This window comes from Notechis scutatus, chromosome 4, assembly GCF_049901735.1.
Source record: "Notechis scutatus isolate UNSWTSFEM ecotype Mainland chromosome 4, rNotScu1.2, whole genome shotgun sequence".
NCBI classification, from domain to species: Eukaryota; Metazoa; Chordata; class Lepidosauria; order Squamata; family Elapidae; genus Notechis; species Notechis scutatus.
In genome coordinates, this window is record NC_142012.1 from 25,476,774 (window position 1) to 25,548,862 (window position 72,089).

At 35.8% G+C, this 72,089-nt stretch overlaps 1 long non-coding RNA gene across 2 annotated transcripts; it reads right to left on the reverse strand.

Annotated features, from left to right (window-relative positions):
* Positions 1-7,824: 7,824 nt before the first annotated feature.
* Positions 7,825-34,052, reverse strand: LOC148130678 (uncharacterized). Of its 2 annotated transcripts, XR_015749590.1 has the most exons (4): positions 33,401-34,052; positions 31,843-32,609; positions 28,189-28,258; positions 7,825-7,997 (listed from the first exon to the last, which is right to left on the reverse strand). It is a non-coding gene; the product is annotated as an uncharacterized LOC148130678 (long non-coding RNA). The 2 variants fall into 2 exon arrangements; XR_015749589.1 differs by lacking the exon at positions 33,401-34,052 and having other exon boundaries at positions 31,843-32,927.
* Between the last annotated feature and the right edge of the window lie 38,037 nt (positions 34,053-72,089).

Here is a 72,089-nt window from a genome sequence, read left to right on the forward strand (position 1 = left end):
AAGAGGCAGAAGTTGATTGTTGAAATCTACTGTTCCATTAAAATGAACTTAAATCCCCAAGAAAGGAAAGTGCCAACTGTTGTGAATCAATAAAAGTGAATAACCTAAATGCAAATTAGGGGTTGAAAACCTGCACACTTGATTGGTCCTTATACAACAACTTGGGATTGGGCCAGAACCAGTCCCTGATTGGCCACTTTTGGGACTGTCCTTATTGGTCAGTAGTTGGAACCTGTTGCACATTTTCATTGGTTAATAAGGCAGCAGCTAACCCTATAAAAGGGTTACTGCTGCCCATAGCATTGCTCTGTTCCATTCTGATTCCTGTTATTATTAAAGAGTTGAAGTCACTGGTCAGATGTCTGGTCTCCTTATTCTCCAAACTTAACACTGGCGACGAGGATGGGATCCGGAGACCGAAGAGCTGACTAATCTACAGAGCAACTAACAGAGCACGTGGTCGAACACACACCATCAACGGCAACATGGCCAGCGGTGCCGTACCACCCGCTCCATTCAATCCGGAGACCGAAGACTGGGAGGCCTACATGGATCGGTTCCAGATGTTTCTGGAAACTAACAATTTGAAAGATGCAACAACCGGCAAAAAAAGAGCTATCTTTCTAACGCATTGTGGACCAACCGTGTTTAAAATGGCAAAGTCGCTTGCCAAGCCAGCAGAGGTAAAAGAAATGGACTGGGATGTCCTCGAGCCGTTACTACGGGCTCACTACGCGCCCTCCGTACCAACCCTAGTAAGAAGACACGAATATTACCAGAGGGATCAACGGAAGGGCGAAAGCCTTGCCAATTACATCGTGGACCTCCGGAACCTAGGAGGCCTCTGTGGGTTCGCCGACTTGGAAGAAGCCCTCTGGGACCGCCTGGTTCTGGGCCTAGAAGACGGCGCTATCCAGAGCAAAATTATGGCTAAGGGGGACATCAGCCTCACCGATGCCCTTAAAGAAGCCTCGGCAGCAGAGGCGACAAAAAGTCGGCAGCCCAAATGCGCCGCACCAACGCACCGCTACGTAAACTCGCCACTGATACCTCGCCTCGCTCAGAGAGACACCCGGTATCAACTCACCACGAAGACCTAGAGTCCCCGTCCGACAGCGATGAGGAAGAGGTCAACTGACTTCGAACGGAGAGAGACCAGCCCTCACAACACTCATTTCGACCGTGTGCCGGCTGTGGAGCAAATCACCCACGATCTGGCTGCAAATTCCTTGACGCACTTTGCCGCCATTGCGGGAGACGCGGTCACAACACAAAGGTTTGCAGGAGCAAACAGAACTCCAAACCCGACAGGCGAATTCCAGTCTTCAGGATTCTTGGCACACACCGAGAAAAATTGAACCACTCCTACAGAAACAAGCCATCCACCACTTCCACCAGGCGGGAAGAGACCCACCAAACAATCACCATAGGCCACGCTACATCCCTTGATGCCGAGAAAATCCGAGTAAAGGTCGCCATCGAAAACAAACCTTGCGTGATGGAGGTAGACTCGGGATCTTCCCTCTTGATGGTGTCGTGGAAAAGCGCTCCAACAGCTCCTTCCAACGATTCGCCGCCAAGACCTTAACCCTCAGAGGGTTATACTCAAAGACTATCAGGGCAACTGAATTCCCGTTGTCGGGTCCACAGATTCAGATCTCATTCAAGAACCGCACCGTCGCACTACCACTGACTGTCGTGGATCGAGACAGGCCTAGTCTTCTAGGCCTGCTATGGTTCAGGCCGCTCGGAATCACTGTGGCGAGTCCACAAGGCCGAAAGCGTCGATTGGGAGGAAGCACTCGTGCAAGAATTCCAAGGCGTTTTCGCGACGGACTAGGCAAGTATAAGGGGACCCCAATCTCATTTAACTTGAACCCTGAAATAGCACCCATCTGCCTTAAGCCGCGTCGGGTGCTGTTCGCCTTAAAGCCTAAAATCGACGAACAACTCGATAAGCTGATAGCGCAGGGCGTACTGGAACCCACTGACCACGCCCGTTGGGAAACCCTGATAGTAACGCCTATCAAGCCTGATGGGTCCCTAAGAATTTGCGGAGACTACCGGGCCACATTAAACCACGCACTGCAGCAAAGTGCTTATCCAGTACCGGTAGTGCAACACTTACTCCATTCTCTGGGCGGCGGGAAAGTTTTCGCCAAACTAGATTTAGCCCAGGCGTATCAACAATTGCCTGTAGACCCAACCACAGCCGAGGCGCAAACGATCGTAACACATAGGGGCGCCTTTAAATGCAACCGGCTCCAATTCGGAGTAAGCGTCGCCCCTGGAATCTTCCAGAGTTTAATGGAAAGGTTGTTACAAGGGATAAAAGGCGTTGTCCCATATTTCGACGATGTACTCATCGCCGCACCTAACAAAGACATCCTAGAAAAACGACTCAGAGAGGTTTTACGAAGATTCCAAAATGCAGGCCTCAGAGTAAAAAAAGATAAATGCCACTTATGTACCGAAAAAGTAGAATTTTGGGATACCTCCTGGACAGCCAAGGAATTCATCCCACGAAGACAAATTACGAGCAATTAAAAGGCACCCACTCCTAGGAACAAGGCAGACCTACAGGCGTTCCTTGGACTTATCAATTTCTATAATGTGTTTTTACCCCACAAAGCAACAGTAGCTGAACCATTGCATAGACTATTAGACAAAAAAGCAACGTGGGTTTGGGGACAACGGGAACAACATGCTTTCCAACAAGTAAAGAAATTGCTAACTTCTGATTCAGTACTTATGCAGTACAACGAGACTCTGCCGCTCACTATCACGTGTGATGCATCACCTTTTGGGGTTGGGGCAATTCTGGCCCACGTGTTACCAAACGGAGCGGAAGCCCCCATCGCGTTTTTTTCGCGAACCTTAGCTAAAGCTGAACGAAATTACAGTCAGCTGGACAAAGAAGCTTTAGCTATTGTTGCTGCAGTTAAAAGATTTCATGAATATGTTTATGGCCGTGCGTTTACAATAATCACTGATCATAAACCGCTACTGGGGATCATTGCGGGTAATAAACCAACCCCGTATATATTGTCCCCCAGAATGACCCGTTGGTCTGAATTCCTGGCGGCCTACAACTACACCTTGCAGCACCGCCCGGGGAAATCGATTCTCCACGCCGATGCATTGAGCAGAACACCGCTCCCAGACGCTGTTGTGGATCCAGCCCCAACCCTCTCAACACTACAGATTGAAACTCTACAGGCACCACCCTTGACGGCTAGAGACATTGCTTTTGAAACGAAACGTGACCCAGTTCTGCAACACATACTACGCTGGGTTGAACAGGGGTGGCCGACGGACCAAATTGCACCTGAATGGGCGCCCTTCAAAGCCCGCCAAACCGAGCTGTTTTCCCAAAAAGGCTGTATCTTGTGGGGCGATCGAGTCGTAATCCCTGGCAAATTGCAACAGACTGTGTTGGTGGTATTGCATGAGGGACATCCGGGCATTGTGCGGATGAAATCACTCGCACGCAGCTACGCTTGGTGGCCGGGAATCGACAAAAGAATTGAGGCCTGGGTCGCTACGTGCCAACGTTGCCAGGACGTCAGCAACGCCCCACCGAAAGCAAGCCCAACCGAATGGGAAACACCGAGGGGACCGTGGTCCCGTATTCATATTGACTTTGCGGGGCCTACCAAAGGTCACACTTTCCTGATTACTGTCAACGCCTATTCTAACTGGCTCGAGATTCATCGAATGCACACAACTACAACCGACTCAGTTATTAATAAATTAAACAGACTATTTGCCACGCACGGGTTTCCGGACGTGTTGGTCTCGGACAACGGCCCGCAGTTCACTGCATTGCCCTTTGAACAATATCTGGCTGATCGGGGCATCCGCCATGCGCTGACCTCGCCCGCGTACCCTGCAGCGAATGGACGTGCAGAACGCATGGTACAATTTGTGAAAAAGACCCTGCATAAAATGGAATTTGGCAACATCGACGAGAAAATCAATCGAATCCTCTTATTGCAGCACATCACGCTCCACAGCGTGACCAACAAAACACCCGCTGAACTTCTTATGGGCCGGAAAATACGATCGCACCTTGACCGGCTCCACCCCGCTTTCGCACCAGAAAAACCTTTCGGCTCCAGCAGCAAATGCCGGGAATTTAAGGTAGGCGATTTAATCTTTGCCAAAAACTTTTCCGGCGACCCGTTATGGATACCCGCAACCGTTACCCACCTCACCGGGCCTAGATCTTACCGCCTGCTAACAGACGATGGGAGGGTGTGGAAACGCCACATAGACCAGCTCCGATCGAGATTACCACCCAGCGGCCATGACTCCCCCGGTTCAACAACTCAAGGGGGAGGGAGTATCGAGGGAATTGACTTTGATACAACTAATAGCAGGTCAATGGGAGCCCTACAGCCCAGTGAAGCACCGGAACGTGAAGCGGGGAGGGAGTTGATGTCTTCAGGGAACTTTAATACGGGGGAAAACGAACTGCAAAACCCCAAAGAAACACGCAGCAGCAGAGACAACCACAGTGAATGCAGCACGGAATCGCCGTGCAGCGAAATAGAACTTAACAATGGTCATCCAAAACGCTCCACCGGAACCGGACATTGGACAAAACCCGGTGGAGCCTCGGAAATCATCCAGGCAGACCAAACGGCCTGCCTATCTTGAGATTTTATCACAGCTCCCCTCAAACGGAACCCAAGGGGGAGGGGTGTTGTGAATAAATAAAAGTGAATAACCTAAATGCAAATTAGGGGTTGAAAACCTGTACACTTGATTGGTCCTTATACAACAACTTGGGATTGGGCCAGAACCAGTCCCTGATTGGCCACTTTTGGGACTGTCCTTATTGGTCAGTAGTTGGAACCTGTTGCACATTTTCATTGGTTAATAAGGCAGCAGCTAACCCTATAAAAGGGTTACTGCTGCCCATAGCATTGCTCTGTTCCATTCTGATTCCTGTTATTATTAAAGAGTTGAAGTCACTGGTCAGATGTCTGGTCTCCTTATTCTCTAAACTTAACACCAACCAGTGGTGGGATTCAAATTTTTTACTACCTGTTCTGTGGGTGTGGCTTGGTGGGCATGGCAGGGGAAGGATACTGTAAATACTCCAGTCAAAGGTGGTATTTGCTGGGTCTCCCAACTACCCAAAATTTCCACTACCAGTTCTCCAGAACTGGTCAGAACCTGATGAATACCACCTCTGGTGTCAACCCTGAAGCTGACCTGGCTGTGGCCGTTTTGGGGCTTCAGTTTGCTATGGGTGCGTTAGTTAGAATCCCAACATAGAGATTTGGATATTTTTTTATACTGTTGTATGCCATGTGACTTACATTTTGTCTAGGTTTTCCTTCCTTAAAATTAAAATAGAACATTAAAAATGAATAAAATCCTTTCAAGAACAAAAGTTATGTCTATAAAGCTTACTCACCTATATTCCTGAGTTCCTCAAAACTAAGAGAAACTTTTATAAATACTTTCTGGCAAGAGCAGTAGTATGATTTAACGTGCACCTTTTAACAGTGATGACTTCATTTGACATAAAGTAGAATGTGGCTTTCCAACACTCAATAACATTTATTTATATTACACATGAAACTTAAGTTGTCTGCTATATAAAATGCATGAATGAGAACACATTAATCATAATTATTAATTTGAACACTGTGACATCCATTTGAAAAGTAATAAACAATGGCTCTTCTGTAACATGAGCCATTTTAGGCAAGTAAAAAATGGAGTTGATAATCTGAACCAGAAATTGCTCTGATTGTGTGTGTGCGTGTGCGCGCACATATGAACATGGGTGTGCACATGTATTTGTATTTTTTCACACACAGATTGCATATGTGTTTATATGTGTGTGTGTGTGTGCGCGCGCGCGTGTATTCCACTCAAATTTGTTAACCAAGCATCACAAATTTGTTATTTTTATTATTTTATTAGGTTAACTTTATTTCTTGCAGGTTTCTGTTGCGTCTGTAGTTTAAGAAAGGTTAGCGTTGATTTAAAAACATTGTTTTGTGAGGGTAATCAGCAACACAAAACTGAACTTCAAAGAAGAAGACATATGGTTTTGACTTTTTAGAAAGAAATAGCAGGTGGTCATGAATGTCTTGATATCAAAATTTACTTTCACGATAACAGCAACTTCTTAAGAATCCAGGTGGAAGATTATTTTTCAAATTAAAATTCCTAATAACTGAAACAAGACCATGATTTTATAATTTCCTGATGCAGAGACTAGATGTTGTTGGTACAATATACCAATAGTATAATAAAATATAAGTGCCAAGAGTGAGCAATGTTATTAGAAAAATGTTTTAAAAGCAAGCATGTCAGGAGCAAGTTATTACATTATTCTTTTCCTGTAATACAAATTCAAGAGCAAATTATTTTGTTTCAATGATTCCTCATAGCTGAAATATACTGGAGTTTCCTGTTATGTCTTTAATGAAAATAGCAATTTAAATTTGTTTTATTTTGTCAGTCATGAAAAACAAATTCTGTTATTACGATTTTTCTTTCTTTCTTAAATATAGACATCTTCTAATTCACTTCATGAAAAACCTGAAGAAGAAAGGATATACTTGAAGATACTACTGCAGAATATTCCAGTGAGAGGTAGAAATTAAAGTAGGTAATGAAAATGGAAAGATTCAGCTGTAGAACATAGAATCATTGGGCTGGAAGAGCCCTCAAAGGTCTTCTAGTCCAACCCCCTGCTCAAAGCAGGAGACACTATACTATCCTGGTCAAATGTTTGTACAGTATATTCTTGAAAACGTCCAGCAATGGAGCACCCACAACTTAAGTGGGCCTGGGGACCCCAGAGTGGGATGGAGCCCATTAAATGGCTTACATGAATATGTGTTGTGGCCAGGATGGGGGTGAGTGAGAGGCTATTATTTTATTATTTTTTATTATTTTATTATTTTCTTTTATTATTTTTATATGATGTTTTTATATTTGTGTAAGCCACCTTGAGTTGCCATAAATGAGTAGGCAGCAATATAAGTTTTCTAAAATCAATAAATAAACCCAACTAAAGTAGATTTTTGTACTATAAGGAAGTCCTTTTAGAAGCTATGTTACAGTAAACCTAGGTGAATCATCGTTGATTTGAATCCCTGTAGATTCCACATCTGAAGGAGATGTTATTCATTATGAGTCTGTGATGCCAGAGTAAAAGCTGAACCAATTTGGTTTGAACTTCTTCAAGATTTAAGACTCATTTTAAAGAAAGATCTGCCTAAAAGTTGTAAGGGGGGAGTCTGCAGCTACTCCAGAGGTTTTATTCAGCAGGTTCTGAAAGATTCTGGAGAAATTCTAGTGGAATTTCTAGTGGAAATTATGAGTAGTTCGGAGAACTTGCAAAGACTGGCCCCGCCCCCATCTATTCTCTGCCTCCAGAGTCTCAGCTGATCGGCTGGATCTTCTTTTGTTGTCCTGCACAGGAGAACGGAGCTGGAAAGCAAGTTAGGGGGGTGGGGAGGGAATGGGAATTTTACAGTATCCTTCCCCTGCCACGCCCACCAAGCCATGCCACACCCACCAAGCCATGCCACGCCCACAGAACTGGTAGTAAAAAAAAAAATGAATCCCTGTTGTTTGGAAAAAGAGACCAACATCGACCAGTGACCCCAGAACAGAACAAGGTAGGCACGCACCTTTAGGGTTATCGCTACCTTTAACAAGACATATAAGTTCAAACTAAACCATGAGAAGGTCCAAAACAATCAGGACACTATGGACCACCCGTGTGATAAGGCCATACAGGTTCCAAACCCTGATTTGCATTATTAGCTTTATTGATTACAACCCCCACTGAACTACTCCCTCCAGCAGGAAGTTAGAAATCCCTTCCATTACTCATTCTATATATCCCCATGCTGCTGTGGACAAAGTTATTTTGTGCATCTTCTACAAATGGCAGGAGGTCTACCGAGTCATCTTGTTGATAATTTATGTAGCAACAGGGATACTCTCCAACACAGGCTCTGTGAGGAAAGTATATCTGAAAGGATAACCCAATGGGACATAGGTTGTCTAGTACATTCTAAAACTTCCCTTAATAGCTTGACTATAGCATAGTCTATGAAACATTTCCCACCTTGTTAAATTTCCATTTTTCTTTTCTTGGGAGGGGGTTGTTTTCTCCTGGGACTTAAAAATCCAGGGCTTTATGCTTTTATCATTTTCTGCACTACCTATTGTAGAAAGGCTTCATTGCAAGTTTGAGATAGTCTATTAATCTCTTTCATGTATAATAAATATTTGCTAGAAAGGTGCCAAATGGGGAGGAAAATATAGCTATCCCAAAAAAGAAAAAGAAAAAAGAAAAAATGTTTTTCACTCACAAATATATATTTTTAATGTAAGGTTTGCATTGTGATACTTGGTTTATTGTGTGTGTGTGTGTTTGTTATATAACATACTGTATAGTGCCAGGGGTCTCCAACTTTGGCAACTTTAAGACTTGTGGATTTCACCTCTCAGATTTGAGAGTTGCAGTCCACAAGTCTTAAAGTTGCCAAGGTTGGAGATCCCTGGTATAGTGGATATATGTTACAAATACTGAAATAATTATACAAATATGAGCTTTTATTACCATTTTTTGTATTGATGAAGTATCTCCTTTTCTTTGCAGAGTCATACAGTAGTCCTCACTTACCATCTGCCTCACATAGTGTCTGTTTGAATTTATGCAACCTCAATTTACAACTGTCACGTATTTTACAGTCACATGATTTCCATGTGGCACTTTACAGATGGTGTGCATGTATGATCAGTGCAGTGTTCCATAGTCACATGATCCCTATTTGGGCATTTTGCAATAGGTGCAAAATCTGCAGTTTCATGATTACTATACCAAAGCATTTACAACTATCTTGTAACAAGCAAAGTTAATAAAGAAGACATAACTAAAATTGTAAATCCTGGCTACATGATATTTTGCTTAATGACCAAAGAAGAAATGTGATGTCAAGCTTGCCATGGTTATGTAATTCCCCACTTAGTGACCATAGCATTTAGTGCTGGATTTACCAATCCCAATTTTGGTTGCTAAGTGAGAACTACTGCATTCATGTGATATAATATCCAGTATTCAGTCACAAAAGCAGTTTCTGAGTATTTCAGAAACTGAGGCTATTATCTTGCTCCCCTTAAATACATCTGATGTGCTTGCCTTTCCCAAACTTAACTGAAAGTAATAACATGAGAGCACAAAATCTAAAGAATCTGACATCAGGACGCCTAGAAAAATATATTTCTGTAGTTCTTTCTATCTATATTTCTACATTTCTGAATTAGGGAGCCCTTTCTTGAGCTAGCATCCTCCTGGCATTATGGCCCAGCATTTTTTGTGTCATCCTGCTGTTCATAATACTCATCTGTTGTTTATTGTTACAATAAGAATGTTTTAATCCTTATGGGCCAAGTTAAAGAGGTTTATTATTATAAAATTGGGCTTTTCCCCCCTGAATTGGCCAAATTCTACCTCCATTTCAAAACACTGTTTAATTCTTATGAAAGAGATAAAGTTTACCTCCATTTCGGAACACTGTTTAATTCTTATGAAAGAGATAAAAGTTTTTCTTTTTGATATGATCACAAGGATTATATGAATTTGTTGAAAATAACTGCCTAACTGGTGGGATTTATAGATGTATTTACAATTTTTAAAAATACTTTTAATTGGGTGCAATTCTTACATTCAGAATCACCCTTCTTTCAAGTAAAGATTGTATTATTATATAGTATATCCATATTACTGAGAGAATGGACTACATTAATTTTAAATGTCTAGTTAAATTATTATATTCTGCTAAAGTATTTAGTTGGATCAAATTGTAACTTTTTTTTTCTTTTTTCCAAAGAGCCAAACAAAATTATTGGTTATAAATTATTAAAAACATTCTTGAATGGAAAATACTTATGAAATGTTCTTGCAAAAATATTGTTGGGATAAATTAAAGAGAGTATGGAATTCATTAAAAATCAAACACAAGGTACCGACAATGTTAAACCTGAACATTATGGTTGCTGGCATATTTGCTGCTCTTCCAGTCCCTTTTTTCCTGTCCATTCCTGTGCCATGTTTTGGTCATTTGTTTTGGAAGAGAAACACTGAGCGCTGCTGAAGATTGGAAAAAGAGCTTGGGGTCAAAGGTCGACACAGTAAGGGAGTTTGCTCTTTAAGAGGTTATCTGTGGATCTGCAAAGCCAAAGTGTAATTGGGTTCTGTGATGTGATTTTAGTGTGTAATTGTATATGATCTTGGCTAGTTTCAAAGACAAGGTTGGAAGATTTTTTTTCCACTGGTTGTGATAGCAATTTTGGACCAACTATGAAAGTCTCTGAGGAACAATTTTGTTATTTCACCAGGAGAGGTGATAATACGTCATAAACATATAGTTTGATTCACTTTAATTGTGCATTTAATAAGCTGATTATAATAAGGACTGTCCTACTTATTAGATTTGAAGACGTACTGTATATGGAAATGAAAACACCAACTCTACAGAGCATCACTGTAAACAACTCACATTTTTCATTTGTTTTTTGAACGTTAGTTCTTTTGTTACACATGGAGTGATTTCACATCTTTATTAACTCTCCCTGATCTTTCTTTGTTAACTGAATTGGTCTCTCTAGTCTCTCTTTCTCTCTCTTTGTCATTTGGGTTGATCAGATTTAGCAGCACTATATTTTGCCTTTGTTTTTTTGTTTTTTTTCCCTTATCCAAACAATGTGAAACAAACATTTCCTATTGTTTTAGTTGTTTAGGCTTTTCTTGATTAAGCTATCACTGCTGTCAGTTATACTCTTATAAGCCCAGTTGGATCTATTTCATGTTAAGAAAAAGCTCAGATAAATCCAGGAAAGCTTACTGTTTATCCAATGTGAAAATAATTACTCAAAAGTGTTATTCTTAATCCAGATAATTAGAGTGAGGAAGGAAAGATCAGTGTCATTGTGAATTATGCCCTGGCAATTGACTCTTGGTCCTTGTAAGTTTCAGGTGAAGATGTGAATGGATAAAGGTTAGATTAACCATAATCCAAAGTAGCTGCAACCTTAATCTGTTATGATACAAGGATGATCAGTTAAAAAGAGCTGGATTGTGGGGTTGTTTCTGGTTGGATAAGATGCTGCTCAACTGGGACTCATCTTAAAACATGCTTAGTACCATGTCTCTGCAGCTGTAAGCACTTCTGCACGGCTGCAGGCTCTCACAGCTCAGAGGCAGCCAACTTTTACCGGCCCCATATGTTGTGTTGGTAATATTACACTACACAGTAGTAGTATCTGTGTTTTGAATTAACATGCCCTAATATCAGTGTTATGGGAAAATGGACAAGAAAATAAAAATAAAAAATAAAAAAAAGGCATGTTTGATAACAATTCAAATGTGCTTTGTAGAAAAACAACAATTTGTGCCAATTCTGAGTCATAAGCATCAGTAAAATAATATTGTTTGCATGTATTTAACGATGTTTGTTGAATGTCCTACTGCATGGTGACTCTGGATAATTTACAATAAGTAGCAACAGTGTAAACAAATAAAGAAGTAGACGCAACATACATAAATATATCTAACTATAATAGTCACTCAAAATCAAATGCATCAGAGGCACAGTGCATGGTCTTAAGCAACCTGTAGAATGCAAGGAGGGAAGCTTACTTTAGGAGGAATGTATTGCAAGTGTGGGGCCAACACAGAGAAGGACTGTCATTCCACTTATACCCTACAGAGGTGAGGTGTCAAATTTGTGGTGTCATGGTGGCATCACGTGACATATCGGGACTTTTTCCCCTTTGCTAAACCAGGCAGGGGTGGGGCCAGCACATGACACATCCAGCCCGCTGGCCGTGAGTTTGATACCCCTACTATAAAGCTTACATGGAAGAGGGTTGGGGATGGTTTCTAAGACGGCTTTTTCTAGTCTAACAAGAAAAATGAATTCTAGGAAAGCAGCACCAAAATGTATCATAATATTGCTTCCTTATTTTGCTTTATAAATAAACCAGCCCTTTGAAGTGGGCTCAGAAGCCTGTCGGTAACCAATGCGAGCTTAAAATTGGTATTGACTTGGACTATCAGGGTTGTTTCACTCGAGTCTTGTAGTATCAGCTATACCTTCCAGATCATCTGCAAAGGTTCATCTAAGAGACTTACAGTAGTCTCTTCTCTCATACAAGTTATCAGTGATTTTCATGTTTGAAAAAGTGACATTATATGTTAAACGTTTATTCTGTTTATGTGCTTTATGATTTGAACATTGCCAATAACTAAGAATACAAATTCAGAATCAGTTCAATTTGTCATTGCCCAGTTAAAGTTAAAATGGGCAAGGGATATATTGTTTTATTTCCCAGTGTTTAACATTATTTTCAGTACTATCTGGATTGGATATATCATGTTTCCAGTGATTTTTTTAAAGTGGATTATGTCTGATAGTATGACTAATATAGATTTTTTTAAGAAAAGCATCAAGTGAAAAGTATTGTCCAAATTATTTTTGAAACATAATAGAATGCATATGTGGGGGTGAGGTGCTCTGTTCCTCCTTGTTGGTGCCTCCAAAAACACCTCTTCAGCAAGCATTGTGCTGAGCTGAACATAGACCAACCAATTTCAGGCTTGGATGACAAGTCAGTCAGTTAATTGCTGTCACAACCAGTGGTGGGATTCAATTTTTTTTACTACCGGTTCTGTGGGCGTGGCTTGGTGGATGTGGCAGGGGAAGGATACTGTAAAATCTCCAGTCAGAGATGGTATTTGCCGGTTCTCTGAACTATTCAAAATTTCCGCTACCGATTCTCCAGTACTGGTCAGAACCTGCTGAATACCACCTCTGGTCACAACCAATGCATCAAGAGCCACATACAATATTGTGACAAGACATTAAACAGGTAGCTAACAACAATTAAAAATAGAGTTAAGATGAAAATGAAATATTTTAAGAACATAAAATCTTAATTTAGGAGAACCAGAAATGAAATTTTATATAAATCTGAAAAATAGCATAATGTAGTGGTCAAGATGCTGAATTAAAAATGGGGAGGCCCAGGATCTCATCTCACCTTAGCCAATGAAGTTCACTGGATAACTTTGCATCAGTCCTTCTTTCTCAAACCAATTTATCTTACAGAGCTATCATGGGAAAAGTATACAATGTCTTCAGTTTTTGGAGGGAAGGCAGAATACTCTATATATCTATCAAACAAATAAACTGTTTGTGTCCTATAGAGGCTAAGAGAATGAGCTGTGAACTTTCAGCTGCACAACTTACTATTATTGTGTATAAACCTCATTTTTTTCCTCCCTCCATCTGTTGAGTAGAGATAACAACACACCAAATATATTATTGTAAGGATTTACTGAAAGCATATATAAGAATTGTTCTGAAAATTGTTGTTATCCATTGTTATACCCCAAAGTGCAATATAAATGCTAAATATTAATTGACCATATAATTAACTGGCATAAACTTTATATGCAGCATTCTTTTCTATTACAAATGTTGACACAAAAGTGTAAATGTTTTAGGTTTAGCTGCAAAAAATATCATCCATTAGCTATTTAATGCCTACTATAATGATACTGCTTCTGGTAGCATACCACTTTGTGGGTCACAGAAGGTGGGTCAATAAAGGGAACTTAATCCTTCTGATTACTTTTGTCTCCCCAAGACATTTGCCAAACAAACTACATTAAATATGTGAGGTGTCTAGTAACAGTATGAAGTAAAATATGAACTTGCTGCTAAAAATCCTATTGCTAGGTAGACAGAACGATTATTTAATACCCCTGGATGGCTAGGAAAGAAATGAATACCTAAGACAACCATGGAAAACTGTACAAATTAGTCATAGTTCAATCTATCAAGTGTCTGAGATGTTTGTCTTTTATTTGAGGCAGGATAGGCCTGGCCAGAGTACTTTGTTCTCCCTTTCATTTTTACTACCACAAAAAAGAGGTTCTCTCTCTCTCTCTCTCTCTCTCTCTCTCTCTCTCTCTCTCTTGTTGAATTAGCAATGAAAAAAATTGCCAGCCTTAGACTTAAAGTAAACTAAAAATTAGTAATATTGATTAGAAAGGTGGAAATGATTACTAATTCAATCCTTTGGTGTTTTGGAACATTCCAATTCAGTTCCTTCACAATTCAGTTTAGAAATGGTGTGCTATCTGATCTATATAATGTAAATATATAGTTTAATAAGGGACCAGGATAGAAACTGGGATTATGAATTCTAGCCGGGCCTTAGGCACAAATATCTCTCAGCCATAGGAAGAAGCCAGACCACTTCTGAAAATGTTGCCAAGAAAACTGCAGGTACTTGTCCTGGCTACGGCAAGGAGTCAAGGCACAAAATTACATAGCTGATCACTGTGATTCAGTGTGATATGTATATGATCTTGGCTAGTTTCAAAGACAAGGTTGGAAGATATTTTTTCCCACTGGTTGTGATAGCAATTTTGGACCAACTATGAAAGTCTCTGAGGAACAATTTTGTTATTTCACCAGGACAATTATGTAGTTTTGAGATGTCCATCTGCCAAAAGAAAGGCCATCAAGGTCAAGATAGTTTGCAGTTGTTTTAGCCCAATTAATTAAACAAATGGAAAAGACATTAGGGATGTGCAACCCCAAGATTTTTTTTTTCATTTGGCTGATATTTTTATAAAGCCATTTTTATAAGTAGCTATTCTTTGTCAGTATGTTCACAAGAGGGCTGTAGGCGTCAACAGATTCCTGCATTGAGCAGGGTATTGGACTACCTATGAGGCACCTTAGAGCCCAAATATTATGATTCTAATAATACTCGCTATTTTTTGTTTCCTGTTGATCTCTTCCATTGGAAGAGTGATTGCATATCTATATATTACTTTTAAAAGCATATCTATTAATTAAGCACATACCTATGTTCCTGAAATTAAAAAAAAAGCCTCATTGCGTAATCAACAAACAGCTAAAAGATGTTTTATCTTTAAACAGAAATCAACTCCAAAAAGACTATCTACTTATGAATATCTCTTCGAATCATTATTTTTGTAAACAATACCACTACATAATATAATCATTCTAGGATACATTGAAGACAATCTGAAGCCATTATGAAAAAAAGCCCAGCACTGCTAGAACCCTATCATCTCCCCCCACCCCCCATTTTTATGCATATATCTATCTATCATCTATCTATCTATCAGCTATCGTAGATCCTTTAGCCTTATGATATTGAAAAAATTAACCATATGCCAAAATTAAACACTCTCTCCAAATGAAAATACCTTCAGATATAGCCAGGGGCGGGATTCAAATTTTTTAACAACCAGTTCTGTGGGTGTGGCTTAAATGGTGGGCGTGGCTTGATGGTCATGTGACTGGGTGGACATAGCTTGGTGGTCATGTTATTGTCTGGATATGGCCAACTCAATATCACTCACATCGAGACACGCATCTCCTCGCCTGGCCTCTCATGACTTGGGGATGCTGCAACGGTCGTAAGAGTGAAAAATGGTCACAAGTCACTTTTTTCAGTGCCATTGTAACTTTGAATGGTCACTCCACACAAGCAAAGTACCAGCAAAGGAGGGGAAAAAAACTCTAGAGAAGTTCCTGAGACAGGAAGTCTAGTCCTGCCAAGAATGTAATAAAGGTTAATAGAGAGGCAGTTTCCTTCCTGCCTTCCTTACAGAATTAGGCCAGTAATTTCTTCTAACAACCAGTTCTCCGAACTGCTTAGAATGTTAACAACCAGTTCTAGTGAATAGGTGCGAACTGGTAGAATCCCACCCCTGGATATAGCTTTGTTAAGCAAGTTAGATTTGAAAAAAAATGCAGAAGGGGAATATTGAATAGTATGAAATGTCCTCTATGATATATGGCCTGGTGTAACTTTCAGCTACATACAAGAATTTACATTGGCAATTTTTGATAGCAACCTCCTTGGCAAAGCATGGAGAATCAGATAGATATATTGGTTTTGTTAAATAATGTTCTGTTTTATTACACTATGACATGGTCTAGGTCCTGACGTTTTCATTTTTACTATTTACTGTGCTAATCTGTAAGCCACATTTACTTCTTTTCAACTTTCTCTCTCTTTCCCCCACTCCCTCTCAATATGAAAGAGAATCAATATTTTAATTGCAGAGTGGAAAGATTTATGCAATTGTAATGCTTCAGAAGTGATGAGTCAAAAGTGAATGAGTCAAAAGTGAATGTCACATTACAGATTGTGGTCACTTTAGTTGCATAAAGCCTTTCCTCTTGCACACGAATGTCTCTTGGATTATCTTAATCTTTTTTTGCTTGTTGTCATTGTTAATTGAAAGAGATGAGAACACAGAAACCTAAATATGTCAAATAAGATATTAAAAGATCAAGCATAGAAAATCTTACCTAATCCAACAGTTTTTCAATACAATTTAAAACACTTTTACCTGCAAGTAAATTCTATGTAATTCAGTTGAGTTTCCCAGAAAATTGTAAACCAAAGTAAATGTTCATTTCATTTATTTCTCATCTTACTTCCATTAAAAAACTCTAGTTCCTTCAACATCCACCCAAAATTAGCTTACCGTATTTGCCGGCGTATAAGACGACTTTTTGCCCGAAAAACATGCCTCCAAGTGGAAATTCGTCTTATACGCGGTATATCCATCTGCCGGCTTTCGGATGCTTGTTGGGCGCAGCGAAGGTGCCTCTGGCTTCCTGGATCCCCTGCGTCGCTTCCGCTTCATCCGCTCGCCTCGCTCCACCCGAGGCTGCAGCCTTCCTGCTCTTCCACGGCCCCTGGCACTCCGCCCTGCCGCTGCAGCCGGGGATTTCTGGAGCGTTTCCGGTGGTGGTGGGGGGTCGTCTTATACGCCGGGTCGTCTTATACGCCGGCAAATACGGTATGTTTCTTTAGTCTTTATCCCATGCCATTCTATAGCAGAGTGAGGCTCATTCCTGGAATAATTAAACCAGCAAGATATTATGCCTTACTATGTCATAAACACATAAAAGTGATAGAAATACTAATCCTTTCTTTAAAAAGCAGTTCATAATGTGAATTTACCTTTTTAACATTGTTAATTTGACACATTTCATCAAAGTGAGTACAGTAATTCTAATTAGCTTTCTGAATGGGCTTCCAGTTTTGAAATGCCTTCTGTTTCAAGTGCTAAAACTATGGATTTCTATGATGAATATAGGCTCTGAATGAATCCAAGCACGAGAATTGTTTTCAGTAATCCATTGCTCATTTTTATCAATTTAGAGGCTTTCCCACCAACAAAGCATTTTGTCATGATAGCAGATTAAATAATTTTTGCAGATATAAATAGACCATAAACAAGTATGCATTTAGTCCTGGATAAAAATTCATAATTTCTTTCCTAATTCTATTCCTTTAAAACTACTGAGTAGAATGCTTTACATTTCTTACCAGCTTAATCTCATTCAGTATATTGTTTCCTTAATGTCCATATTTGCAGCTGATTGACTTGTTATTTCCACCAATAAATTCCATGTTCTGTTTGGTTTTGTTCCTTACCCTAATTGCAGATCTTAATAGCCCCCCCCTTTTTAAAGAGCATGACTATCATCTTTTCTTCATCCTTGAAGTTTACCTGTTCTAATAAGTATAATCATTCATACTTGGTGACATTTCAATGGAACTATGAAAAGAGAATATTTATACTAATTCAACTTGTGTCAGAATGGTCGAACAATTGGCAACTTCAAATCTCAACCAACAAATGCTTTGTCTTACACATTGGCAACAAAAATCAGAACACTAAATACAAACTGGATGGATATGACCTCGTAGACAACCTCACTCTGTCAAGGACCTAAGAGTACTCATTTCAAAAGATTTAAGTCCCAGAGCTCACTGTAACAGCATTGCCAAAAAGGCATTAAGAGCTGTTAACCTAATTTTGTGAAGCTTCTTCTCCGGTAACATTGAATTGCAAACCAGAGCATACAAAACCTTCGCCAGGCCAATTCTCGAATACAGCTCATCTGCCTGGAATCCACACATAATGAACATTAATACAGTTGAACAAGTCCAGAGGTATTTCACAAGAAGAGAACTCCACTCCTCAACTCTCAATAGAATACCTTATGCCACCAGGCTTGAAATTTTGGACCTAGACAACTTACAACTACTCTGCCTATGGTCTGACCTAAGCTTAGTACACAAAATTGTCTGCTTTAATGCCCTACCTGTCAATGACTACTTCAGCTTCAACCACAATAACACACAGGCAAGCAATAGATACAGACTCAAAGTAAACTTCTCCAAACTTGATTGCAGAAAATATGACTTCAGCAACAGAGTGGTCAGTGCCTGGAACTCACTACCTGACTCTGTTGTTAAATCCTCAAAAACTTTAACCTTAAACTGTCTACCCTGGACCTCATTCCATTCCTAAGAGGTCTGTAACGGAGCGTGCATAAGCGTAACATCGTGCCTACTGTTCCTGTCCTACTGTTCCCATTTATTTGTACTCGTTTATTATGTATATACTTATACTTGTTTATATTTGTATGTTTATATGTTATGTTCATACTTATACTTGTTTTCTCATACATGCTGGACAAACTAAACTAAATAAAATAAAATAAATAAATAAAATAAATTATGCTTCCAGGTTGAGAAACTAAGGATGAGCTGTTCCAATAGCAAAATGGATTTGCGGACTTTCCTTAGTGCAAGCTATATTTCTTCTTTTCAATGATCTTCTGCTTTCGTCCCTTTCTATCACTTCTAACTCTTTTTTTCTATCTTTCTTACTTTTTTTCCTCTAACCTGAAAAAAGTGACTCTATAGTGCAGAAGAAAGCTATAACTGCATCCAGAAATAGATCTCTTGGGAAGGGAGGACATGCATGGCACTGAATTGGAGGTTACTTGTCCTATGAGTCCTGAAACTTAATCTGATGGTTCAGTTGCAATGATTCAGTGATTAGGACTCCAATAATAATCCTTTTGTAACTATGTGCATTTCAAGTAAAGAGATTATCTGAACACAATTACAAAATATTGACCCATGCAAGTGTCATGGTGAGTTGATGTATGCATACTTTTAGTCCAGTCTGCCCTTTGGGGGTGAGAGAAATACCTTATACATGCTGTACTTGGGTTATGTTCTACTTTACTCCCATCTGGGAAAGAAAAAAATATGTAAGCTTTAAGAATATGATCCATGAGCTTCCGCTTGCAATTTAGCTGAGGATGGTTGTCACGATGCACTTGCATCAATGCTATTCTTTTTCACTTTGTAAATGTTAATAGTTCACAAAAAACTGATCCCTGAAAAACAAATGCTTTATTATTTCATACTAAATTGCACGCCACTTTTGTCAAATTAATCCATAGATTTCAAATGACAAGTTACGAAAGGAAAACCAAGGGAGCTAAATTTCTTTTCTACTATCGGTCACAGGTGAGGCAGGTGTTAGTTTTTCACTGTAAATATCCATAAAACTTTCTAATCTATAAGCCCTTTAACAATTACTGCAGGTATTTATATGGATGGGAACATAAATTGTTATACTATTCAGAATTATAAGGTGTGTGAGAGAAGTTACAAACTATTTCCCAGACTTATTTTAGTAGATCCATCACTAGAATCATCTTTGTTGAGCAATGACCTCATACTTTGATTATGCTGTGGATTAGTCTTGGAAACAGTAGGAAATATTCCAGGATCACAAATGGTATTATGTCATTGATTTAATGCCAAAAATTACTTTTTGAATACTACACAGGATAAAATGTTTGTTCATCAAATCTACATCTTCCCTTACTGACAGTGATTCTAATTGGCTTCTAGCATTTGCTTCCATGATTTATTTTTAAACAGAAGTGCCAAAAAGTGAAACTGGGATATTCAGATTGCAAAGTATGTTGTTTTTCAGTAAGTTATAGTCCTTTCCTATCAGCAGTTATATGATTAAGATTAATGGCCAGGAATATTGGGACAGTGAGAAAATATTTCCAAGTGGTCTTAATTTATAACATCATTTGTTTGGGAAATTTAACACTGCCCATCTATCATTTTTAATTCCTGGCATACAATATAGATCTAATTCATTGTTCCTTAATTTTAAGAAACATTGCTTTACTCTGGCAAACTTTGGTCAATGGCTAAAACACATGCAAAATGTAGTTAATTTAGTTAAAGAATTCATTTACAATTCAATGACAATGTATGCGTCAAAATTTTATATCTTACTATGATCTCATCTTGTTAATGAAATTAAGATATGCTGTTTCAATTAATGAACAGAAAAAACCATTCATTTTGATACTGAATGCCATTATTAGCTTTATATCCAATGACAATGTGTACATTTTTAAATTTTGTATAATTTAAGAATATGGACAAAGTATTTAGAAGATCACAATTCATTATCTAATTTCTGTGCTTATTCATTTAGTTTTAAAAATTATAAACTTTGGCAGAGCTATTTGAGAAATAATTAATTCCTCTGCAGATGCTTAAGGAAAGCAGCAGTAAGGCAATATTCTAATCATTTATAATTTATAGTGATAAAAAATAGTGAAAACTAGGCTTTTTACAAAAGTCTTTGGAGAATGATTGGAGCCATTGTATTAATTGTTTCAGGTTATTATTTATTCAAGTTCTAAATTGTTGTCTTGGGATTGGAATGGAATGGTTGTCTGGGGCTTTGCTGTAGATGTTTTGATTTTTATATCTTTTCTATTCTTGTAAACTGCTGGGAGTCTTGCAGTTTTGGGTAACATATAGATTCAATTCATATTTTTCATTCTCTTATGTATCATTTTTGATCAAATGATATAACAAGTCATCCGGATTTTAAATCATATTGGATAATTTAATTTTAATTGATGTTACTTCATCTTTCTGCTATGATAGCTTACCTATCAGGGAAACCTTGGTTTCAATGAATGAAAGCAAATTAGTAATTGCAAAATCCAGTGATTATTAATGCCATCCTTCTGAATAAAATCTTGCTATGTTCAGGAGCAATAGTTTCAGAAGAATTTACAGAGAAAGTTCTGCTCATGTCATTAGCAATTTTCCTATAACATTAACAAATATTCATTGGTTCTTGATTGTTCTCTCCTTGAAACAGCCTTGATAAACAGATGAACAATGACCCCTATGTCACTTCTATTGTAATACAGAAGTTTGTCCTGAGTTCATGAGTTAAATCTCTGAAATTTTCCAAGCAGAATATCTTTTGGTTCTTGCAAAAAATATTTTAACCTAACAAGCTGCCAAATCTTCCCCAGCAACTAGACTGTAGAGGGTGATTTTCCTTCTTTCTTGAGTTATTTGCTAAGGAAACAAAATACTTGGTAGTTAACTTTTTCACATTTTCTTATTTTATTATAGAACAGAATAAAGACACTTGAACACAGTATATTAGGAACTTTAAACAGCATTAAACTATTGAAATCAGTAGTATTAAAACCTCCAATGTCCTGCATGGATTTGTGTTCAAGTTAGGGATTGTTCTCTTATCCAATTGAGTGCATATGAAAAACTACAGAGCAACAAAATTAGATTTGAGATATTCCTGTCTTTTATCCTAGTAGGGAGATTATTTATTGCTATACTGGTCTATATGAAATTGCCTGGGCAGTGTTGTGTTCTTAATTATATAGTATAGCATATATTTTAGATATCCTTTAATTTCTCAAGTTTTAATCTATGTCTCATCAGGAAATCTCTGTTTTTTTATTTATTTTTCCATTATTACATAAGAGTGATATTTGTGGGGGGATGAAGGATAGTTAATTGAGATTATGCACTGGCTTCAGATGAAATCTGAATTCAGATATGAATCATCCAAATCCAAATTTTACAATCTCAGGCAAAATGGGAGCAATTCAAATTAGGTTCATTTTATCTGTACCTCTTGCTAATTATTCAGGGACATCTTCAGCTACTCTAGGGATATCCATTGTTTCCACATTCAGCAGGAATAGATAATGAAAAAGAGTAAGACTAATGAACTTATCCCCTCTACTCTCCCTGTAATTGTAAGAAAATCATCTTTACCTTATTGAGAAGATATAATTCCTTATGAACATGTTTCCCTTGTCAACATGGATCGTATAACCCTTATATGGTTCCCACTACAGTAATCTCTGTCAGTGTAAATTCAGCAAATTAACAAGATGATGGGAATTTTTTAAAAAAATAGTAGTTGTTTAAATGAATATGGCCTGAAAATCCCTACATAGAATTTCATAAATAGGACAGACTTTATCTAAATAGGACTTATTTGCAAATGGCATCCATTTTGATACAAAACAACCATGTTATAACCATTTGTGTTTTTACCACACTAAACAATGGGATGAGTACAATTCTACTTTAACAAAACTTGTTTTATATCTTAGACAAATCGGATCAGCAAAAAATTCTTTTTGAATCCAGAGCAAATTACACCACTTTTGAATCCAGAGCAAATTACACTACTTATCCTGAAGTTACAAATTTTGTCCCAGGTTCAATATTGTAGTTAATCTATTATCTACATTCTTAACCCATTTATTTTAACCACTTCATGTAATATCTATGAAAAGTAGTTGTGAAACACCTGGGAAATACAGCCTGTGGGGCATTTTTTTTTCTAAAATAATTTAAATCAGCTCATATCTGGTATATGTCTTCCAGAAATACCTATTCAATTCTCCATTCCTACAACTATATTAGATCATGAAAATAGGTACTTGTCTTGTTTGATTTTGGCAACTTAGAGCTACTTTTGGAAGCCAAATGGATCCAGCTAAACTGCAAGTTTACGTATATATCTGCATCAAATCAAGATAAACAGGAAAAAAAATAGAAGAATAGTTGCTGAGTAAATTTCTATTTTCTTGACCATTGTGGTGCCTTCTGATATTTGTAATCTGTTGAAATACCAATTATCACTTGAATTTCAGGGGACGATTTTTAAAAAATAAGTCCATTGTTATATAGTCTCTTAAATGTTTCTGCTGGCTGCATTTTTGTATCACACTGTATCACACTGAAACCTACCCAAATATTTTACAAGATAACATCTACTCAATAATGTTGACTTTCTATTTGCTGTTAGTCTTAATAGAATTATTTGTACATAAAGTTTCTATTGTCCATGCAAGAAAGAGAGGTTGGCAGAATCAATTTCCTCTTAAATATATTGATTAAAAAAAACCCTCCAGATATAGGGTCTGGAAAGAAAAGTGGGGGAATCCGAGACACTAGATTTACCTTTGTGTGACCTGTGTAGGAATGCTGGAAAAATTAATTCCAGAATATTATGTCAACATTCCTTGAAGTTGTGGGTATGATTTACATAGTAGATCTTCTCTCTGGGTCTAACTTCTTTCATCTTGGTACTGTAAATTGCTTTCATTTCTCCCCCCGCCCACTCCGTTCCCCAATCTGTATGCTTGAGGTATTGTTGTGATAAATTATTGAGGTACAGAACTGAAAATGGTGTGTAGATTGTCTAAGAAATTGAGTGCAGTCAGCCTTAAAAGTGGTGAATGATGTGCTAAAGCAGCTACCTTACCCTGGTCATGTCACAGATGTCGTCAATGAACAGTTGCTTTTAACTTTTGCCTTTGCCCAGGGGCAGTCAAGAGCAGCTGGATTTATTGAATTAATAATTGCTCTGTTTGTAATGTTTTGTTTTCCAGAGACCTTGAAAACTGGCTGTAATGTAAGCAAAGTGTAAGACCATTGCTTCTTTATCAAACAAGGGGGTGTCTTCACTTTTACTCTCATGCCTTTTCACCCTCACAGCAAAAGATAATGGGAAATCTGACCATTGTGCAGTGGTATCATTCCTGAAATAACAGGGATAAAAGAGAAGTGGCCTTTGGGAAGAAGTCTAATTCCATGATGGAAAGTAAATGTAATTGTAAAATTTACAAATTAGCTGGTATTCCTCACTGTTTCATGAGACAGTCTACTGGTCTGAATATTCAGATTTTAATTGGATCTCTTATCCCATGACATCACTCCCTTCTGTTGTAAATTTTAAGTTTATTCCAATTGCTACAGAGAATCTTGGGCTTCTCATTGAAATGGGACTGAGCAGGCTCTCTTGCTAGTAGAGCAGCATGTCACTAAAGGATGAAGTTAAAATGACATTATATTGAAAGGAACAGTTGGAAATTCTGATTGCATTTATTTGGCTAAGAGAAAACAAGCCCAATTATTTATTGTATGATCAAAATCCATTTTTCTATTATGCACTGCATTAGAATCCAAATAAATAAATAAAAACAAAAAAGTTCTGATGTGAAAAAATGATTTTTCACACTGATTTCATGGCAACCACCCATTTGTTACCAAGGCTTTTAAATAGAATCAGACTCCTTTGTAGATTTTTTTTAAATAATCTTTTTGAACAACTTTTAAATTAGATTATTCTGATTTATCTTAAGTATAAGTAGATTGTAGATGACTCAAATCTAATACAGCCAAAAAAGTGTTGGATCTGGTGCAGATAGTTACTGGATCATCAGCAGTTCCATAAAGGAATGGCAATTTTGGGGATAGTTTATTCCATGGTATCAGCATGGTTCAAGAAAACAGGAGTTTTTGCTGGAAAATGTGATAGGCTTGGACTGGGAATTGCTGTTCTCTGCACTCAAATAAATATTTTCTTGAACCCACGTTGCAAGAGATGCCATTCCTTTAATGAGATATTGACAGTGTCTATGAATACAATGATAAAAGATGTAATACTATTAAAGGTAACACTGAAATATGTTTAATTAATGTGATTAATGTTAAACATCAGAAATCTCTTCTATTCAACAAACGTTGAACAATTCTGGATTTAGATAAGTACATGCATTATAATATGCTAACACATATTTCAGACTAGATCAAAGAAACAAGACAATTTTGATGCAAAGGTCCAGTGGCTGCATGTTTGGGTAACATGATATTCTTAGTTAAATTTCTAAAAATGGCACAAGACTTCAAATGGGAGATCGTTTGTTCTGGACTTAATCTGAGAAAGGATTCACATCTGCTTCTAATGTTTCCAAATCCCCTCTACCACCTTCATTATATAAAGTTTGTTTTGGCTAAACCAGAAACCAAGAAATGTAACTTCATAAATATGGAAATAGCAAACTCCTTTTGCTTTGCTTACAGTATTCTCCCCACATGCGTTTAACTGGGGAAAAGTATTAAATTAATATAATGTTGCACTAGTGCAACAAAAGTGAAATTAGTTTGGAGGTTTTTAATATGAACAGCAGTTTCTCTAAAATCATTTCAGATCAGTGTTATTGTCACATCGACTATACTGGTCACTTTCATAAAGTACAAAACCTGGTCTTACAGTCAAACAGTAGTAACTAGTACAATTCCATTCAGATGTGCATATGCGTTCTTTTTGTGCATATATGTTCTTTTTCTTCTTCATTTTCTATTGCATATACACATACACACAATAGATATAATGGACAGGAGCCCATTTCCCCCAACATATGAATTAGAAAGCTATGTGACTGAGGTTACTGATTATGTACATGGGAATACATAAACAGATATATTTCTTTGAAATCAATGTTGTTATAGTATATATTTAAACATTATGCAGCAAGCATCTCATATTAGTGGCTTTTTTCTTTGGTTCAGAATAATATGTACTTGTAGCAGAATGATTTCCCTATCTAAAGTGTTTTTTTTTTTTAAACTGTGTGTGTAATCTGCATGGCCAGAAATGATTTATTTGCTACATCTGGAAAGGAGCTATAATGATTCACTACTTTGTGAGATGAGTTTGGCAAGTTTATCTTGCTTGCCATCCGCATTTTTGAAAATGAAAATATATTCCAGAGCTTTTGATGTGTCGATTGGAAAAAAGGTAAAGACAGCTGCACACACATCCCAAGAGAATCTGTTCAATAGCTAAATGAAGACCTTGAGTGCTTTCTTGTTAGCCAAGATAGATCTACATCCAGATGAACCAAAATTAGTCAATAGCAAAGGCTCTTAGAAGTAGGTGATCAGAAGCCACAAATCAGTTTTCTCAGGGACTTGGTTATTGGCAGATTGTGCCTAAGGCTAGGTCCTGCTGCTGCATGCCAAGCTGTAATTTTTTCCCTAGTGAAGTTTTAAAGTCACGGGCTGATACTATAACAGCAGTCTCCTGACAATGAGACTGTCAGCAGTCCATCAGATATCAATTTGTTATCTAGTAAATTGTCTGTAGCTTTAAAGTTCTTTTCTTTCTTTCCTCCTTTCCTCTTTTCTGTTTAAATGATAGAAAATGATTGAAATACTCAAATTCATGTGAGCCCTTTATACCGAAGCACAAGAGTGGTCAATCTTTTTCTTAATTCACTTAATAGTACTTGGACAGTAGGATGCCAAACTACTAAATCTCTACAAACATTAATCTACTGGACTGAAACAGACTCAGTACACCAAAAGATTATGCCTTTCATTGTATGGGTAAAAAGGATAGGCAAGATTTTTATCATTCTCTAGAAATCTTAATCAGGTAAATTGTTACAAAAAAAAGGTTGGTAGAGAAAAAGTAAAGAAAACCAAAATTAAGCAGATATTGCAGATACTCTGGTCTCAAGATGTAATTTTGGACTATACACAGAATCGGTTGATATTGTTAATGGAAAATTATTGCTAAAGTTCCTGAACCTCCTTGCTCTTTCCTATTCATTGGTTTTTGTAGCTACCATTGGAACAAAATACATAATATTGGTCTTCATAATCACCATACATATGATTGTGATTATCAATAGTATTATTGATTACTGTGATAATAAATAATATTACTATCATGGCAATAGTCAATGCTACTACAACTAATAATTGTGCATTATGGAATTTTGCAATTATCTGACCAACATGCAGAAAATGTTCTCTCTCTATGTCAAGAAATAATGCTTTGAGAGAAAATCCCTGCAAAATATTTACATGGCACCTCCTACTGAAATTGATTTTCAGCAATATTTACTCCTTGAGTTAAAGTCCTTAGTTATAGGAAAACTTCAATCTGCATTAAGCATCAAGCTAGAAGAAGCACAACACATTCAATTTTGACCTACTAATTCTGTTTTGTTTCAGTTCTGGTTAAAAAGGAGCATTGTTATTTTACTATTAATCAAGCATGATATAAAAGGTCCTTTTCTAATATATTACAAGAATTTTCTTATGGTAGAAATTAAAAAATCTGAAGCAGTCCAGTTCAGATACAGATACATAATATTAGAAATTAGAATATTAGAAATGAATAGATAAGTGTAGTTCTATTTTCTATTTTCCAACACCAGGTAATAGATCTGATCTTTAGCTCTGATCAGAAGAATATATGCACATTTCATTCATAAGACTTGATATCTTTTCTGTACCCTCTCAAGCATACAGCAAATACCACAAAAATAATTCTTCTGAGAAATACATTAGCTGAGTCCCATCAAGTCAAGTAACATGTCTTTTTGTTATACCTCTGTTCACTCTGTCAATAATGGGGAAATTAAGGCCAGCTACAGCAAAAGTAATTCCTCTTAGGTGGTTTGAGCACATCTAAGAAGTACTGTGTAATTTTCAGCACCCTGCAGTGCTACTGATTAGTTGAAATAACATTATGGACCTGTTATTATTATATCGTTTTAGGAACTCTTTAAACTATAACTATACAGATAGAATAAGAAATTAATTAAAATGTTGGACAATAATAAAATCGGGAATATCTATATTTGCAGTCTTTCTTTCTAGGCTTGCATACATCTTGTGTCTGTCAAGTATATCAAATAGCTAATTACTTTTTAAAGTGTTTCAATACTTACACTGGTTGGTTATCATACTTGAGTCCAAGAGGAAGAGTTTTATAAAAACATTACAACTGAAAAATGTCTATTCTGGCTAGGCTATAAATCAGATTATTTTTTTAAAGTTATGTTTGGAGTTTTATGTACCATTTTCAAAAAAGACTAGAACATTTGGAGTTTTGAGATGAGCTTTTAAATCACATGAACATTACCAATGACAAAGCCTTTGTCATTGTCTCCTGGTCCTAACTCAGCAAGTTGTCTGAATTGAATTGTCCTAATTGGGATTTTCTCCCTTCAAATCATGCGATTAGAAGAGAGTATATGTAGCTTATTGACGAAGTCTTGAATTCTTCGTACTGTCTGTTGATTGTTTACTTACAGACATCTTATCATCCAACTAGGTAATATCATCAGGAATAAATCATGCTATTATTTTCTGGATCCTTCACCTGCAAGGACAAATGTCAGACATTTAAAATGAGATCAGTTCCTCTTCCGGTTTGTCGGCTTCGCGAGCGGCAGGGATTTGCGAGCTGCGCGATCCCTGCCGCGCTAGCCGTTTTTGGGGCTCCGACCCAGCCGGGTGCAGCTAGGCTGCCCTGCAGGGGCAGCTGAAGGTAGGGGATCCAGAGAAGGGTTTGGGGGTGCTGCAGACTCCCTCCCTGGCCGGCAGAACTCCCTTTTCCCAGGACGGTGCAGCGGCGGTCTGTAATGGCCGCCACAAAGAAGCTGGCAGCCGGGTAAGAATGCGCAGGAGGAAGTGGAGAAAGTGATTGAGAGGAGAAAGTTTTTCTTGGCTCCTAGGACTCTAAGACATATCTAATAAAATTCCTGAAAAGTATGACTTTCTGAATAATACCTGCCAGAAGAGGAAAAAGCGGCTGTGAAGGTGCTGAAAGGATAGCTTTCCCTCTTTTCCTACGGAATAAATAACTGGATATTAAGAAACCTATTTCTTTTAGGTGAAAATTGGTTTTAAGCGATGAGTGGGAAGAGAGAGGATTAAAAAGAAAACATTTGTATGCTAAGATTTGTTGAAGCAGATGCCTTAAGGATTTGAAGACTAGAATATATTGCAATAAGATTTTAAACAGATTTGGACTTTCTTTCTCTTGGATTGATATTGCCCCAGAAGGAGAAAGTGAGAATTCTGCCTTGGTTTGGACTGACTGATAACTTTGGGACTGTTTTTATTTTATTTTATTTTCTTTTGAATATTCTGGTTGTTGTAAGAAGAAAGAAGGGGAAAAGAAAAGAAAAGATTTATAATGGCTCTTTCTGTTGAGGAACTAAGAAAAGAATATGAACAAGCAAAAAAAAATGGTAAAGATGGTGTGGAAGAAGCTTTCCTTTTCTTAGAAATGGCGCTTATTAATTATCAACAAACTTTACAACAGATGAAGACAGCAGAGGAACAAGAAAGAAAGAAAGGAGCCATCTTTAATGAATCTCAGAACTTGATCCAGAAAGAAGGAAGAGAGAAAGAAAAGAAAAGAAGAGAAAAGAAGAAAATTAAAGGACTTAAGGACTTAAGATCTAAAAAACATTTAAGAAAGGGAAAAATAAGGTGCAAAACCAATATGATGATAGTAAACAAAAGGGAAAAGGAATACGACAGAGAAGGGAAGCTGGCAAGGCAGAGGCTAGAAGAAGGGGGGTAGAAAGGTTTGTTGGGAGAAGAAAGAAAGGGAAAAGGTGGAGAAAAGCTACAATGTCTTGAAATTAAATGAAAAAAGAAACTTTTTTTGGATAATGGATAAAGTATAATTTAAAAAAAAAAAGATTTTGCAAGGTACATAAGATGAGATGGTAGTATTGTAATGATTTAAGAGTTGATAAGAGATTAAAATGTTAAAATGTTTAAAAATGATTGGCTTTAAAACTTAATAATAGGGGAGGTTTAGAATATTGTTTTAATTAAAGAGTTTAATAAGACTATGGTATTGATGTTATTATAAAATTTTTATTATAGTATCTTTTTTTTAATATTTGGATTTATTGTCTAATTATGTACTTAATTATGTTGGATGTATTAGTTAGATAGAATGTACCAAGCAAAATCGGATTGGGTATTAGATATTATTTTAAAGATTAATTTGATTAACTTAGGGGGAGATAGAAAGGCATCATACTCTGATTAATGATTTCAGGAGAAACTTATTTTCTTTTTTTTTTTATAAGGAATGAGACAAAGGGATGATAAAAAATGGACAAAAGATATAAATATAATGATTCAAATTAAGATGATTAATTAAGATAGAAGTAAGAAGTGTGAAACATGTGGGGAAGTTAATATAGAAGGCTTAGAATGGTAAATAAAATAAGTAATGATATGTAAGATGAGCATGAATATAATTGAAGTCCATGAAGAGAGACACCTGGGTCCAAGTTACTTTCAAAAAGATTTTTTTTTATGTTTTGTGTGTTGTGTGTATATGTCTTTTTGGGGGAGAATTAGTTAAAAATTGTAGAAATATAGATTGAGAATAATGGTAACTAAGTCAGAAAGAAACAGATGAAATAATAATAATGATATTGAATAAGAGTAAAGAGAAGTAAAGAGAAATTGAATAAGAGGTTTTGGTATGTTGTATGGAAATGGTTTAAAACAGAATTATAATTTATCTGACTTGTTAAATTGACAATGAAAAAAGGTTTAAACATGTAATGAATAATGACAATTTGTGTGTTTTAAAAATTAATAAAACTTGTTTAAAAAAAAAAAAAAAAAAATGAGATCAGTTCCTGAATGTTGTTCTTGATCAATGTCAATAACTTTACTAAATATAAACACACAGAAATATACATATGATTTCTATATATTAAAAAAGTATAATTTAATATTTCAGACATTTCCAAATCCTCTGAATTCCTTCTATAGCTTAGAACTGTCCCCTGAATTATAGCTTGTTTGTATAATGACAACCAGAAGTGGTATTCAGCAGGTTCTGACCAGTTCTGGAGAACTGGTAGAAGAAATTTTAAGTAGTTCAGAGAACCAGCAAATATCACCTCTGACTGGCCCCACCCCCATCTATTCTCTGCTTCCCAAGTCCCAGCTGATTGGCTGCGTCTTCTTTTGTTGCCCTGCACTGGAGAACAGAGCTGGAAAGCAGGTTAGTGGTGTGGAGAGGAAATGGAGATTTTACAATATCCTTCCCTGCCATGCTCACCAAATCACACCCACCAAGCCATGCCACACCCACCAAGCCATGCCCACAAAACCGGTAGTAAAAATGTTTGAATTCCACCACTGATGACATCTTAAAAAGTTGATGAGAGTGGGATCCAGTTTAGAACTTCAGTGAGAGACCACGAAGAAATCATGGGCTGTCTGCTAAACTGGGAATTGTGGGGCTGAAGTGGGGTAATATTTATCAAGAAAATAACATGAGAACCTCTTCTGTATTATTTCTAAAACTAATACGAATAGCCACTAGTGGCTGCCTTTGACTCAAGTGAGTCTTTAGTTTATGTTACTTTTTATATATTTTACTGGTTTCAGATATATATTAGGAACTCCAGAATTCTTCATCTTGCAGATTTCATCTTAATTTATCCCATCTGGGCTGAAAAAAAAATGGCATTGGCCACTGAATGGCAAAAAGGGTTTCCGTAGTTTTTCCTGCTAGAGATCATCTGGATAAAGATCATCTGGATTTTTGCAGCTGATATATGGTAACATCATTACAATACCTTATATAGCTAACAGGATTGCTGTGTTATATTAAGTGATTAATTAAATTTGCAAGTATTTTGCTCCTTCCTATAGCCCAAGAGTCTAGCATTTTATTCCATTATAAGTGTAGTTACCTATGGAGGTCCATCATGCAAGCATCTTTCTGTTTTGCAGGATGAAACTAATTTTAATCCTGAAAATCCTCTAATGTTATCAATAGCACTATTACCTCAGATGCTACATGTGCTTCACTATATATTAATATTCACATTTGAAGGCTAAAGTAACAAAGGAAGATATTTATGTAAACTTTCAGGATAGATGTGGCTCCAGTAAATGAAAATTGTGTCATACAATGTCAGATGTCATCTTGAGCTGACCACAGAAATAGCTCAGGGCGCCACTGTGCTATAGTCAACAGCTGTGCAGTGATGATGTTTTAACACAGGTGAAAGAAAACCTTAAAACACAAAGGAAGACAAAGATTAAGTAAGTGTCTGATTGTCTAATAAAGTAACTATTTCTTGCTGCACTATCACATATGTCTTCTTTTCTTTGATGGCTCAAAAAAAAAGGACTACTGTGTCTGATTGAATGTAAGTCATAACTATTTTTCAGTTTGATAGGTTCACGATGTAAAGTTTTCTGTGATTTATTTGTGCTGTGCCCATAAGCATATGCTTTATTAGTGCACCAAGCATCAAGTGTTCCCAGGAAAAAAGTATAAATTGCTTTTCAAAGAAGTTATATCGGTACATTTGATTGCTTGAGCTGGCCTACTGGAATTGCAAAAGGCCAGGCAACCATTAGAAAGTTTCAAAATAAGACCAAAAACTCTGATTCTTTTCTGCAATCTAATGTTTTTTTCTGGTTTGTATAGACTTAATATCAGAATCCTAATTGTTATGCATTATTCAAAAAGTCATTTACAAGTTTTTCAGAAATGAGGGTGAGTCATGAAGACAGATTATCTTGTTGCTGCTGCTGTTGTGTGAATCCAGGCACTGTGGGTTTTATGCCTATGGTTATGATTTATAGTGTGAACTGAGCCAATTAGACTTTCTTCAATAAATCTTGTTTAACCATGTGCTGTTTGGACTAGTTCAGCAGAATCTTTTCATCTGAAACAAGAACCAGAAAATAAAGATGTGAGCATTCACAAATAGGAATAGCTGAATCTAGTATAATCTAGTATTTCTATAGAAGTTATGTTATTGAAACACACCCTGAAGTTTTAAGTTCAGTTTGAAATTAATCATCAGGTTTCCATTCTTTTATAGGACTATATAATATTAGCTAGGTTCTGATGGCATTTGTAAAAGAATTTTGTATATACATTATCATTTTTATTGGATTATAGCAATATGTGTTTTTAAAAAATCTTTAGATAAAAGATTTTCATTTGAAGTTTTGGACTTAAACTTCTACTCACTCTTTATAGCTGATCACAGATAAAGAACTAGTCTCTGTTTTGGCACTTTGCATGTACTTAGTTTATAGACCATTTTTCTCTTCTAGATTTGTACCCTTTCATTATCTGTTCGGAATGAATAGTTTGTTTCTATTTCTGGTTTGTGTCAATTTCACATAGATTAAGTCATAAGTTTCCTGTGTCTTGTTTTCATATTTATTTGTAAAAAAAAAAGTCTGCACAAAATTATTGGCATACATTTGCTCTAAAATCCACAGTTCTAAACACACTATGTTCTAAACACACAGTTCCAAAAACACTTTTAAAGCTATGCATTTCTAAATAATATTATTCCAAAATGTGTATTTTATATATTTAAAATTGAAAATGAATAGCAAAAATGGATGAAATGTAAAACCCAAGGGCAAAGTTTTCCATGTCCATAGGTCCACAAATATTACTTCCGTTAGTTTATTTCCAAATGAAAGAACACAATTTTACCCATTCCACCCTTCTAGGATGATTTAATACCAGCTATATGCATCTGTGTCATCCAAGATCCTAAAGAGGAAAAAAAAGCAGGCTAAACAGTTATATGAGTACAAACAGGAACACACAGACACACAGTCAATCAATCAGTAGATGTAAACAGGATTTTGTATTTTTATTTATTTCTCAGTGGATTTTATATATTTTTTTTAATCAACAACTTGGTAGGACAACAAAACTGGCTAAACAGGAAAAAGAATATGGACAATTTTCAAATTGGACAGATGTTCAAAGTGGGAGTCCCAGCAATTAGTATTATGTCTTTTTAATTTGCCTGTAAAATATATGGAATGAAATAGCTAAGATTGCTAATGCCAGTAAACTGCTTAGAGTAATGAAATCAAAATGCGAATGGGAATAATCTCTCCAAACTGCATCAACAGTCCTCAAATGTAATTCTGGGAGATCAAACGCAAAATGATATATATTGATGAAAAGGTCCAGACTTCATACATACATTCATAGGATCTGAGGGGGAAATAAGTAAATGGAAAAGGCAACCTGTTGTCCTGGTGGATAGCTTGATGAAAAATGTTAACCTAGCACATAACTGCTAAATAAAAAGCAGATTTTATTCTTGGAATAATTAGAATAGAACTTGAAAGCCTAGGACGAGACTAGTTTTTGAATATTGGGTATAATTTTGATAATTTCAGGTGAAAAAGGATATTACAGAGCTGGGAAATGTGCAAAGAACAGCAGTAAAAATGAATATAAAGCTCAAGCAAATTCTTTTAAATAAAGATTAGATACTTTTAACATTTACTGAAGTTAAATGTGGTTAGGTGAGCATAGACTACAGCAGGGGTGTCAAACTGGTGGCCCACAGGCCAGATACAACATGCACAGACCACACCCACACCAGCTCTACGAATGGGAAAACTGTCACAAAGTGTCACGTGAGAGCAACATAATGCCGCAGGTTTGACACCCATGGACTACAGGGTTATAAGTGAAGTTAAATTAAGACAGACTAAGGAATTATAAAATTGTTATGAGTTGGAAAATGCAAAAATGGATAATCTTTGAGTAATAATAGAATTGACAGTCATCAATTAAACTCTTGGAGTTTCTGAACAAATAAAAGGAAGCGGTTTATACAATGCAAAGTTAAACTAGAATTTGATGTGATGATGCCGACTAGGGTATATGGGGCTTGAGATGATTTTTCCTATGGACGTCTTGGTGCTCTCTGACCTTTGTTGTTTGCTTGCAGACATTTCATTACCCAACTAGATAATATCATCCATCCGAGTGATTTTTGGCTTTGCTCCTGTTTATATACGGTAGTTTGACCTCCCTATGTCAGTGAGGATTTGGTTTTCTCTTTGACAATTCCTTGATTAGGGTATTGTTTTCTCCTTGATTGTATTTTTTTTGGTCTGGTTATTTGGGTGTTAATTGATTGAAAGAATATGTACTGGCCATTTTTGTTTCCTTCTTAGCTTTTTATGGTCTCTTTTAAATGGTGTGTAAATGCAGTTAATGTCTATCTGACCATTGATAGTTGATTTGTCACACTTCTAGAAACTCCCAGGCTTTGATTATTTTCTCTCATGTGGACCTACCATACCGAGTCCTTAAGATACACTGATGAAGCATTCCTCCAGGCCTCTTTACTTTAAAAAAAAAAGTAGATTTATTCAAAGGAGACAGTTTGACAACCTGTCAAAGATCTAGATCCTTATTTGCATTATTTACATATGAAGCAAAAATCTTTATTTTCCCCCCAGAATTTTAAACTTTATTGTAAAGATATTATACTAAATTACTGTAATTCATACTGTCTTAGATTTTCATGATAACCTTGCTATTGCTAGGTTGTGTAGCGTATTTTTAAATTTTTATTTTATTGGATATGTTTGAACTTAAATTGAATTATTTTTGGGGTTGGGGGTGGTAATAGTTATTGCAACTGCGTGTAGAAAGCATGGGCTACTGTATTAACAGAGGGATACATTCAAGATCAAGGGAAGTACTAATACCACTCTATAAAGCCTTAGTAAGACCACACCTAGAATGCTGCATCCAGTTTTGTTCACCACATTATAAAAAAGATGTTGAGACTCTAGAAAAAGTACAGAGAAGAGCAACCAGGATGATTAGGGGACTGGAGTCTAAAACATACAATGAACGGTTGCAGGAACTGGGCTTGGCTAGTCTAATAAAGAGAAGGACCAGGGGAGATATGATAGCGGTCTTCCAATATTTGAGGGGCTGCCACAGGGAGGAAGGGGTCAAGCTATTTTCTAAAGCACCTGTAGGCCAGACAAGGAATAATGGATGGAAACTGAACAAGGAGAGGTTCAACCTGGAAATAAGGAGAAACTTTCTGACAGTGAAAACAATCAACCAATGGAACAGCTTGTCCTCGGAAATTATGGGAGTGCCATCACTTGAGACTTTCAAGAAGAGATTGGACTGCCATTTATGAGAAATGGTGTAGGGTCTCCTGCTTGGATGGGGGGTTGGACTAGATGACCTACAAGGTCCCTTCCAACTCTGATTATCTGTTATCTGTTATCAGGCTTATATATTTTAAATAAATATTTTCTAACTAGTGTATTTTGATCCTACCACTATAACATATTAGTAATCAATAAATATATATTTAGATGTACTTTTTTGGGTGGAGGGTAGTGTTTTGTATTTTTGCACTTCAGTATGCATCACCCAGAACTTAGATATGTTGCAGTAGTTAAATCATTAAATAAACACAGAGATTAAAGCAACATAAAACTAGAAAAATATCCACTTGCCAATCATGTTCATGCAATATAAGATGTCTTCGGTATTTACAATTGCAAATGCTCTGCATTCTAACAACTGAATTTCATGGTCTCCTATTTTCTCCTTTTGAGTCTGTAACTGGATCTTGATGTTTTCTAAATATTTGAAATTATTTTATATACATACAGCATTCGGGATAGGATGCACAGTATAATTTTATTTTTAAATCATCCCAAGTTACTTTATATTTGTTTTGATCAGTTATGTATTTATGTGTGTGTGTGTGTGTGTGTACACACACACACACACACACACACACATGTATATATTAGAAATAAGTTTGCATCATTATTTAATGCTGTTGCATGTAATTTACAATTGTAGATATATGATGACTTAAAATATCAGATTTTATATTTGTGAAAAGAGGTGTGAACAGTGATTACTAAAACAGAATTTTAACTGATACAATAATGTCTTTATTATACTACCACTTACAGTTTTAGTGTAACTTTTTTTGTAACAAAGTCAATGTCATTTGCCTATTGTATGGCAAAATAATGTTTTTACAGGGCCAGCTCATAAACTGCAAAATATGAATATGAAATATTTAGTTAGTTAGTTATAAACCTTTAATTTATTTATTAGTGATTTATATATTTATTCATTCATTTATAGATTGATTATAGCTTGTTCTTCAAAGTATTTTGTGTTTCCACAATGTGACCACTTCCCAAAAAGTAGTCCATACATATTGTAAATAAAGTTATTAATAAAATTTTAATTAAGGCATCATAAAATACAGAATGACACTTAAGAATGAGCGTTTAGATTTTACAAACTCTTAGAAAATAAAACGTTATCTGCTTGTTGTAACTGTTAATCAAGCTTCCTTGGACATAGCATTTTATAGGTATGTGTGCTACCAGAAAAAAACATCTGCTTCTATTCCTATTGTCTGTAACCACTTTGTACCTTGTATATGCTTCTCAGGGACACAGTGAAGTGCTGGCTTGGGGCAAAAAAACCCCAAACAAACCTTGATCCTAGGCTATATAAGATTTTAAAGATCAGCACTGATGGTTTTTATTTTTATCCCAAAAAACTGAGACTGAAAGTGCAGTTGTTTATGAACTGGTAACATATGCTTCTAATGCCCAGTCATACTTAGCCATCTTTCAATTAGTTGAAAGCATTGCTAAGGCAATCCATGGGAAAAATTCTGCAACTTGAACTGCACCACATAAATTTGGTTAGCTGCATTAGGTTCACAAATTTTGGAAGTCTCACCCCTGAGTTCTCACAAGATCTTATTGAAGAAGAATAAAGTGTGGTGATACATTGAACACTTGAAAAAAGGTATGCATTTGTGTCTGTGTCTGTGTGTGTCTCTCTCTCTTTTTGTGTAGGTAGGCATGTTGAATTTATTGTATCTACAGTTATAAATATAATATTATGTTGTATTTTATATAATGCATTATGTTATTTCCTTAGGGATAATTTATATTCCTTGTAACTAAATCTAAATTTGATTATAAAATATTTTCCGTTTTTGTACAGCTTAACTTTACCATCCAGACTCCGCATCTTGAATAGGCTGTGACTGTTCTAATGTTCTACTTTCTGAAGGAAATATGAACATCTCATTTCTAGGCATTAGATGTGGAATGAACATTAAAGATTTATGTGAATTGAGATTATTAGAGTTTTACTTCCTCGACTTTACCAATGGATTTGTGTTACTCAATTATAGGAAAATCAGGACATACCATGAAAAATGATATGATGTATCACACTATAGTTTGGAAATGCACAGTAGAAGCAACATTTGATAGAAAAGAACCACACAAAAATATTGTTGCCTGAAAACCGGAAGTTATTTTGGAAAACTTTGATGCATGCACATTTTTCACTCTTTTCCAAACTGATAGTTTGCAGATGTGATGGGCTTCAATGTTTATATTTTCTGCTCAGCCTGATTTAACATCTGAAATACTGTGAGCTACTTATCCAGTAGATCTGGATGACACCAACTTAAGGAATGTTAATTAACAGTATCACAGTGTAGTTTCATTTCAGTTTGGAACCATCCAAGTGCAGACTGACTCTTGGCAGTTTTCAATATAGAAAGGAGTACAAATATAATAACTTAATAAACAGCACAGTAAGAGAAATAACAGAATGTCATCCAAGACAATAAAACCAACCCTCACACAAAGAAATAAAAAAAACATAAATCCATTCTAACAAGTGGGGTTCGATCCACCATAGCACAAGGCCTGAAACAATGGCCAGATCTTTAAGGTCTTCCTGAATGCTGTATGGATGGGAGCTGTCTCAAACTTGGGGGGTTTATTGTAGAGAGCATGTGCATGTCAACAGTAAGTCACCAGTGATATTCAAAAAAAATTGTCTGTATGTCTAGAAAGTAGCTAACTTTGGGGCCTTAATACAACTAGATCTAATACTCTTAAAATAATCTCTATCGGAGAAAAAAAAATCCTTGGGTAAATAACACTTGATTCATAGCATAGCTGAGTACTTTGAGATGGACACATTTGAATACCAAACCATGAGATATGAATTTCAACAAATTCACATGTGGGAATTTGCTAACTTGAACTGCCCCTATTTCAAAATCTACTTTCATATTGGTCATAAAGAAAGCCTTATTAAGGGCAAAACAATTTTTCTACCTTGAAGGTTCTTGTCAGCAAAGCTTTGCTAAATATGCCATACCTCTGATCTTTGTAAATGCCATTAAACAAGAGTTATAGGTCTGACCAGGACACTTTATATCCCCTACTTTTTGTTTTTCATAAAGTTTTCCTAAATGATAAATATGAAGCCTAAAACATCTATTCATATAAAATATCACTATATTTAGTGCCTTATAACCATCCATCACATCACCTCATATCTGTCTCTCTATCCCTAGCAAAGACTTCTGATTCATTATGCTCCTTTGTTTGTGACCTGCTGCCAAATTCATCGGTATGCATCATCTCCAGTAATATTGAGAGTTGTATCTTCCATGAGTCTTTGCCACTGCATGATAAAGCGCTCTATTTATATTAAAATGAAGAAGTTCCTAAGGGAGACATAGAACCAAATGAAACAACAAACAGAGCTTTAGAGACTGAATATGTGAAGTGACAGCAAGAACAAAATGGTCACTCTTGTTATAGAGTGGCCCAAAGGTCTATTGCAAAACTTAAAGTAGGATCCATCATGGTGTGAGTTTGGCAGCTCTTGTGAGCTTAAGTACTTGCCATTGAAAGGATGTTTTCCAATATACACATTGATTAATTTATTGGGGATTGCATCGGCAGGGTGTGTCATTGTGATTGCTTGTATGTGTATAGAGAACCTGTAAATATTCTGCAGACTGCAGAGTCTGAATAGTCCAGCTATGATTAAAACTGCAATTAAAGAACAATTCAAGTTTAAGAAATGAAGCTGTGACGACCTGACTTATTATGCATTTCATTCTACAAATGGTAATCATTGACTGGAATTAGTGCACAGTTTCCATAGAAAGGAGTATCCAGAAAATTATTTTTTCTTGCACCTGGTTATTAACTCTTATCCCTAGTTTTTTCAATCTTACATTCTTCCAATGTGAAAAACAAGAAGAAAAATTATCTCTTTTTTCCCCCCAGTCCCTTCAAGTCAGTGTTGATTCCAGGCAACTAGTCCCTGCATTTTTCTTGGGAATATTTAATAAATTGTTTGCTGTTATTTTCTTCCTAGGGCTGAGAAATAATTACTGGCCTAAGGTGGGACCTGAACTCACAGTTCTCAACATTACACCAAGCTGGTCTCAACACACATTTTGTTACATGCATCATACCATCTGCATATTTATTATTATGCTCTATTATTTGCCTGTTACTTACCCATTTTGGCCTCTTTCTTATCTTTCTGTCTTTTTTCCCCTCTTTATATTCTGCCTTATTCCCATAATAATATTCTGATGCTAGAAAAAATGTTGGGAATATTTTGGATCACAGGAAAAATAAAACAAAGCAAGAATAGATAAAGAAAATTCCAAAGCTCTAAAAAAGTAGAAGACAATGAAAAGGAAGACAGAAGAAAAGATTACTAGATGCTATCAATGAAGGTGAAAGCATGAGCTTCCAAGCATGAATTTATAAACATTGCAAACTGACTTTCATTCTGTCACAAAGAAGTAAAAGTGACTGAATGATCAAATAAAAATGATGGAAAGTGACAGAAGAGTACAAAGCTTCTATGAAAAAGAGAAACATTGGTTAATGTACCACAAATACTACCCAAGTTGAGTTTTATCTTAATACTCATATTGTTGAATGATACTAAAGATTAGGGACTATCTTGCAAGCCAACATGCTTTTGCTTGCATTACACCATTTGGAAGATACATGGGAGTGGATAATGAGCTATTAAAAGGAGTTCAACTGAGGAAATGCATAGGAACTAGATATGGGATGGTCTCAAAGTTTGATAATAAGCTGCAGTTGGCTAGCAGGTTACAGTTTCTGCAACCTTTTTCCAAAGAAATCTGAAAGGCAAGTACAAAAAATTGTTACAGAATTACAGAATAACAGAGTTGGAAGGAAGATATTGGAGATCTTCTAATCCAACACCCTGCTCAATCTCTTGTTTAAAATCTCCAGTGATGGAGAATCCACAACTTCTGGAAGCAAGCCATCCCATTGTTGCTCTCTTCTGCACTATTTCTAGAATCTTGGCATCTTTTTTTTTTTTATTGCAGTGACCCAAAGTGAACCAATTGTGGTCTTACCAATATAGTATAAAGTGGCACCAACATTTCATATGATCTTGATACTATCCTTCTGTTGATGCAGCCTAGGTCTGCATTGGTTCTTTTGACATCTGCAGTGCACTGCTGCTCATACTTAAGTGATTGTCCACTACGATTCCTCGATCCCTCTCACTGCTAATGAGCCAGGTACCATCTTTCTATACCTGAGCTTTTTGTTTTTCTTGTCTCTTTAACATTATTAGAGTAGTATCATTTTATATATGTCCTTCTCTGGGTTGTTTTGCCATCAAAAATGGTAGGTGCTCTTTTCCTGATTTTTACACAGATTCAATTTTAATTTTGAGGAGAATGAAAAGCAATAAATGAAGTCTGATGCCTTTACTCAATACTCTCCAAAAAGATTTGAAGAACAGTTTTCTTATTTATGCCTGCTTAGGTAAGTTTAGCTAAGGATGATTGTATGAGTTTAAATCGCAAATTTGCATTTTCCATCCTTCAGTGCAGCTGAAGGAATTGGCTGTTTTTTCCTTGCACAGCCTGGTTCACACCAGCCTCTTCTGCTCTTCAGTTTAAAAAAAATATGACTAATTTCTGACGTGTATGATACCAATTAAACATGCAGCTGAAGCTTACTTCACCATTTCTGATTTTGATTCCCTCTTCACCAAATCCTATCTCATTATTATTGGCATACATGTCCTCTGATAAAACATGACCAAAAAGAGTTATTTATGTGTTATTTAATAGATAGTTATTTATCCCTCAGAAAATAGCTAAAAAGTTCTAAGTAAAACTGATCATTTTTTGTGTAGGGTCTGCTACTGTATAGGTATCTGTGCAAAGTAGTGAAAGATTACATAAAAAGAGCTTCTTGGTCCAATCAAATCAAGCTTTCTATTTTACAAATATTTTATCAAGACAGCTAAAAGAATGTTGAGGCTAAAAGAACAAACTAACAAAACAAAGCAACTGAAATCTTAGCAAATTGTCTATATGTGCCATTTCAGAATTAATTTTAGAAATTATTTTAGTAAAACAGAAAATAGATTTGTAACCATACAGTTGAATTCAGTAAATTCATCTCTTCCTCCTCTTCCTTATCTCCTCCTCCTTTTATGAATCCTCCACTCATCCATTCCCTCATTTTCATTGTTTCTATGGATAGTAGACAAATTTCACAGCAGAATAGTTTGATGATTATAAAGTCACTTAATTACTGAAAGATTCTATCTATGTTATATGTGGAGCAAGAGAAAAGCTTTAATTTTTCTCCTTTGTTTACTCATTTCTGTGACAGATGAGGCCTGTCTTACTTTAATACATAATCTTATTAGCTATTGCACAAAAAGCCAACAGGTAATATACATGATAACCTAACCTGGTTTTTGCAGTATAAATAAGTACCCTAAGAAATTAAGATGACAAAACATGTCTGATGTAATTGTTGCATGCTTATTAGAAGCTTTCCATAACTGGAATCTCTTGGTATTTCATGTCCATCCTAATGTGCATACATAAGAGGGGAGTGTAATTAGCAACTATGTCATTCATTCAGTAAACATTTCGGTGCTGTTTGATGTGACTTAACTGGGTATCACATATAATTTTACACTTTTATCATACCGAGCAATTGACAGGTCTCTAATGTCAGTCTCAGAGCTTTTGCTCAGGTTGAACTTTGCCTCACAGAGGTCATTTTCCTGCCACTTGGGGAAAGAAGCCACGTCCGGTAAATCCTACAGAGTCAATAGATACGATAATAGCTTTAGGCACATTTTCTTAGAATCCAGGGATTTCTTTTTCAATAAATATAAAGCAATGCTAACTTGTCTACCTATAACTATATAAGCAAATGTTCTTAGGAGCACATTTCCCTTAGTGTTGTTTGTTGTCTTATGAAATATTTTAATAACATTATGTGTGTGTTGTTTTGTAATGTCTAATATGCATTGCTTATTTTTGTACATTGTTTAAAGGCAAATGCAGACATTAAAGCAAGGAAATAAAATGAAGGATGTGAAACTGCTTGAAAAATATATTGTGCAGTAGAGTTCATCTTTAGGTGTAAAAACTCAGCAATATCAAAAACACTGACATTGATCCTCATTTCAGTGGTATAAACACCTGATTCCTTAGATAAAGGAAGTTTTGGCAAAAAGTCTGTTTGAAAACTATGAGGCATAGTTGTGCAGATGGAAGCAAGACAATTCTACTTCTATGTTTAGCAGTTTCTGCAAATTAGGATTTTAAACAAAAGTCATAAATGCAGTTTATTTGCATATTTATCCAGATAATTAACAGATGATTTATCTCTAGCAGATGTTTGAGATAAATAAAAAATGAATATTCTTTGACCAGTTTAACACAAAACAAATGTATCCAAATATCCAAATTAAAAATACGTGTGTTTTTTATTTTATCTGCACATGCTTAGTGTTAAGAAAAGCTACAAAGAAACAACAAAGTATTTTAAAAACATTTGATTTACTTCTAACTTCTTTTTAATTCCTTCTTTCTCCTAATGATGTATTTCTTATGCAAAGGAATGAATCTTGAATATAATTTCATCAGTAAAATATTTTAACCTTAGAGAATTCAGCAGCAGTAGGAGAATTAAAAAAAAACTTCTGAAGGCCTGAAACAGCTTCAAATTCAATAGACTATTGGATCTTCCTTCAACTGATCTTTCTAAATATACCAGTTCATTCTTTCAGTGATATTGAATATGTTATCTGCAGTAGAGGCTCTTCAATTCTGAAACCCTACTATTCAAACAAATACCATATATTACTAATTTTTTTCACAATCAAGTCTCATCAGCTAATGAGCATGCTGTTTCCATCACACCATCAAATAATAAAACAAGAGCACCATTTTGTTGATGGACTTGGTTTGTTTGTTGTTTTACCATTCCTTACCTCCACCCATCTGTCCATATCACCCTACATCTATAAAGCTTACAACCTGGTGAGTGGACATTAGGGGTTCCTCCAGTCCAGTATAAACACACAGCAGTAAAGTCAGTATTGTTTTGATTTTTAGTCATTTCAGGTTCAGTCAGTATAGGAGGAAGAGCAGAGCAAGCAAGAACATTCATAAAAATGAATAAGGAAAGATGAAAGAGACAGCAGAAGATATAATGCTAAGGAATCATTTGCCTGCATGTAATATTTATTAATAGGACATGTGGAATACACAAAGCATTTGTCTTTCAAGGAAAAGGTCAAGGCCTAAAGCCAATTTTTTTAATTCAAAGTGGAAAACATTTTTAGCTCTTGATAGAAGGACATGACTAGAACCGTCATGGAATTCTGGTGGTTTACCAAATGTTTTTTTCATAAGTGTACCAAGAAGTACATTCTTCCATTCTTGACTTTCAGAATGACAAGCTACAGTCTGTGTGCCAAGCTTTTTCAAGGGCCATATCCCTGCAGGTTAAAAAGAAGTTCATATTTAGTGGGAGATTCAGCTTAAACAGAAGTCAATTTCCCTGTTTTCCCTTTCACTTCTCTTTACCTCATTTTGCCCTTCTGCAGCAGAATTGTTTACCTAGCCTGCAACCCTTCTCCCTTTACTTAAGAGCAAACCCCACTGAATTCAATGGAGTATACTTTTCACTAGAAAACTCATTCTTGCATTGTAAATAACCATTTCTTCTTAAGTGGAAAAAGAAGACAATGGCAGGAATGTTAAAAGGGGTTGCCAGATCTTGGAGAAATCAAACTTTAAATGGAAGATAATTCAACACCTTCACATTTTACCACAAGTTCAGTTAAGATGATTTCTAGCAACCCAATAAGATATGATGCTTTACATCTAAAAATACACTGTGTTACTTGGAACATCACTGCCAACTTTTGCAGAATGAGAAAGAGAGAAACAGAAAGAAACCTGAACTTTCTAGTCTTTCTAAATAAGTCATTCTGACTAAGAAATGAGATGATGACTCTATACTTGAAATGAGATTCTTGCCAGTGTACAATCAGTCATGGCAGGTCTGTTAATGAGAGCAGCCAAGAGCAAAATCCAAAAGGAATATTATTGACTGTTGAAGAGAATCTTTTGAAAGAGCTCTATAAATGGAAGTTCTATGGATTGTCACCATGTGTCTCCATTTGGTTTAATTCAAGGACTCATTGTGATAGTCACATTTTGCTCCAGAATATTTTCTAAGCAATAAATTGTTGCAGGAAAGTTGTAATGCATTTTATTGAGTATAAGTTTTCAAAACTATGAAAATTTGTAGGGAACAAATCTGTAATTTGTAAAGGAACAAAAATGAAATTTAAGCATAACATTTCCTGGGTGAAAACTGGAGATAGTATTCTATGGAGATGGGTGGCCATCTTCTTAGATATTATTTTTTTTACTGAAATATGTCATTTAAAAATATTTTTATGAGTTGCAACGGAGAAGTAGGTGAACCAACCAATGTAAAGAGAACTAATTCAAAATATAAAAGTTAAGACAGCTTACCAACTGCTCTCAAAGAGAGCTTTAAAATATGAAGATGTCTTAGCGTGAAGACCACCAAGCACCATGCCATTAATTTGGAAAAAGTGGTAGAAGAAACCCTGAATCTTAACTTTTAACTATTAGAAAGTTATTTATAACTTTTCACTGACAACGACCAATCAATTATTATGTATCAACTGGTTCTTGGGAACAAAAGGATTTCAATCTAGCAAATAAATCTTCTGCTAACTCAACCAGCACAGTTGAGCTCAGTTGTGAAGTGTCAGAAAACTAAGTTTACTGCCAAATCTGGACTGGGGAACCTGACACAAAGACCACTATCCTTAAGATATATATGCAGGGTAAAGCAACAAAAAATGAAAGAGGCATTGATGACAGATAACAGATAATCAGAGTTGGAAGGGACCTTATAGGTCATCTGGTCCAACCCCCCCACCCAAGCGAGAGACCCTATATCATTTCTGGCAAACATCCTTCTTTTGAGATCTTTTGATGAAATCCAAAATGAATATCAGTTACGGAATGAAGACTGTAAGACAGAAGTGTTGATAGCTAAGAGGCTGGAGAGGAGAAAGGGAGGATAAATCAGAGCAAACCAGAAAGTTTTAAAGAAGTAATATACCCACATAAATTGCACAGTAAATGCATAATAAGGTTTTGGTTAGTTTCTGCTCAATTGCTCATCACACTTCACTCTAAAACATATAAAATAAACCATGATTATGTAGGTCTACACAGCATCCTAAGGCATAGTTTTAGAATCTGTAATGGCTGGGTTCACATCTCATGCTAAGACAAAATGGCTTAACATGGTGTACAAATCAGATCATAATGTGCAGCTGTGTTCCTTTGGGTGTTTCTAGAATTGCACTCTGTTAGTGTTTCTAATTTTGAAAACTACTTGTTAGTCAAATGTCTATGGAGATTTTAGTCACCCAGATCATGGTTGTCCCAAAGGTTCTTTGTTCAAGAAGCTTCTTGGATGAGAAGCAAAACATCTTCAAAGAAAAACCAGAAAGTCCAGTAGACTCTTGAAAAAAGCACCTTTGGGACATACTTGTTAGTCATTTTTTTAAAAAAAATACTACACACATATATAATATATATAATAAAATGCTAGTAAAATAAAACATTAAACTCATCAGGCTTTCCAATCTTTTTCATGAATAATGGATCTGTTTTAATTTAACACAGGTGATCAGGAAGTTCCAATGACTGTAAAATGTTAATTTGTAATTAGAATTGACCAATCCAATGTTTTCATTTCTCAATAGTACCTCGGGGGAACCAGCATACTAGGAATATTGCTAGATATAAACTTTACAAATCTTTACTTCAAAAAATGGCCAAGATCTAGTGAGAAGTGTTTTATTGTTTACAACTCCAAATGCAGCTTCATAGAAGAGGAAGAGATCCATGTTATTGGCATCAAAAAGAATAAACAAGAACTCTTGAAATTTTAATCACAAAATTTCATCATATTAACAAATGCTAATTAAAATGGATGCTATAATTCTAAAACATTCTGGACAGCCTTAGAATTTCTTAAGATCATAGTTTCTATGTTTTGTACTTTAGAGACTTCCAAATACTAGTTGCCAGATTATAACTGGTAGTTTATGAGTTCTGACAGAAAGAAATAATTATTCCCTATAACCAGTTTACAATCTTCAATTGATAATTATATAAGGAAAACAACATTTGCCATGATTTTCAGGAACAAAACTAGGGTAACAGAGCCAAATACTACCAATTATTCTATAAACTGAACACATTTTCTAGAGAGTTAACAATAGATCCATATCAGATCTGGTTTACATATTTATCTTTAAAAAATAATTTATGATGCCATCCCCGAATATAGATTTTTCTAATCTACTGTGTTTGCTGACCTTCTGATTCAATATTTTAGGACTGCAGTTTTTTAGGATTAAATATCAAAATGTATGTTCGTTATTTTGACAGTAATTTGTGTCTAAAGATTCAAAATCACTGAAATTAATATAAAAAGGCTGACACTCCTAAGCTACAAGTGGGATCAATTTTGTACCTTAAGCAACAGCCTCCAGAATCAATGTAATAAGTCAATTTTTCCAGACAGGGTTTGATTAGGTTCCACTGGGTTCCAGCAGCAGAAGAAAGAGAGTTTTCTAAATGGAATGAATGCAGAATGGGTTGCATTAACTGAACTAAAAGGATACTATCTTGTCCAATTAATCCTGCAGATTGCTTAATAGGATAGTGAGCGTATTCTACACTCAGCAAAGCTGAAGTTTACTGCATGGATTCTGCTATTTCTTACATAAGCACTAAAAGTTCAAGTATCTCAGTAACCGCAACTACATTTGCACTTCTGGGTACTATCTTGCCTGGAAAAATTGCTAGCCAAAAGTTATTATAATGAACTAATAGCAACCCCATATAACACAATTAAATTGCATTTCTAGAACATGTACTACCTCCCAAATACCAAATGTTTTTATAATTCCAGTCTCCTCAGTCTGAGCATTTCGTCCATGCTCTGAGCTTGGACTGAGATAATAACAAAACTGACTAATATAAATGTATTGGTGACACATATCTCCAAAGTTCAGCTCAATTCCACCTAGATATTGAAAAACTTTGATGATAAAATAATAATGCTTGAACATCTACATGCAGCAGATCTTGAGATGCTGACCTCATCAGTGATCATTTAAAGAAATACATTTTTGTGTAGAAGTCTTCATACTTTCAATTATAAACCTAATACTTGTATTAGATAAGCATATATAGAATTGTAACTATTTTCCCTTTCTGATATTTTCCTTTTTTAAAGGCATTTTCTATGTGTTTTCTTCTTTTCTTTGACAATGTATGTATTTTTATCATAATTATTTTTTGTTTTGTTCTTTCCACTTTTATTTTTTGTCTTTGTCAACAAAAATTGTCTATGTCAGAAAAAGTATAATTGAAAATAAAAGACATAATCACATTGCTGAAGAGAAAATCTAATAACGTCAAGAAAATATTCTTAGCATCAGAGCAAAATGTTACTGTAAGAATCCAAATTTACCAATAAGGAATAATTTCACGGTCAGACAGCTGGACTACCAAAGCTGCCATAATGCTATTATACTAGTATGCAAAGTAAGACAAGATGAATGGAAAAGAAGTATGCCAGCATTTTTATTAGTTATTCCATTTATGAAGCCAGTGTTTAATGAGGAGTATGTCAGGAGACAAATGAAAGATTCAGCTGGAGACAGACAAAATTAATGTCTATATTTTATTCAATATTCTGTGTTAAGAGTTTTAGAATACATTTTAAAGAACTGTGGTTTACTGTAGACAAACTCAAGAATTTACCTGAATCCATTCCATGCTTCAACTCATAAATGTTTCAGTAGCCCTACACAGAAGGTTCTAACTATGGGCATATTGTAGTTTCCTGCCTACCTTTGCATAGTCTACAGAATTTGCAAGCAGCATCTAATAGGCTTTAGACACACTGAGCAAACTGCAAACTTTATATCAGATGTTCTATGACTTCTCACTACTCTGGTGCTGTAGGAGTGGTCCATTTGAGGCATTCATCAAAGCTACAGAGTGCCCAAAGAAAGAAAGAAAAATTAATGCAGTTGTCTCCTATTCAAAGACCTGCAAGAATTCATATTTTTAAAATGGCATTAAATTATTCAGAAAAATTATTCAGAAAAATCAATGCAGTTGTCTCCTATTCAAAGACCTGCAATAATTAGTATTTTTAAAATGGCATTAAATTATTCAGAAAAAGCAGGAGGCAGATAACCCTAGTCCTGTTTACCTAAGCTGGTGGAAAACACACTACTCCACAACAACTGGCATCCATTCATCAACCTGCTTATCTTAAAGCTTGGAAAAATGACAGATGACCTGATATTTCCTGGTGCTTTTTTAAAGAGGATTAAGCATCTTGGAAAACCAATGAAGTAACAGAAAAATTCACCCAGAAATAGCTGAGTGGGGTGGAATAGCAATTTTATAATTCTGCCAGGCAAAGAAAATAAAGGGGTATTACTTTATTGTTTGCTTTTAGTTAATTTTGCATTTATATATATTCTCCCCAAAACTATTTGTTGTGATGTTTTTATCTCACTTTTCCTCTTAAAGCTCAAGGACGCACAGTAAAATTTGTCCCTTGTTTTATCCTCACATCAAAAATCTATATGGAGTGTTACACTGAGAGATAGTAACTGGCTCACAGTCCCCCTATAGTTGACCAGGACTATCAGTTGAGCAGGAATGCATATTTGAAACTCACTGAGAGCTCTCTGATCTCACTTCACTTCCTCAGTTAGTATACTGTATTGGAATTTTTTCCCCTCTACAGCAGGGGTGTCAAACTCCCAGCCCACAGGCTGGATATGTCACGTGCTGGCTCTGCCCAGTTTTGCGAAGGGGGAAAAAGTCCCGATACATCATGTGATGCTGCCGTGAAGATATTTGTTTGACAGCCCTACAGAGTTTTAATAACACAGACAATTCTAAAAATTAGGAAGAAATCTTTGTTCTAAAAGGGACACTCCAAAATCTCACTTACCCCAACGTACAAGTTATAATAGAACATATAATTGAGTGGTTCTGGTAACATAAAGCTCTTGAGATTATTGGTGTTCTTGAGATCACTGGTACTCTTTAGCTTTAGCTTTTTTTCCCCTAAGAATTTTATTAAAATGTATTACAAAATAAATACACAAAAGGAAAAAAAAAGGGTTAGAGTTAGAACTTTAAAAAAAAGATGAAAAGAGTGCAGAAAGAAAGAAAACAATGACTTCCAACATTTTTCAGTGCAGTAATATACAAAACAAAAATCACAACTCAACATTTTGCTTTGCATTTCTCAACATTTCAAGCCATTTCTATAACACAATCATTACAAGTATCAAAACCTATAAACATCAAAATCAAAAGTTTCATTTTTTTCAGGTTCAAGCAGAATATGCAGAAATAATATCCAAGTAGAAACAAAATAAAGTAAATTATCCTCTAACTAAAACAATCTATTTTGCCATCTCCACCATCTCCATCACCTTTACAACCTATTCTTCCACTGCGGTATGTTCAGTAGCTTTTGTTTGTGCCTTTATGCTTTTACCTGTCTTCTGTATGAACCTCTCCAAGGCACCCAACCACAATCAACAGGATGAAATGCCCAATCAAAAATATAAGCTTATTCTGTGTGTATAATTTATAAATGAATGTGACTATGAACCAAACAAATGATAAACATGTCTATTCTTTTTATTGTGTAAATAACCAATTCAAATATGAACCCTGGTCAGAGGAAGGAGAGATCTTCCTCGGGATCTTCTTCTCTATAGCTGCTGTATACCCTAGAAGAAAACTTCCAGAGAATGAACAAACATATTAGGACACAAGTAATAATATGTCAACGCATATAAATTAAATAAATCAATACACAAAAATAATAATAATAATAATAGATAAAATATATTCCCCCCAAAAGGTCTCCATCCAAACTGGTCCTGTTGCTAACTATTTAATTAAAACACACAATTCCTAACTGAATGAATGATGTAGTTTGTCGAGATCTCATTGGGGCATAAATCATATAAGAACACTTAAAATTGCTTCTGAAATTGCATAGTTCAGAAAATTGGCAATAACATATCTGTATTTAATAAGCCTGTTCAACAACTGTAATTCCTCCATCTTACCAAGTTTATGGAACTGAGCCCAGCCCACATATTCTTAAGTAATTAAGAGTATACTATTGCATTTCCTTAGATATCTTGGCAACAGCCCGTTTAAACAATTTATGCCACATATTCTATTTTTAACTTTATTCAGTTGTAATGTGGTCTAATGGATATTTATCTGGTGCTTTCTTCTTGCGGGAATAAAGTTATCAGAAACTATTCCTCCCAAAAGCCATGCCTCAAATTTTCATTATGATAAAAGAAAGAAACAAAGATTGCTGCATCGATCAATGAAAAACAAAATCCATATCTGAGGAATCATGGTGCTCAACTCAGCCTTTTGATCTTCCATGGGTCTTAGGAAATCATCCAGTGCTGTGACAACATTACTCAAAGTGGTAAATCAAAAATATTTTCTGTTTTGTTCCCCCGCCCCAAATATAATGTAGACAAAACTACAGAAATATTTCCCAATTACATGAGATATTCAGTGCTACTGGCCAATGGTGGGATTCAATTTTTTTTACTACCAGTTCTGTGGGCATGGCTTGGTGGGCATGGCTTGGTGAACATGGCAGGGAAAGGTTACTACAAAATCCCCATTCCCTCCCCACCCCACTAACCTGTTTTCCAGCTCCTTTCTCCTGGGCAGGGCAACAAAAGAAGACCCAGCTGGGACTCGGGAGGTAGTGAATAGATGGGGGCAGGGCCAGTCAGAGGTGGTATTTACCGGTTCCCCAAACTACTCAAAATTTCCATTTTTTTTATTGCCAATGTGTAGGACAGAGCATTTATTAGTTCAGGCTAGACTGGGACATACAAATAGAAAGCAACTACAAACTAGAATAACAGAGTTGGAAGGGACTTCTATTGTCTTCTATTCCAATCCCTGGCTCAAGTCCTATACCATTTCAGACAAATGGATGGTCCAATCTCCTCTTAAAAGCCTCCAGTTATGGAACACCCACAATTTCTGAAGGCATGCCATTCCACTGGCTAATTGTTTTCACTATTAGAAAATTCCTCCTTAGTCGATTTGCTTCTCTTTTTGATTAGTTTCCTTTCATTGCTTTTTGACTTTGCCTTCTGTTGTTTTGGAAAAATAGGTTGACCCTCTCTTCTTTTTGGCAGCTCCTCAAATATTGGAACATTGCTATCATGTAACCCCAGTACTTTTTTCAGTATATTAGACATACCTATATCCTAAACATACCCATTCCTTCAACTGTTATTAATCCTCACCCCTAATAATCTTTGTTGTTCTTATCTACACTCTTTCCAGAATCTCAACATTTTTTTATACTGCAGTGACCAAAACTGGACGCAGAACTCCAAGTGTGGCCTTACCAAGGCATTATAAAGTGGTACTAACACTTCACGTGATGTTGATTCTGTCCCTCTAGTGATGGCTCTTATTTAAGTGATTGTCCACGAGAACTCTAAGATCCTTCTCATGGTTACTGCTATTGAGCCAGGTTTCATCTAATCTGTACCTGTGTATATGATTTTTCTTGCCTAAATGTAAAACCTGCCCTTTCTCCTATTGAAGTTCATTTTGTTAGATAGTGTTCAAGTCTGTCAAGATCCATTTGTGGTATTGGCTATTCTTGCCAGTCTGATGTTGTCTGCAAATTTGATGAGTTGTCCTTCTATTACCTCATCAAAATCCTTCATGAAGATGCTGGCCCTAAAACAGAACCTTTGGGTACCTTGGGGTGGGATTTGAGCTTGACTCAAAGGAGACTATACTTTTTCTTCATCATTATTGCAGTGAATAATTTTTCCACAGTTTTATAAATGTTTATTGTTTACCTTTTGTGGTATTTGAGAAGTGAACTCTGAAATATAATGACCAAATTTATCTTTTTAAAGATTTCCTTTGTTCCCCTCTCTACTTCATCTACATGTGAAAAAGAGGTAGCAACTGTCAGTTTTTAGAACTGATAGAGATCAAACACACATTTTTGTCATATAGAATCGTCTGCTGGGAATCTCATATCAGCAAACCTTCTGGGTACTTTCTTCTACCTTTATAGTATCATGAATGATATTAACACTTCCATCAGGACTATGGAGCCAAGAGCTCTAAAAGCTGTCCAACATTATAACTTGAAAGGATAGTAAGAATTAAAACATTTTAGGCAGATTCTTTGGGGGATTGCTAGATAAAATCATCAACAGGATGTTCCAAGACTAGCATTTAACATTTGGAAGAAAGACAATCAGACCTGAAAATCATTTGGGAGATCCTGAAGCAGCAAAGTTATAATTCTACTTAAATGTCAGAAGCCAAATGCCACCAGAAACAAGAATTTGCATTAGTCTTTTCCATTTAATTTATAACAGGCTACAGGGAAATATTACATAAATGTAAAAAAAGACCAAAACATATTAACTGAAGTAGAAATTAGTTATTAAACAAATTATTTTTAAACTGCTTTTCTCTTAACATTATTCTAAAGATGATTTTGAAAAAGTTAGAAATACAAGACCTATTAGCTAGGAACTACTACAGCTATCGGTAACATTTAGTCTGATCCCATAAGTTGGTGATCTATAACTAAATTTATAGATATGATTTTAAAAGCAGTCCAATGTTTTTTTATTCAGTGATAACTTCAGTGATGGAATTAACTCTCCCAAACTGAAAGATTCAATTAAACCAGTCTCTTAGTATATAATATATAATGAGATGGGGGGGTATTTTTATTTTTTATTTTTTTGCAAAAGGAACCCCTCCTTCCATTTCAGTAAAAACTCCAAGCCTTGACAATGTAAAATTCATCTAATTACAGATCAAGTCAATCACTTGATATCTTGTAAGGCTAGAGGTCACCAGTCCAGTATAAGCAATTAGCTGAGTTTCTCTGGTATTCTTAATACTTGCACTTCAGATCTGTAGCCCAATTCCCTGGACTGATTTCCCTCTGTCCCACTGCTTTGAGTAATGTAAATTGTATCTTGTTCCCTAGGTAATCGAGATCAGTATTGTCTTGTCTGTCCACTCGCGGTTGATGCCCTCTCAGTGCTGCGATAATGGTTTTGGTGGGCAATCAGACAACAAGCCTTCTTGACTCATCTCTCATAATAGGTTGTCCTCCTCAGGCAAAATTGAATAACCCCTGATATGGCCTGGAGGCACATAATACAAATTCAATAAGTCTGCAGTGTCAATGCCCTGTCATTTTTTTTTTTTTTTTTTTGGCAAAGCAAGTAATTATTCCACACCAACATTCAGCAATAGGAGGAAGAAACAGCTTGAGATAGCTTTGTCCGCCTACCTAGAACTGTTACGTTAATGGGATATTTCTCTAATAAGAAGTAATTCCATCTTTTTCCAATGCCCCTTTGCTCATCTCCTCCTGAACATTTCAAGTATATGTTTTGTGAAGGCTTTTACCAGCAGCATCTGTGGGAAAGTTTAACAACTTCACTGCTGTTGTTTAATATTTTCCACTTTTATGGGTTACAGTTGTGCTGTCTATTTGCTTTTACTGATTTGTCAAAGATTTATTATAAACCAAATACAGCTGTTCTTCCTTTTCCATAAACTGAAGCTCTTTTGGCAAACCTAGTTTCCACTATGAAAATAAATTTAAAATAGTTTTCCTTCTCGTACAGAGCATCTGCAGCCAGTTGTCATTTAGTGGTCAGTTGGGTGCCAAATTGGTGGTCACCTCACTTTAGTGGAAAGCAAATGCCTATGATTTAAAAATAAACAGCCAAAAAGGCAAGCAGATGACCTCTCTCCTTTTCCAGCATATATTTAGTTAGCTCCCTAAGAAAAATTAAACAGTTTGTATATTCTGAAGTTCTATTTATGTTGGTTAATTGTGTATTTTAAAAACATTTACCTTAAACTAATATTACATCTATAGTTTAATAATCTTTAAAAGTTTTACTCTCATATTATACTCACAAATATAATCCTGGAGAATCTTTTAAAATAAAAAAAAATGCTACCACTTTCTGCAGTAAGAATTAGGATTGTAAAAACATCCATTTGTATGTGTGTATTTTTCTCTGTGTGTAATATATACCTTGGATAATAGTCCATTCTTTGCAGAACATGGAAGTCTCTTTAATCAGCCATTCAATACTATCAATTGATTAACTGTTGAACATCATCTTTTTTTGTTATTGTTATTGTTTGTTTTGTTTTGTTTTGTTTTTGTTAGGCAGAGGATTCAATAAATGCTTTATTCTTGTTGGACTCGCTCTGAATAGAATAGAATAGAATAGAATAGAATAGAATACAATACAATACAATACAATACAATACAACACAACACAACACAACACAACACAATAAGATGTTTGGCACAAAAAGTAAATTATTGGTTTATTAATGATAGGACATTATTTTTTTCTTCTTGAGAACTTTACAAGTGTAATAAAGACCCCTTTGAAAAAGTATAATAATCATTTCAGGACTGGTTGATTATTTTGGGATAATTTCCTTTGCAGGTTCATCATAACTCTTATGTTGTTATTGTTTTAGGTAGCATTTTAATCCATTTTGGCAACTAGATTTCAGAATATTGCTGCCCATATGTTATAAGTGCAAGTTATGCGATTATAAACACTAATAATAAAATGCTGAAAATATGCATATTCTGATATTTAAGGAAGATTTTCCTTATTAAGGCTTTATAGCTAATAATTTCTGTATTTTCCCCCTTTTATCCCTCCTTCTGTTTCTACTACTTGATTAAAATGCCATTTAAAAGCAGCCTCAGTGTTATTTGATTTAGCCACAAGAATGTGCTACTCATTTATTGTGGTGACATTCAACCATAAAATTAATCTGTTTATGTTTTTTACCAGTTAAGCTTTACCTTTTACTCCTAGTTTTTAAAATAAATTAGACACTGTTTGTAGAACAGCCCAAATACTAAAGTCAACCATAATGCAGTAGCCAATAAACTTTTCAGATTTTTTTTTTTTTTTGAGAGGAATAGAGAGGACATATTAGTAACCTTTCTTAAAAATGTAGATTTCATTATTTCAGTGCAAAGCAAAAAAAAAAAAAAAAAATTGCAAGAGAAGATCTAGCACACTAAAGAATCTAACAAGATTAATACTTCGGATAATTCCAGGCTGTTTTTATATCTCTTATACAACAATGTGATATGGGGAATGATCATGTAGTATTGGTGCATTCCTAAATGAAGATACAGCCATTATATTATTATACTACCAAGCTGTTCCTTTCAGCGATGGGATTCAAAAAGTTCTGTGGGCATGGCTTGGTGGCCATGGCATGGTTTGGTGGGTGTGGTGTGGTGTGGTGGGCATGGCAGGGGAATGGTACTGCAAAATCTCCATTCCTTCCCCACTCCTGGGGGAAGGTTACTGCAAAATCCCATTCCCTCTCCACCCCACTACCCTGCTTTCCAGCTCTGGTCTCCTGTGCAAGGCAACAAAAGAAGACCCAGCCAATCAATTGGGACTTGGGAGGCAGAGAATAGATGGGGGTGGGGCCAGTCAGAGGTGGTATTTGCTGGTTCACTGAACTAGTCAAAATTTCCGCTACCAACTCTCCAGAACTGGTCAGAACCTGCTGAATACCACCTCTGGTTCCTTTCACTGATATTCTAGTTTTTGTCATGTAGATCAGCGGTCCGAACCTTTTTGGCTCTGTGCCCCAGCAGTGCCCCAGCAGTCTTGGGGAGGAAGGGATAGTTGCATGCACGTAACCTAATCCTAAGCATGTACAAATAAACATTTGCATCCTTTCCTGCTGTTTGTTAAGCCTAGTCCATGGTCTGTTGAGAACTTCTGGTCTAGGTTATACTTTGTGGAGATACTGGTGATACTGGTGAGATTCTAAATGTAAATAAAGCAAACTGTCTAAAAAAGCTAGCAAATTTATCTATGTTTGGTTTGAAGTAGTCCTAGATTTCTAAGCAAGGCATTGTGTAGTTCTATGTGTAAAGTCAGAGAGTTAGTTTCTGACATCAGCAACCTGAGAACCACAAGTAGGCCTAACCTCACTTTTCAGCCGAAAAGTGGTGGCATAATTCTTTTGCCTCCTTAATAGCACTACTACTTAAACTTGTGTACCACTTGACAGTGCTTTATAGCCTTCTCTAAGCTGTCTCCAGAGTCAGCATATTGCCCCCAATAATCTGGGTCCTCATTTTACCCACCTCAGAAGGACTGAAGACTGTGTCAACCTTGAGCTGGTGAGAATTGGGCTGCTGGCAGTTGGCAGAATTAGTCTGCAATACTGCATTCTAACCATTGTGCCACCATGCATAATTTCTTTTTAAAAAAAAAAAAACACCCTAACTCTACAAAAATCCTTCTTCCAATCATGGCCAAAATCCTGGTACCCACCCACTATGGCTGTGGCCTTCCTAAGATATTGTCCATTCTAATAGACCTTGTATTCTAAAAAGAAGCAAAATGTTTATTAATACTTGGCAAAGACGAAGTACAGAATGTATAGGTAGTTCTTTATATGAATCATATGATTTGCCACTATCCAAAAACCAAACAGGCTTGTATAAACTAAATGAAATGAGCAGTTGGAGTGGCTGAATAAAAAGTATTATATAATTTTTATCTTGAAACTTTCAGCATGCAATTATGATAAAAACATCTGAACAAGAACAAGTCCACTTTTTCAACTTGATCGAGAAAAATGATTCATGTTGAAAGTGTGTTTATGTGTTTAACAAAAAATTGCTTGTTTAATTTCTTATGCATTCATCAATGCCAACAAGCTACAAACTCATCAGTAAACTTGAATGATTAATTTCATTAAGTATTTAAAAATAAATGTACTCATTACTGTATTGAATATCTCTGTACGGCAGAATTATGGAGTGTAGTACAAAATTTTCCAAATAGAAACCCTATCAACAAATAAGTACTATAGTTATCTTAAGTCATGGTGTTAGAGTTTCATTTTCCATGTAATCCCTTGGCATATTTATTATACTTAATATCAGAAAGCGGTAATGCACCAGTATTTTTCACTTTTTTTCTACTATTTTATGCAGTCTTATCCATTCTAAAGTAAGCATTATTGTGTCCACTGGAATTTACTTTCACTTCTAGGTACACAGAATTGCCACTTTCAAGAGCTTCTCATTTTAATAGAGAACAGATCTGAAAGTATTCATTGAAATTATTTACCGCAAAGTATTTCAGATAAGGTGGTCCTCGACTTACAACAGTTCATTTAGTGACTGTTTGAAGTTATAATAGCACTGGAAAAAGTGACTTATGACTGTTTTTCACACTTATGACCATTGCAGCATTCCCATGGTCACATGATCAAAATTCAGATGCTTGACAACTCAAGCATGACTCATATTTATGATGGTTGCAGGGTCCTAGAATCATGTGATCATGTTTTGTGACCTTCTGATAAGCAAAGTCAATGGGGAAACCAGATTCACTTAACAACCGTGTTACTAACTTAAAGTTGTACAGATATCTTTAACAACGGTGGCAAGAAAGGTTGTAAAAGGAAGCAAAACTCACTTAACAACAGTTTTGTTTTGCAATGGAAATGTTGGGTTCAGTTGTAGTCATGATTCGTAACTTAACAAGTGCAGCGATTCTCTTAACAACTGTGGCAAAAAAATATAAAATGGGACAAAACCCACTTAATAATTGTTTCACTTAGCAACAGAAATTGGGTTCAATTATGGTCGTAAGTCAAGGACTCCCTATAATGATCTGATCAATCATGGGAGGGTGCATGGGTTGGAGATATAGAAAAAAGAAAATATATATATTTCTTCTCAGTCGTACATTTGCACATGAAGAAAATAAGCTGTTGATAAATGTCTTGTTTAGGAAACATGAGTGAAGCATTGGGTGAAAGTTGGACAAGCCCCAGCTGTATCACAAATCTTTTATTTAGTTTATAAAATCCCTTCATGTGACCTAAATTTAAATTTCATTAGGTAGCTTTACTTTCTATCTTCAAAAAATAGATGAACATCCAGTGGAAAAGCTGTGTAATTGTTATTATTTTGTAAAAGAATGGACTGGATTCATTAGCTTTCTGGCACCATCTCTTAAAAGTCAGACCCTTCTTCCTACAAGAGTAATTATCCGGTTACCTTTTTGGAACAAATGAACGTAAGAACAAGTTACTATATTGTGACTAAAGTATCAGTTCTAAGTCTGTTCAATTAACTTTTAGATCCCATTCTACACATTAAAACAGTATTTTCCCTTTATCCATATTCTCAACGATTCTTGAATTATACCAGGATCTACATTAATAGGTGACTCTTTGCCTGTTGAAAATCAAAATGATCCCTTTGTCTCAGAGAAGCAGTAGCCAGCTTAGTGCCAAACAATGGGAATGAGAGTAATTCAGAAACTTCATGGTTGGTTGATTACATAGCAAGGATAACTTAATTCAATACTGTGCTAATACTGTAGATAAGGAAAAAAGTGACCTTATCATCTTAGAAAGAGAATTGCCAAAGCTTGCATCACCTCTTACTGCAGAGTTGAATATTTAATGGAAGAATAGGAAGGGCTTCCACCATATAGTCCTCAGTTTCTAGGTCTGGAATAGATCAACATCACTCTGCATTAAGCTATACTGAAAGTCGATTGCAGCATCATGCACCATATTGCTGGTTGATTACACAGCAAGGATAACTTAACTCCATACTGCACTAATAATTCATAAACTATAGATAAGGGGGAAATAACCTGATCATCTAAAAAGGGAACTCCAATATCTGCATCGTCAAATAATCTCATGAGAATAAGAAAATTAGAAATGTTGCATACATGTTCCAGGAAGAATTTTTCTGTTTTCTTTTTCTTTGATGTGTAGCATCATCTACTGCTAGTATTGGTTCATGAATCATGAAAAGACTTGCACAGTTAAAAGGGGAGGGGAAGGCCAAGGAAAGAGTTTAAGTAGAATTTGTTGCTCAAATTTTGATTAAGACAAAAAGAATTATCTTATTCTTTTGGTTGTGTGGGAGGATTCAGGCTGAATAATGACACCCCAGATGGTTATTGATTAAGAAGTTGTGCCATGAAAAATGGCAGCTCTTACCAGTTTAAGTTTTTAATTGCTGTTTTTTATATAAATTTATAATCTTTCAGGTCTAAATTATTGTGGAACAAAAGAAGTACAAAATATCCATATTAAGAGGATTAAGAATAAGTATTCTGTCATATGCAAATTATTTATACCCAACACAAAAAAGAGCAGAAGACATATATGGAATTCCTAAGGGAATATATATATATTGCCTCTCACTACTCCTTTTTGCACAAATGCCAGATATTCTGGATTAGACCATTTTTCTTTGGATACATTTTGTAGAATCTTGGTTTAACTGTAGTCAGAAATTATGGGTGTTATTAGTGTTTTTTTTTTTTACTTTGTACTCTCTTAATGATATTTTGAAAACATTGTGTTGAACTAAAAGAAATTGGAATGTATACCAAAACTAGTGATGGATAGTTGATCCTCACTCATTTTGTAGCCATGGTGATCTTATGCAGATACTTTATAGAGTTTTCTTTAGAGTCAGAAATATTTCATGTATTTGTATCCTGCTACCGATACTTAAAATTTGACAAAATTTTGAACTCTATAATTACAAAATGGTGCATTCTATACTGGCATCATCAGTACATGTTAGAAAACATTTATGTCATTATCTCTTAGCAGTTATCCTTCTTTCTCTGGTGTTGCATTGACTATTAACATTCAAAAACATACCCATTGATGTATAATTCATTCATGATCAAAAGACCATCCAAACTTATCTGTCATGGTGAATTTGATACAACATCATAAATTGCTCAAGCCACTGAAAAACAATAAACTGAACATGTTACAAGAGTGGGCAGTTCTTTTCATTGGTATTGCATCTTTCAAGATGACAGGAAACCACAAGGGACCAGGACATTCTTAGTTGTATGAGTTTGTGACTAATAGATAGTTTGATGTGACAAGAGCTAAGTGTCAGGGGAAATAGAAGCATCTTTAAACTCAAAAACCTTTGTGTCTCATTCTTCTTCAGGGTTATTGTTTCAAAATCTGTAGGGGCCTCTTTTACAGTTTGCATTTACAGACAATATGCAATCAGCAAGAACTCTGTAGTTTTTCTGTCAGTATTGATTTGCTGTCATTCAGTTCTGCAGCTAATTTGCTTGTTAGCAGTATTTTCAAAGGGATATTATAATTTGGTTGTATAAAAATTTTAATGACTTTAATACATTTACAGCTGTATTAAATTTTGCATGATTAAATAATGCAGTATGTCACACAATGTTATTGAATTTCTACATCATATAAAATTTTGTTACAAAATTAAATTTTATTTCAATGTGTTTATATGAGATTCTCATGCAAATTCCAAATAAACCTTTTGAATTCTGAAAATCCTCTCAGTTTGTATCGGCATATTTCTACTGTATAAGAAACTACAGGTATCTGAAAATCAGAAATCACATTTTTAATAATTTTGAATTCTGAGGTAAATATTCAAGTAATTCTGTATATCTCAATGTCTTATCACTGTGAGATGATTTAAATATCAAGTTAGTTAAATAGTTTTAAAATTCAGAAACCATCAAATAATTTGAAACTGCTAATTTCATTTGTTAATAATCTGAGCATTAGTGATATGAAACTGAGTAAGAGTTTTTAACTAAACCAGGAGTCCCAAACTCTCCATCTCATCAACCCATTCATAGTTTCAGATTGTTCACCAAGCATTTATTATATAAAATAATTTAAGAAATAATACTTTAATAGTACTACAAATACTCATTTTAATTTCCAAAACCATGCATTTTCTCCTCTGCTTTCTCCTCAGGCAGAACAAAGCTGTGTAACTAAAATAGAAAAATTAAACAAAGAATAATTGAGCAACTAGACTAGCACAAAAGCAGCTGAATATGACTGACAGCATTGAAGTTTGTTCCAAAGAAATAGCTATAGCAACTATTAAAAGATGTCAGTACTGTAATATCAAATTGAGCATCAGAGCACTACAAGAAACAAACCAATTAATGTACAACACAGTTGCAATTGTAACTGAAGATTTTGGATGAAAAGTCAAAAAACAAACAAAAAAAGCCAACAATGCATCACCAAAATGGAAGATTTTGATGTAAAATAAGCTCAGTAAAACTGAGATCAGTTGCAAGGACACTAGAACAAATGAAAGGAAAGAAACTGAAGATTAAGAAGATTAAAAATATCTTATCAAGAAACATCATTTAGAGACAAGGAAGTACTAGAATTAATGAAGGAGTAAATAACAGCCATAGACAAGAAAATCAGCAGCTATGATTCACAAATTGCACATTTAGGCAGAAGAAAGTCTATAGAAAGACAATAGTGAATCTGACAAAGAAAAAAAGTGCAATTCTGGCATGGCTATGGAACAGTCCTAAGAAATACAAATACAACAAGAATGCAGCTTGGTTAAAGAAAGTGGATAAGAATAAAATAGAAGCTGAAATGAAAGAACTGGTAGAGAAAAGGCCAAGAAAGATCAAGAATTAGTCAGCACCAGGTGAAGATGAACTGCATGCTTCTTGATTGAAACATCTGTCTGGGCTATATCCACTCATTGCAAACCAGTTTAAAAATGTACTCAAGGACATAGAATTGAAGATTGGTTAATATCTGACAATAAAAGATCCAAAAAAGGGTGAAGCACCAGGCAATTACAGAGCAACTACCTGCTTAACAACAACCTTTAAATTGTTCACTGGTATGGTAGCTGATGCAGTCTAACAGCATCCAGTTGAAAACAGGTTGTTTCCATCTGAACCTAAAAGAACCATTCAGACAGCAGAGGAGCAAAAGATCATCTCATTCAAAAGATTATTTTAGAAAAGTGCAAAAGAAGGAAGACCAACTTGATTATAGCTTAGATTGATCACAAGAAAGCATTTTAATATTGTACAATTAATATGTGGAATATTACTATTTTAATATTGGAATAAACGATGTTGTAAATTTTGATTATTGTTCAACAAAGATATTTGTACCCAGACGAACACTATACAGAAGCCTGATGATGGCAGATGAGATTCTGCCGAAACATTGCTACAACTTTAAAAGCACAACTATAATGATGTGGGAAAATACCTGAACAAAGCTGAATACCATACATATAAATACCCGTGAAAACTTAAGAAAACAAATATCTATATCTATATCTATCTCTATCTATCTCTATATATCTCTATATATCTCTATATCTATCTATCTATCTATCTATCTATCTGCTTCCTAATAAATGATAGCCGTTCATTTACTCAGAGCCAAGCTGCATTAAAAGCCTCCAATACAGGAACACAATGTTGCCAGCCAATCAAGACAAAAAAAGCCACAAAACAGATAGAAGATATTAGAAACACCAATCAAGCAGAACACAGCAAACACCAAGACCAATAAACACAGACCGAGACTCCCAACCAATCAGGATGAAGAAAAAACCATTCTGGCACAGCATAGGCTAGCCCCAAATTTAAAACAGAAAGGGCTATGAAAGTCTGACTCACAGATGAACACAATACACAAGCCTGATGATGGCAGATGAGATTCTGCCGAAACGTTGCTACAACTTTAAAAGCACAACTATAATGACGTGGGAAAATACCCAAACAAACTGAATACCATACATGTAAGTACCCACGAAAACTTAAAATATATATATATATATATATATATATATATATATATATATATATATATATATATATATATATATATATATATATATATAATCACATACATACACACACACACACACACACACACATATACCATGGACCAGAAGCTGTACCGCAGCTGTATCACTACCCGCTTCAAACCCCTCCGACCCATATATGAAGCAAATGGATGCCCACCATGAAGATGTGGCATGACCACTAATGCGAAGCCAAACAACAGGACCACATCTCACCAGCTCAAATCCCCCGGCAACTAAGACTAACCTGAGCACAACCAAGCCCCCACCTGAACAGAACACACCCCCAGCCAATCAGAACACAGCCAACCCCCCAACCAATCAGAACAAAGCCAAACCCCCAACCAATGAGAACACACCCCAGCCAATCAGAACACAGCCAAGCCCCCACCCAATCAAGTCACACCCTCACTAGCAGTTAAAAGGAAGAAGCAGCTGCAAGCTCACATTACTCCAAGAAGCACAAAGCCGAAGACATAAGCCTGAAGATGACAAATGAGACTTCGTCGAAACGTCGCCAAAACACTTCCAATTTTATCCGGGAGAAAACCTGAATAACCAAAGATACACACACACACACACACACACACACACACACACATTGAATAATCAAGAAGTAGCATAATTATTCAATTTCCAACTCCTGCCAAAGTAGAGGAAAGCTAACCATTCTAGTTGAACATATGCATTTCCAACTCCTGCCAAAGTAGAGGAAAGCTAACCATTCTAGTTGAACATATGCATATGCAGCCAACCATTCCAGTTAAGCATAAAAGGAAAATGACAGAATTAAAGGAACTACAGAATGATTTCAAAGGTTATTAAACATGAATGTGAAAATAGAATTGGCATTTGTTATTATTTCTGGTTAGCTAATAAAAACTTTTTTGAATAGAACTAAAATGGGAAATCAGTAGGGGTTTTGTCTTCAATAGATCAGATTTAGGAAGAATTAAAACTTAAACTGGCATAATGACTTATTAAGACTCTCAACAGTCAAAATTTTTCTTCTTCTGGTATTATCTATCTATCTATCTATCTACCGTGTTTCTCTATAATAAGGCTGGTCTTATTTTTTAGCCCCAAAAGGCTAGGTTGTGGGTGACTTAATCCTCCCACCTTGCACCGGGTGGGTGGGGCGACGGATGTTGACCTGGTGGGGTACTTTATCGGTCAATGCAGGCAGCACCATCTGGTAACAAAGTACTCCTACAGCCCCCACATTCCCCCATTTGCATGTTTAATATGGCCTAATTTGGGGTAGGGCTTTCATTTCATGCCTATAAAACATGCTGGGACTCCTTGGGAGGCCATTGTGGAGAAACAGGGCTATCTATCTATCTATCTATCTATCTATCTATCTATCTATCTATCTATCTATCATCTATCTATCCATAAAAATAGTATAAGTGAAATTATATTAACATGATTTTTTAAATTGATGTCATATACCTCTGAATAGACAAATCAGTACCTGAACTTTAATCCAATATTAAAATTGCTTGTAAAAAATAGTAGAACAAGCGTTTTACATTTTTTTGTTAAAGATATATTAATCTCATCTCAAAGGAGCTATGAATGTTACAACTAACCCCGGAGCTGTAAAATGAACTGTAAAATGGATTTGATGTTGGAATATTATAAATTCTGTCATTATGGACAAGATTAACGACACAGCCTGGTGATCATCTTTGCTCTTAGTGCTGTGGCAATGTCTAACACATGTATTGCTTAGTAATTATAGCTGACTTAGTGGAAATAAAGGCATGAGAGGGAAAATAGAGAGACAAATGCTTTGCACAAGTGAATAGGGAGATTGTAATTTCATAGGGGCTGATTTCAGAACAGGTTAAGTCACAAATAAGTTAACAGCTTTAATGTGAGAATAAAGTTCTAATTTATTTCCATTCAGCTGAATTATAAACCAGAAATTCACATGATGTGTAAGATATGTCTTAAGGGATATATTTAAGTTATTGCTGAAAGCAACTTTTAAAGTACAGTATATTGTTAGTCTCTCTCTCTCTCTCTCTCTCTCTCTCTGTCTCTCTGTCTCTCTGTCTCTCTCTCTCTCGTGCAGATATTAAATGCACATTAGAAAATATAAAACTGATATTCAGGTCCACCTTTGCTGTACAAATGATCTATGCATTGGACAGAGAGAGAGAGAGTGATTCTCCAGACTAACAGTCAGTTGTCATTTGTGTTGAGGAAGAACTGATCATAGAATCAGAGTATTATTATTATTTGTGGTGTTTTAGTCTGCTTTTTAAGTCCAGATTTACCATATTGGGATATATTATCAAATCTTTTTGGCTCTTGTTATCTATTGTGGAATAAAATATATTTGACAGTGACACTAATGATGAACAATTCCGCTTAGAAAATAGGTAGTAAAACATACTATTGGAATATTTGGTGGAAGTTGGAATCATGACTTTATATCTATTACTAAATTCAAATTACATTTAGTTTTCCCAGTTGACAATAGTGGTAGTAACTCCAACTAAAGCAAGATGTAAGAGACCATTATGGACCATTCACTTTTTCACCTCAAAGGCATTTGTTGATGCTCTTATATACAAACAAATCCATGACAGAAGTAAAACCCATAATATTTCTATTGAAATCTCAAGAATATTGTTAAAGTGAACACTTCCAGAATAATGCAAAAACTAATATCTTTAATAGTGCGCCATCAGTGGCTTCATGTACTTAAAAAAGTTAAAACGATAGCAAGACATTTGACAAAATATTAAAATGATATTTGACATTAAAGTTGTTCATTTTAAAAAATGTATTTCGGCTGTATTAGAGGCTGCAAAAGATGTTCTTGAAGGTATGGGCAACAGATTAGCTTATTGGACGTATGAAAATTTTAAGATTCTAGGATCGTATGATAGGTCATGTGATGATTGGGTTTCTTTTGGGAATGATATTTTAAGATATATAAGAAGCTTTATGGGAAAATCTTTACATGTTAAATAAGTTTGATGCATAAATAAAAACATAAATGTTATTGTGATACTTGGTGGCATACTTTTAATAAATTGCTATTATTGTTGATTGTATAGATGTGTAGACTGGTTTTGGCATTTTAATCTATCTATTCAGTCCTTCCCAAGGACTCATCTGGGATAGGTAGATATTATTGTTATGCGGTGTAGAAGTAGCGCAGCAGCATATAAGCTGTTCAACAAATTATGACTGTATCAAGCATGTGGGGAATGGCTAAATGTATTTTATTGAGAAATAGGAAAAGTGATATTATTCCAGGTGTTAAAGAATTGCTTTTTGGAAATGTGTGACTGATTTGTTTTAGAAAAGGCAATGTTTTGCATTAATTAAAGAAGAAAGCAAAACGTACCACTATGGCAGAAATTGTATGAGATTTTATTTTAGTTTTTTTAAAAAACTGAAAACATTATGTACCCAAAATATTGATGCTTTTCTCTTTGATGCTTTTATCTATTTTGTTAACCAAGATACAGGTTATGTGAGAATGCAATTTAAGGTTAGGAGACAAGTCAACCCTTTTCTTTTGAATCAAAATGTTTTTTCTTTTTCCCATATACTTCATATAAATGTACAGTTAGTCCATGAATTACAACCGTTAATTTAATGACTGTTAGATGTTACAATGGCAAATGACTTATAACCAGGTCTCCCGTTTGGGCGGGGGTTGGACTAGATGACCTATAAGGTCCCTTCCAACTCTGATTATCTGTTATCTGTTAACCAGGGTTGAGATTCAAATTTCTTAAAAACCGGTTCTGTGGGTCTGGCCTAATTTGTGTGACTGGGTGGACATGGCTTGCTGACTGGGCGTGGCTTGGTGGTCACATGACTGGGTGGGCATGGCTTGAATGTAAATATTGTAAATATTTATGTAAATATTGAATTTTTTATAAAAAAGAGCAACTTTTACCCAAAATCAGGCAAAGCAGGCAGGCAGGTTGAGTTACTCACAGAATCACAGATTCACTCAGAGATCTATCTTTCTGCAATCTGCTGCCTGAGTATGTCCCATAAAATTTGCTTGCAAGCAAAGTCACAAAAGTAACTCACAACACACCATGTATGTAAATATTGATTTTTTTATTTAATAAAGAGCAACTTTTACCCAAAATCAAGCAAAGCAGGCAGGCAGATTGAGTTGGTTGCAGAATCACAGATTCACTCAGAGATTTACCTTTCTGCAATCTGCTACTGAGTTTGCACTGAAAATAGAAGCTTTAGCCCTAAGGAAGGTTCAGCTCTGCTTTTTGATTAGCTAGAAAGCAAGAAATCCAACGATTTTCTGCTTCCTGGCTAATCTAAATATCCCAGAACAGCTGATAGTCAGAACAGAAGATGGTTGGGGAAAAAAAGGAAAAATAGCAACTTAGCAAAAATTAGATGAAGGCACAATGCTGTTGTGGTTTGCTGGCAGCCAGTGCAGATGGCAGTGGAGTCAGACAGTGAGGAAGAAAGGGCACCAGTCAGGGAGTCTGGAGAGGACTTGGACGAGGGTCCTGCGAAGGGGTGGGATTCAAATTTTTTAACAACTGGTTCAGTGGCTGTGGCTTACTTAGTGGATGTGGCTTGGTGGTCATGTGACTGGGTGGACAGGGCCAACTCAACGTCACTCATGTCAAAGGGCACTTCTCCTCGCCTGGTGTCTCATGACAGTGGGGATACTGCAATGGTCATAAGTATGAAAAACAATCATAAGTCACTTCTTTCAGTGCCACTGTAACTTTGAATGGTCACTAAATGAACTGTTGTAAGTCAAGGATTACCTGTACAAAAATACAAAAGGCTTCTTTGTTTGCAAAAAGCTGCCCTAAATACCAATCATTAGATTAAAAATACCTGCAAGCCAGAGTTAAAAATCAGGCAGGGTGCCAGAGCACCTTGAGGAATTAAAATAGTTAAACTGCAATAACTATCAGCAGCCAACTCTTGCTCATAAAGTGAAACCCTTTAGCAGAGAGTCATTTAAGCTGTCCAAAAAGAGGACACTTTGGAAAAGCAATCCTTAGATCCATTTGCACCACTTAAAGATACCAGCTGGTCTCACTCACCTCACAAGATATCCTAAGGAAATCATCCAGATTTAAGGAAAGGTCACATGTCCCCCAGAAAGGCAGTAAAAAAATCAGTGTTGAGTTTGAATCCTGCCTCTTGGAAGTACACCCCAAAAGGACAGTGCCAGATACTACTAAAGCAGTGAAGGAAGACCCCCTCCCCAGATAGAAAAAGAAACCATGAGGCAGGAAAAAATTCAAACACAATACAAATAATTAAATCACAACAGTAGCTGTTGCTTGTCAAACCAATTACCAGAACAAATAGACACAGGAACTAGCCAGATTTCTCAAACCAGTTTCTGTTCAGGAACAGAGATTAATCTTTTTCCTTCCAAAGCTGAATAGGGAAAATTGCCCCATCAATAAACACAGGATTAAACATCACCAAGCACAAAATTAAACTTCGCCAAAAACCAGTTTTAGTCCAAAACTCAGAAAAGGTATGTGAACTTATGTTTGAATGTCAATCTTTCTAGATCGCCAAGAAGCCTTGCTGAATGGCATTCATCTTGGTTCCTTGTCATTAAAAAGCTTCTTTCCAGCTCTGCTTCATTATTCAATTATTTCTTCAAAGTGCTGATCATTCAATGCCAGCTGGAAGTATTTATAGGGGAGTATTTCCTCCCAACAGCAGTGTAAAAAGCTTAAAACAACCCTTCCCCTTTAAGAAAGTATCAGGAAAGGAAAAAAAAACCTCCTTCGGAGACAGTAAGTCTAGACATACTGCCAAGAATATAATAAGGGTGAAAAAAAAAAAGCAAAAGGAGACTTCTTCTAACTACCAGTTCTCTGAACTGCTTAGAAAGTTAGAACCGATAACTGGTCAGAACCAATAGAATCCCACCCCGGGTCCTGGATCCATTGCAGGAATGGGGCCAGGACCATCTGGGAGTGGGGTGCTGCCTTCAGAGCCTTTGAAGTCTGGCAGCAGCGAAGCAGAGGACTCAGGGGAGCCTATTCCCAGTGCGCATGTGCACAGAGCTGCTAGAAGGCAAGAGCAGCTGAAGCAAAAGGGGCAACTCGGGAGTAAGGCTGGGAGGTGATTGCCCCTCCCATAAGGGATAAAAGTCAGACCTCAATGACGAAGCAAAGCAGTTCAATTAGATTCAGTCTTCTTGAAACTGCGTATTCTGGTTGATTTTTTTCTGATACTTCGGATGGTTTCTAATTGCTTTGAAGATTTCTGTTTTTGGCAGCATTCCTCAGCGCTGACAAGCATGGGCTTATCTTGGGGAACTGTGTATCATGAGTTCTGGCTGGAAATGAAAGTAATTCTCAGTGTTGTATTAAAATAGGTTTTGCTTTTGAAACAAGTTTGTGTTTCAATACGTTTGACGAAGCCTGGGTCAGAACAAACGCAGGCAAATTGGATGGCACGTAAGCCAGGGAGGGAGGGAGTGGGTGGGGAGGGGAGGAGCCAGCCAGTGGTGCTATTTGCTGATTCTGCAAACTGCACAGAATTGTAACAACCGGTTCTATAGAACCGGTCCGACCAGGTAGAATCCCACTCCTGCTTATGACCATTTTTCACATTTATGACTATGACCCATGTTCATGTGATCAATATTCAGATGTTTGGCTTTGGCAACTAGTTCAAATTTCTGATGGTTGCAGTGTCCCGGAGTCATGTGATGTGAGACCTTCCAACAAACAAAGTCAATGGAGTGGCCAGATTTATTTAACCACTATGTTGGTTAAATAAATATGGCCTCTCCATTGACTTTGCTTGTTGGAAGGTCTCACATCACATGATTCCGGGACACTGCAGCCGTCAGAAATTTGAACTAGTTGCCAAAGCCAAACATCCGAATATCCATTGACTTTGCTTGACATCTTCATTGACTTTGCTTAGCAATTGTAGTGATTCACTTAACCACTGTGGCAAGAAAGGTCATAAAATGAGGCAAAAGTCACTTAACAAATGTCTCACTTAGGAATAGAAATGTTGGACTCAATTGTGGTTGTAAATCAAGGATTACCTTTGTTGATTATTCTTTGATAATCCTACAAGGTGATTTGTGAAACTGATTTGGAATTCAAAGTTCATCTTTGATAGTATATTTAGTTTTAGTGTCGTGATATAGTCTAGCCCAGAAAGTTTTAGTTTTTCCATCTTTCAAGATCTTGCTTTACATCTTTCCATAATTTATTACAATTGTTACTTCAAGCTACAATTTAAGGGAAAATTGGTAGAAAATGTTTTACAGATGGTATTTAACTCCTTCAATAATTTCCATGTTAAACAAATCATATAAAATAAATGTTGGGAATGCTACAACCAAGGAGGGACATTTTATCAGATGTGGTAATCGTGTAAAAAAAAACACCTCAAAAATAGTAAAAAGAAATGCCTCAAACTATTGATCAAATTTTAAAAGTAAAATTTGAAGTGAAACCACAAATATTTCTCTGAGCTATAATTCCAGAATAGACAAATAAAAAAATATTGCCATTTACTAAGATACCTGCTGACAGCTGTAAGAATGAATTTGGCATAAAATAGAAGATAGATGATACAAGATTGGGAGATCAAAACTGGAGGGTATGAAGCAATGGCAAAACTGACAATATACAGTATATCCACAACAGAAGTCTAACCAAATTTAAAAAGGATTGGCTCTTTATATGGTACACATAATACAACAAGGCAAATTAGACATTTGGAAGATGGTTTTTAGGAAAAAGGTTATGAGGTCAATCAAAAATAATAGATGAAATAACTTCAACAGACATTAGCAATAAACCTCAATGTTCCACATTTGGTGTACAATATGAATATTTAGATTGTGGTAAGCAGTTGAGGAACAAACGGAAGGGCAGGCGAGAATAGATCACAAAAGTTTTTCCATAATATTTTACTCATGCTTTCTTAATAGGTGTTTTTACTTTACTGTGCTTTTCATGTCTTTGTTCTGGTATAACTTTCTTAAAATTTATTAATAGCATACGTAAAAAAAATTAAGTAAAATTATCAATTTAAAACATGATGTACAGTCTGGATTTATACATTATGCTAAAAAAGGGTGTGTGTGATTTAGGACTTTGATCCAATGCAGAAAACTAAATTAAAAACTTCTCAATACACGAATGTACAGCTTAAGTGAATTAACAAGAAGACCCCTTCTTTTGTATAATTGGTTCCTTCTCCAAATTGCCCTTGCTGTTCACAATTTTTTTTGGCCAACATATAATTACGCTATG